This window comes from Corvus hawaiiensis, chromosome 7 (genome assembly GCF_020740725.1).
Source record: "Corvus hawaiiensis isolate bCorHaw1 chromosome 7, bCorHaw1.pri.cur, whole genome shotgun sequence".
Classification (NCBI taxonomy): domain Eukaryota; kingdom Metazoa; phylum Chordata; class Aves; order Passeriformes; family Corvidae; genus Corvus; species Corvus hawaiiensis.
In genome coordinates, this window is record NC_063219.1 from 35,183,352 (window position 1) to 35,234,122 (window position 50,771).

At 43.0% G+C, this 50,771-nt stretch overlaps 1 protein-coding gene across 1 annotated transcript; it reads right to left on the minus strand.

The window, feature by feature from the left end:
* Positions 1 to 12,161: 12,161 nt before the first annotated feature.
* NXPH2 (neurexophilin 2) lies at positions 12,162 to 47,520 on the minus strand. Its single transcript, XM_048309852.1, has 2 exons — positions 47,268 to 47,520; positions 12,162 to 14,956 (listed from the first exon to the last, which is right to left on the minus strand). Exons 1-2 carry the CDS (start codon positions 47,319 to 47,321, stop codon positions 14,213 to 14,215), a joined length of 798 nt encoding a protein of 265 aa, XP_048165809.1. The 5' UTR covers positions 47,322 to 47,520; the 3' UTR covers positions 12,162 to 14,212.
* Between the last annotated feature and the right edge of the window lie 3,251 nt (positions 47,521 to 50,771).

Genomic DNA, 50,771 nt, shown 5'->3' on the forward strand with positions numbered 1-50,771 from the left:
TTTCATTAAAAGTGTGTGGCTGGCTAGGTCCATGCAAAATTCTCCAGGTGTGTTTAAAACATGCATCACTTAATTGACTTAAATGATCCAGTCTAAGATTCCTCCTGGGGTTTATATCAACAGTGGCATAACTCACACCCACAGGCAGCTCAGTAACCTCTGAGGGGAACAGGACTGGCTACCACTGTGAGTGGTATCAGAATTATTTAAACAATCCAAATGTTTGATCTGAGCTTCAAATTCCAGGCAAAAAAAGAATATTAAACTTCATTATTTCTCTTTTTAGAAGGCTATATTTTTATCCTTTCTGAAGATGATTTTCTTCAGAGTTGTTTATCTTGTATCATACAAAAGTTTTCTTTGTTATTCAGTAAAATTGATTCAATGAGCATTGATTTTAAAAAAACTACCTGTTTTCTTTCTATAGTGAATTCCAGTTTTTTGTGTGGAAACAGAGCACATATAAAAAGCTTTTTCTCCTTTTAGTTGAATATTGTTGAAAGTATTTTACAGTGTTGGTCCAGTCCTGTGTATGTCCTTCTCTTTCTTTGAAAGGGAAAAGCTCAAATATTGAATCTCAAGTGGTGATAGAGGCTGATAGCATAAAAACCATCTCTTGCTGTACAGAATTGCCTGTCCTGCCACGTGCTGAAGAGGTGCTTTTATGTTGAAGTATTTCAGAGTGCAGCCTGAGCAGTCAGGTGAGAAATTAAAGTTGATTAAAGTGAGTCTTTGTGCCATATTCCAAACTTCATAGTATTAATGGTTTTCTGTGTTTTAGGTGACTTCAGTTACAATTACTATTCAAGGTGGAATATTACCCATTCCACTACAAATTTTACTTGCCAGGTTTATTAAGTAAATTGGATTAAAGATCCAGCTGCTTCCATTACACACAAATAACTTTGCTCTTAACATTGTGATAGTGTGCTAACAGAGGAAATGCTCTTAATTGCCACTTAAAATTAGTCTTGAACAGTTTATTTTTCTGCAAACTTCTTGGCAATTTTCCACTAGAAGAACATGTTTTTTATTGTCAGTTTTGAAGATTCCTTCTTTGTACTCTTAGAGAAAGTTGGAAAAAATACAAGGAGTTGAGTGAAGCATTTCAGATGTGTGATGCAAAGGAGTTGCTTTTTCCATTTCCAGCACTGCACCAAGGGAAAAAAACCCGACCCAGGCCCAGCTCAGTGAGAATTCTTGAGTGCTTTGGAATGGCATTCCAGGGGGTGTCAGTAAGTTATATTTTAAACAGTATGTGAAGCTGGTGCTCTAAGTGTAAAACTAGGTTTCTCATGAGTCATGTATAAAGAGCAGAAATGAGCTTGTGGTTTTGAGACTCAGGAGGGAAAAACAACTTTGCAGAATTTGCTTGGCCTTGGCTTATAGAGAAAGTAGCAGGAGTGTTTTGAGCTCTTGGTTAAAGTGTTCTGAAGCAGCCTCAGAGCTGCAGCAATACCTGGTGATCATCATCCCATCAGGCAGGGAGCAGGGGCTTCTTTGAAAATGTTACCTGACACCAACATTTTTGTCTTGCATTCTTAGCAGAGTTTGGAGCATAACAATATTTTCGTGCAGGTGCTGTGTTTCAATCAGGGGTAGGTGTATAATGAGTGGAAATCTCTGCTTTGCCCAACTTATGCATGTTTCATGCGTTGGCAGTGATAGTCATGCAGAAAATAAATTATACCATGTCAGACCTGGTGCTGCTGATCAGAATGGAGGCAACTGGTGCTGCATTTTAAGCAGTTACAGTTTTTGACTTCCCACGTTTCTCCCTGCAGTTGACTGAGCCATTTCAGTTAAAAAAGGTAAATTTTGAAGCGTGTGCAAAAACATTCTAATAGGGTGAAATCTTTAAGCATAGAAGCTCGAACTCCAGGCTGACCTATAACCTTAACTGCCACATAAACTATTCATATTTTCCATATTTTTAAGTTGGTGACTTTTCTGTAAGCTTTGAAATTAATTTTATGTATTGTGTATACAATTTTCTAACCCAGCTGTGTTTGTTGAGTCTTGAAATTTTAAAACAAACCACCTACTTGCTACTGAAGTGTACAGCTAAAATGTTTGCCTTCTGTGGCCAGCAAAGACTTAATCTTGCCTCTGGTAGTTGTGCCATCCCCAGATTAAGAGCTGTGGTGGTCTTTGTAAAGCCCACACCATATGTTTTTAAATGGAGAAAAAAAAGTCAATTGAATGGTGGAACTTGTCCCTGTCACCTCTTGCAGATGGGCTGCTCTTGTCAGACACACACATGAGGGAGTTCTTACACCACCAAGCCCTCATTCCTCCCTCACAGCAGGACTGGGGGTTATCGTGCTGGGTCAAGAGTTTGTACCAACTCAACTCAAATGGGGGAAGATTATTCCAGGACCACAAATAAAGGGACATAAAGTATTTGCATATTTATTAGCTGTTCTGGTCAAGATGAATTTGAGGTGTAGGTATGGAGCAGGGTGGATATTTTTTGAATGCAGCTTTTCCTTCAAATGCCTTGCTGTTCATCTCTTGTGGGTTTTTTGAATGTGTGCTGGCACCTCTCAACTACTGTAAATAAATACTAGATATCTGGTGGACCTGCAAGTGCTTTATAGTGAAATTCCAGCAAGTTCAATTTTGCTGATTTAAAGAAATGGAGATGCAAATTTCCTTGTGACAGGTCCTTTTAGCAAAAAATGTGTGGTGTCAGATGTAGTTACTCTCAGGACAAACTATAACAGGGGTTAAATTGTGTACTAGGTTAGGAAAATATGCAGTATTTTACCAGTAGTGCTAGAATAGCAGGCATCTACTTCTGACAAGCTGACAGACCAGAGAATTGAAACTTAATGAATCTTAATGCTTTCTGTCATGTACTTCAATTTTCTCAAATTATTTCTCCAATTAGTTCTAGTCTTCGTGAAAGAATGATTAATGATAATTAATGCATTCTTATAATTTGCATATTCAATCTCCAGTGTTTCTAAAAAAATACAGATTTGTGCATGTGGGTGAGGCTGGTTTGTCTGTTACTTCTTTGGGGCGCTGGGGTTTTTCAGATTTTCAGCTTTGTATTTCCAGTTGAACAGGGAGAATATTGTGGATGCATTAGGGAGTTTAATATGCTCTTGCCACATAAATAATTTGGGCTTAACCCAGGTCTTCAATCCTTCCTGTAAAGATGTTCTCTCTTTAGTGGATAGGTAGGGAATGTAGGGGTGCATTGGCAGGAGCTCAGCTCATCCCTGAGGCTGCATCAGCTTTGGGAAATATTTACATCTGCAATTTGGCAAAACTGGGTAAATCCTGGAGGGCATCTGCTCTTCTGAGGTCGGTTTGTGTTTGTTTATTTTATTTTATTTTATTTTTAGAGTCTCTATATGCCTCCTCCTTTACGTTGTCATTAAGTTTTGTTCTACCCCTGACACGTGCACGTGGAGGGATTTATCCGAATGTATAATCATACGAATTTTGTGTTTAAAATCAGTAGCACGAGATTTTGAAAGTCACTGGTTTTTTTTGTTTGCATAGGAGCTCAAGCTTTTCAATGCTGCTCTGCAGGTATCCAATGTTTGACTCATTTAAAAAAACCCAAAACCTGCCCCAGCTCTGGGAGCCTGCAAGAGTGGCAGGGTCTCTGTGTCTGGAATTATCATCTCTTTGGGTAGCTCTAGAAATCCTTTTTCTTTAGATACACATCAAAGACATGGAGTGTTGACAGTTTCAGCTACTTTTTAAATCAATAAATACTTCATTGCAGTTGTTTTGCCACTCAGTTAAATATGTGGTGTTTACTGGGGCAGTGTGCCCCAGTTAGATTCACCGCTGAATATTCTGTACAAATTGTAATTGAAGCACTTAAGCAGAGTATAAAAACTGGCTTTATGGAAGAATTATCCTGAAAACAAATAGTATGGGTGTTCAGAATGTGTTGATTTGGTAACCAAGGTACACACTTAGCAGGGAGCTGCAGTTTTCCAATAAGGTATTGGAATATTCTGGGCAGTTAGAAAAAGAAGCAGAGGTAAAAGGTGCAGGTATTTTATGACTTTAAAGGAGAAAGGTTTAAAGGGCCAGGTTTTTTTTAATAATCAGCTGTTGAGGGTGCTCCATGTGGTATAAAACTAAAAGCATTTTGAAGTTGGGCCCATTTGGTGTAACAAATACTCACATATACACTCTTGATCATAGTCATGCTATGAGGAGTTGTTGTATTTACTTTGTCAGTGCTGTCAAAAGAATCCAAATCTTTCCTTGTTGCTTGCTTGCAGAGAGCAAATGAAACATTTGTTCCTGATTCCTCTGGATAAAAATATGTAGGGGAAGGTGCTGTTGCACTGAGATTGTCTTTAACAATAAACCTGGTTTGTGTTTGTGCATGAATTTCAAAGATGGAAAGAAGTTTTTCCCAGCCTGAATAGTCTTCATTCTTTAGAAGCAAGAATGCAACCTGGGGCTGGCTCAGCAATGATGCTGTACTGGGACAGCATCAGTAATAAAAATAAGCTTATTTAGCTGTATGTAGAGATTCTTACCACAGAACCATCAGTAGTGCTGTCATAGTTTTGTAATCTTTACTTCTTGTAGGGCTAAACGTGGTGAGAATTGGCTTCTATTCCTGCAGCTACACAGGGTTTACACAGCTGGGAGGGAAATGCTGCCTTGGAGGGAGGCAAAGGGCTGAGCTGAGGCACCACTGCTCACCTGCCCACAGCTGGTATTTGTGCTTGTCAAAAGCTCTTTATTCAGCAAGTTTGGCTTAAATAGTGAAGCTGGGAGTTAAGTGAAGGAGGGCACTTGTGTTTCCCACACCAGTGCCCTCCTGGCAGGGAAGCAGGAACGAGCAGTTGAGCAGCCAGAGGAAAAATGGGGAAATTGCAGTTTGCTTATGTTGTGATTTCTTTTTTTTAAGTCTTTGTCAAATATTCAGAACAGAAGATTCATTTAATAATCGATAAGCAGAGGGTGATGAGTGCTTTTATTTCCAGTGAATTTGGGCTGGAGGGACTTGATGCCCCTTTCACATGGTAGGCCAAGCATTCCTTCCCATTCTTACCTTGGGGAATTAATTTTGTCCCCCCCTCCTGGGTATCAGCTGCTGGGAGTAGGTGAAGGGAAACAACAGTGAGAAAGAGCTGCTGGCTGTGCTGTGGGTGCTGGGCTCAGTAACCTGTTCCTGAGTGGGTGGGTGGCAGAGCTACTCTCACTGCTCCTGGGAAGAACTGCAGCAGTAATTTGGAAGGGAACAGGATCTTTCTTTGGCCCTTGCCCCCAGAGCTGTGTGCTGACATGATGGGTGTCCTTCTGCAGCGTGGAAAAGGGATTTGAACAAAGACAAGTGGAAGAGCCTGGTGTGATGATGGTACAGTTTGTTTTCTGAAAATGTTGGTTTAGCAGAATATTGCCCTTATTGCAGAAATGCCTTAGCCAAATATTGTGCATATTGTGAGCTTTAATGTGCTTTTGTATCCTGCAGTAGATTGAAATGTCAGTCATAGTCTCCATATTTCACAGTCCCCTCAAATCCCCGGGGAAGGTGCACATGTCTTATGTTGCTTATGTCCCACCAATAAAACAACCCTCTAGGAGGAAATCTGTGCAGGCCATACAGCAAGATGTCAAATTAATTGCACTGAAATAATGAGTTAGCACCAAATGCTAATTAAATATTGATGGAAGTCATACTTTCAATTATCTTCATTATGGCACAATGTTTTATGTAGGCATGAAGTGCTGGCAATGTGGGCATATATTATCATTAATCTTGTCATATAAAAATATTAGTAATTTCTCTTCTCAAAAATCCACTGTAAATGTGCTGGAGGTCCATGTTTGGTATCTTTCTGACAGAGTAGATCTTTAATAAAGTTTATTGTGTTCACGCCTTTTTCTTTTGAAGGAGCAGGGCTGCAAGGGCCACCCTGGAGCTCAGGGAGGGCAGGGCTGTAGGGCAGCATAGCTGAGAGAGGAGTCCAGAGTGTGACTGACAGCAGGAGATGGAGCTGAAGCAGAGGGGGACTGGTGAGTGAGATGTGATCCAGGATGTTCTTCTCTTGGGAGAATGGGATGGGCAAGAGCTGCTCCCCTCCTCATGTGCATTAGCACTGAGGAAAAGGCTTTTAAGCCTAAGAAATTAGAGGATTTTTTGAGAAGGACTTTGTTACTCAAAAACAAAAGTCCAGGACTATCTACACTAGTCCCAGGAAGAATCCTACTCAAAACCAGTTTTATATGCAGTTGCCTTTGGGGAAGATGGACAATCTCACCAAAAATTCATGGATCAAACAGGTACTATAGTGTGCCTTGTTCCTCTGAATTCCCTTTGAGTTCTTCTAAAAAAAGAAAAAATAATCACAAATGCCATCCTAGAAATTATTTTTCTTTTAAATGGAATTTCCTTTTCATCAATAAATATACAGCATAAACCGAGGTGAAAATTAATCCTTCCTGCAGACTTTGAGGAAGAGAAAAGCTTGTACAGGACTGCCTTGGTGGGCTTTCTTTTCCAAGCTGGACTGGAAAAGAGGTCTTCTGCCATCTCTGCGTGAAGCAATGGTAAATTTGTGCTAGTCTGCAGAAATGCTGTTCTTGTGCCTCTTGGCCATAACTGGCAACTTCTGCAGCAGGTGAGCACAAAGGACACTCAGAGCAGTGACTGTGGGATGTGCCCTGTGTGTGCCTGCGTCTCCATGTGGTGGATGGGCAAAAAAAAGTCCCAGGCCCAGGAGTGTGAATGCTCTTTGTCACTTCTGAGAGCACTGAAAGGTTAAGAGTGGAGACAGGTGGGTGACCATAATTAGGGAGGAGGGTGCAAAACTTTTTATTGTAGTGGGTGCAGACTTAGTGCCATTGTCTAAGTGTAAATTGTTCCTAAAAGATGACTCTGAGATTATTCACCCTGTAATCTTCCTGAAATCCAGGGAGAGGCATTTTCAAATTACCAGTGGTGAAGCGTGGCAGAGCAAAAGCAGCACTTGAGCTGAAGAACAGATAATGCCCAGCAGAGCAGAACTGCAGCAGCAGCTGCTGAGGACGTAATGCTGTGCTATAATGATTCCAACTTCTCCCAAAAACTATTGCTTTGCAAGTATCCCTCATCTAAAGTACAGAGCTTCCCCAGACCATCAGAACAGAATCTCTCCACATCCTGAGCATGTGAAATTAATGACTGAATATTATGCTGAGAGCCATTTAATTAAAAACACTTTCATTAATAATGCAGTTGGAGAGTGTATGTGTGTTATGTAATTAAAGATAGTACATCAGTAAATGATACTATGCAAAACCAATTCAAAAAATTCAAATGAGTTGGTGTAGCATAAGGAACTTAATTCAAGTGGGAATAAAGTCAGTGTGAAATAAGCTCAGAGTTTTTTCCTGGAAGCTGCAATTAATCTGCTTCTGGCAACACAATTCAATACTCGTATCTTAAATAAGGGACTGTGCTTGTTTTAAAGATAACTGGGGTGGTGAATCAAAATAAGATTTCTCTCTCCCCTCTTTTTGCCAAGTATAAGTATCCCTTTAATGTCTGGACACTGATGAGCCTGGCTGGCCTCGAGCCTGAGCAGCCTTGCACACCATTCATCTGTGCTGCTGCTTTTGCTTGGAGCAGTCAGGTTGTGCTTGGCTGTGACAAAAGACTGTGGGCCTGGTATGTGTAGTATTTTTACTTTAAAACCAAGTGATGGAAGTGGAAGAGAGAGGTTATTCCCTCGGGGCAGATCAATCTCCCTGTGTGGCATTGCCTTCAAGAAGCTGGGGTGAGCAGGCGTCTTGTTTTCCCCGGGTACTTCGGCTAATCCAAATCTTCCATGATTGAAGTCAGAAATGCCTCAGTTAAATATATCTGACACGAGAAGTGGATTGGAATTAAGTAGCTCTAAGTACTATATAATAAATAGGCTTGCTTATCATCTTCAATATGGCAACTTGAAATGGTTTTTAATCCTTTAGTTTACCTGCTCAGAAATCCGTGTTAAATATTCTGTGCTCCCAGGTTAGCAGTGCTCAGCATCACCTGCTTCAGACGCACTCTTCCACCACCTCTTCTTCTAAGGAGTTAGAACTACTGGCTTAGAAGAGACTGACAGCTGCTCTCAGAGCAGTTCTCCTGCTAAGCCGGAACATGTTCTTATGCCCAAGTTAAATGAGCTTGATGTGCTTTGAAAACCTGAACTGATTTTTTTAAAGAGATACTTTTGTCATTTCGTAGAACAGCTCAGGGTGAGTTGCATTTCACCAGGGGCTTTTGAAATGTGGGTGGAAGGGTGGGGTGTAAGTGCTGTGCACCCATCTACAACCTCATAATTGGGATGTTTCTCTCATGGCTGTTTAGGTGTTTATCATTTCAGTCATAGAACGGTTTGGGTTGGAAGGGACCTTCAAGACCCTTTCATTCCACCCCCTGCCATGGGCAGGGACACCTGCCCTAGACCAGGTTGCTCCAAGCAGAATCTCTAGCACAAAAGATGCCAAATCTTGTTTCCCGGGAAGCAACACTGACTAGAAGTTCAAAGCAAACACCTTGATAGCTTTAGGTGGGGGTGTCTTTTTTGGCCATTTTAAACTTCAGGGCTAATTCAAATAACCTCCAAGTCTCATGTGTCACTGTTCTCTTTCCTGCCAGTTTGGAACCGATTATAATGGATCACCTTTCAGGAAGATCAGCAGCTTATTTGGAGCTGTTAAGATAAGGTAGCCAAGGCTTAATTGGCTCGTAAGCATGAAAGAGCCACGAACTGTCTGGGAATGAGGCAAGAGAACAACAAAATGGGATTTGCATCCGAGGGGGCTGAAATGTAGGGCTGCCAAGGGCAGATGAGCAGGATGAGGACTGAGTGTGAGGTGCTCGTCTGCCATCAGGCTGGCAAAAAAGCTTGCCTTTTTTTTCCAAGGATGGCTAACGTGAGAGGCAAGGAAAGCACTGGGGTGTCTGAGGAGGTGTTCCAGGGGCAGCTGTTGCACAGTGGCTCCTCCAACGTGGCCATGCTCGACTCTGGCCGTGTCCTGGGGTGCCCCTGCCCTACTCCCATGGCCCAGCTCTGGATGGGAACTCCCAGTCTGGCCTCCTGACAAGCCAAAAGAGACCATGGTCTCCCCATGTGCCAGCTCTGTGCTTCCCACATTGCTCCTTTCCTGGTAGCTGGGAAAGGTGGTTGAGCTCTTGACTTGCAAGGGAATGCTCATCACCTCTGAACACTCACTATAGCTCAGCTTCTCATGTCTGAGTGAGGAACCACAGGACATTCTGAGTTGGAAGGGAGCCAGAAGGATCATTGAGACCAACTCCTATGTAGACGGCCCATAAGGGGTCTAACCCACAACCTTGGTGTTTTCAGAGCACCGTGCTCTGACCAACTGAGCTGCTCTCAGTGTGCGTTTTCCAGAAAATGAAGAAAATACATTTAAAAAGTCCCTGAAGCAGTGGAGTTTTTTTCCTCCTCTGTTCTGGCTTGAGAGAGCTGTGCAAGAGACTCTGTTTGACGAGGGTGGCTGTTCCATTACTGTTGAATGGGAAGGTGCTGATATTTCTTTTGGCATCTGTTTTTGAGTCCCACCACTGTTTATGCAGGTAGGATTTTTTCTTCTCTGACTAAACTGTTTTCCCTTGACTGTGATTGCTTTTTAATTGGGCTGCAGCTGGTGCTGGATTTGTGCTGAGTTGGAGACTGAATTACATCTTTGGAAAAGCATTTTGGTTTTTTGTTTTTTCTTTCTTTTTAAAATTCAGTCAGGATGGCTGGGGATCTTGCTTGAGAGTACCAACAGCTCTGGCCTTGCTTCTGACTGACAACCCCCAGTACTTGGGGCTGGAGAGCTGTGCCATGGAGCTGGTGGCAGCAGACTCGGCTGTGTCCAGCAGACTCTGTTCAGTTCCCATCACTCCTGGCTGCAGATCTGAACAGGTTTTGCAGCCCCAAGCTCAACAACCCCCCAAGGGAGGTGTGGTTTGGCATGAGGTAGGATATTTCATGATAATGCAACTCTTCTGTAAACCCACTTTATTTGCCAGTTCTTTAACAAAGAAGGACGCTGCTCCTGACGGACGCATGCAGGAGGTGCTCAACAAGGGAGAGATGGGAATGGCAAAGTCTGGTTTTTCAAACTAGACACCCTACAGCTAAAAATCTGCTTGATTGATGTGTGTTTCATTGAGCTACTTAGTGTAGTGCAGCTTGTTATTGTCTTTTCGACTGTGCAAATTTGAATAGAGACAGTACTAATGACGAATCATTATTATACTATAAATAAAACATTATCCTGATTATGCTGGTCAACAGAGCATAAAACAAATAGCAAATTCTAATGTCCTTGAATTACAATTTAAAAAGAAAAGCAGCACAGGATGCTTTTTGCATGGAACACCCTTGCTTGGTTGCTGTGAGAGTTTTTCCAGTTGCCTCAGGATCATCTAGGGATTTGCTCATTCGCTATTACTTGGTAAATTCACCCTAAAAAGCACATGTGCAACCCCAGGGAGCTTTCTGGGACACCATGCTCAGCTCCCTGCTGTTCTCTGCCCTGCTGGTCCCTGTGGCACAGCTGCTCCTTGTGAGGGCCTGGCACTGCCACGTGGTGCCCAGGCACTGGGGAGCTGAAGACGACACCGAAGAACTCACAGTGGGATGTGACCACTGGTGAGGGCTACAGGGAGATTAGGAGTCTGAAGGTCCAGAGGTCAAAATTCTTCAGGGGGAAAAGAAGAAAAACCCCAAATTGTTACTTCCTTCTTCAAGTGGGAATGATTAAAAAAACTGTGGGTGTGCACACTTCCTGCAGCTCTGCAGAGAGTGTGGGCTAAAGAAAAAAGCTGAGGCTTTTTATGTTTGTCATGAATGAGCTTTTTATTGGAATTTTTTAATGTATATCCATTGGATTGGCAGAACAATAGGAAATGTATGTAGCAGGAAGTTTATATATTTAATATGAACTCCCCAGGGAAGTGGTCATGGCCCCAAACCTGCCAGAGCTCAGGAAGGGCTTCAGGCACAGGGTGTGATTCTTGGGGCTGTCCTGTGCAGGGCCAGGAGCTGGACTCCATGATCCCTCTGGGGCCCTTCCACCTCAGGATATTCCATAATTCTATGACATTTGTATTGATATAAATGTGTGCAAAACTATCCTGTGGAGATTGGGATTAAATAAAGACTATATATTAAAAACTTCTGGGTTAAGTTACTGCAGTCATAAGTTGTCATTGCCCACTCAAGACACTTTTTAAAAATGGTATTTAATCATTCAAGTTTTTGTTTTAAAATCCTTTGAATAAGAGCCGTAATAGTGACAACTTGAAACTTTTCTGAAATAGTCACCTGTTACACAAGAAAATGTTTTTAAAAATACGGCCTGTTCCGTGTGAAATGAAATCACATTTAGTTTTGTTTACATGGGCAGCGTGACATTTAACCTAATCAAGCCTGTCATCCTTGCATTGTATTTTGCTTACTCTGCTGGGTGTAAATAATTTCTTCTTAATCAGACTTTGACTGCAATAAGAATGTAAGTGCTTTTTTTTCTTTGATGTTTTCAAAATTGATCTGAAAGAAAAAACAGCCACCTGCTTTTAAGCGCATTCGTAAAGTATTGTGGTTGGCAGAAGAGTGGTGAGGACCTCTTGGGTGTGATGGAGTTTGGTATCAGCTCCCTCCCTCTCCTGGTGCTCCAGCTGCCAGGCTGCCTCCTTGCCAGGCTGGCTGGGAGGAGAGTGGGGCAGGTTTCTCCCATGGTTTGTCTTCCTGAGGCCTGGAAACCTCAGCCTGGGAGGTGCCACAGCCAGGGAGGAGGAGAATCCAGCTCCCCTTTTGATGAGGAACTGAGCAAGGGCTGAATCAGCAGCGAGCTGCCCTCTCTGCCAGCGTGTTCCTGCTTGGGAATGTTGTTCAATTTTAACTTTCTCCTCCACTTTTAATGTACCTTGTGCAATTATTAAGCAGTTAATGACAGTCTTCGTCAAAACATGCGCTTCTTTTCTCAAATATCATAGAATGCTGCTGACCCTACTCTGCCTAGGCTTGTACACTGCTCACTACAGCACACATTTAAATATCTCCTAGAAAAACAAACTCCAGCTGGGCAAAAATGTTCAGTGACATGTTGCTGTGCCTTAGTTTTACTTTGTGTCTTCATACATGCAACATTTAAAACCAAAAATCAAATAGGCCACAAGCAAGTGCCAGATTTAATAAACTTTCTTTATTTACATACAAATACATGTACACATATGTTCTGTATATGTGCACATATTTAAGTGTATATACAGACATGGTTTCCACATACTCTACAGTAAATAGCATGTAGGGTTTTCTTTTAATTGCCTACAGTGCTGAGTAAAAATACATGGCAATAAAATCATGGCTTACAGCTAAGTTACAAAAGCACCAACCACTGAACTCGTAGCAATAAATCCAAGCTTATGTACAGCTGGGGTGAGGACACGCTATACAGAATACAAAGTAGACCAACTTGTAGGAATTGACAGGAATAGGCAAACTAAAAACATCATTATAGACCAGGAGAGACTGTATGAAATAAGATGAAGGAAAACATTTAGATTATTGATCAAACTAAACCACACATTTAAATTTGTCACCTAAAGAGAAAAACAAATCACCCAGTTACTCGTATATTTTTAACAGAGTAATTTTTTTGTGTGAGTCTTTACCAAGGAAATCAGAATTAATCTCATGAGTGAGTCCTTCCGAGCTGCCCTAGTCACTTGTCTGTGTGCACATCACCAAACAGAGTATTTCAGCAGTGCTTTATTTGAGCTGTGTGTAACTTCTTGAACCCTGTATGTGAGGCTGACTGGAGGACCTGTGATATCGAACTGTCACAAAGGACCAGGGGAGCAAACTGGCAGCAGCAGCAGCAGATCAATACCCAGCGAAAGCACAGGGGATGATGCTGGAAGCTGCGTGGCCAGAGCCAACCACTCCTGACTGTGGTGGGACAACACCTGGTGATGCACAACCACAGCTGGAGCCTCCCTTGCTCTAACTACAGTGTAGGGAGCTGGTTCTGCACGAGGGGAAAGCCTGGCTGAGTGTTTATATTAACAGTTTCAAACCTGCTTTATGAGGTGAAGGTGCATAGATTTTTGTTGTTCTCTCTCTTTGTCATGGCTGATACTTTGACTTAAGGTGTGCAGTGCAGTGCTAAGGGAACAACTGGTGCCAAGAGGGAGAAAGCTGCTTGTTCAGGTATCATCCTTGTGCTGTGATGTGTTTTCCTTGCTGCACTTTAATGCTCAGAGGCTGGATAGCAAAATAGTTGTTTCCTTTGGCTGAAAGCCAGCTCCTGTTAACAGTTCAGACTTCAGAGAATCACAGAATGATTTGGGTTGGAATCTTAAAGATCATCCAGCTCCAACCCCTGCCATGGGCAGGGACACCTTCCACTAGACCAGGTTGACCTAACCAGAGATTATCTTTTTCCAGGGTATTTATATATTCTCCGTTGCTGTAAAACTAATACTGGGGAGTGTGTGTGAATGTGTGAGAGGAATCAAACCCGCTGGTGGGCATGGGAGGAAGGATTGTACGCCACACGTGCACACCTGTGGGGTCTAATAAACTAAAGCTCATTGAGGTCTAATTACATCATTGCATATCCATGGGTAGGAAGTCTGAAGAAGAACTGCTCACTCTTCACTTCAATGAACACCTACAGCTGCTACAACTCATAAAAATGCAGATTTCTTTCCTTTTTTTTCATAGAATTAGCACTTCCTCTCAGTATTTGGACTTGACTACTTGAGCCCTCTGTGTAACATTCTTTATGAAATCAGTGGGAGAGCTGTTTATTTGGAGTTTGAGTATGAGCAGCTTTGAGGCTGCTTCATCATTTGTTTTTTCTATTGTCACCTAAAGTTCCCAATGAGAAACAGGACCTGCTACGTGCTGTCCAGTGCAAGTAGAAGACAACCTCTCTGCCACGGAGTCATTTAAAAAAGTGATTTTCAAGATCAATGTTCATTAAAAACATAATTTTGTTTGATTTTTGTCACGTGCCTGCCTGGCAGTTCCCTTACGAATGATGAGAGAGCTAAAATGCAACGGTCTCGAACGAAAACGATTGTTACATAAACAGCCGGATTAGTTACGATACAGCACAAACACAGCTACAGTTTTTAGAGACTTTTTAACCTGATAGGAAAACATATTCTTCTCCAAAAGGTTAATGGGAACGCTTGTTTTTATCAGTGCTCCCCCAGCCCCAGGCTGGATCAGCCGGAGGACAGGTACGGCGTCTCGCTGTGGTAGTTGTAGTCGGGACAGACCTTCTGCACCAGTTTGTAATCGACGCTGTAGAAAGCGATGTAAATGCAGATGACTTTGAAGGGTTTGGAACACAACCAGGAGACATGGCTTTGGGTCTGCTCTTGGTAGCAGATCTTGGAAGGGTCAAAGTTGCACAAGGCAGTTTTTTTAGCGCGGTCTGTTTTCTCGTACTCGATGCGGCAGTTGAAGGACTTGGACTCCTTGGTCTCCAGCGTGGACTGAGGAGATGGTTCAAACTCGACCACTTTGGAAGGTGGCACCAGGCTGACAGAAACGTTCCCCAGACCCGTGGAGTTATGTCGGAAATAAACGCTGAAGGTCCCATTGCCGTGATCGACGATTTTCCCCGTGATCAGGAGGTTCAGCTTTACAGTTTTGATGTTGGAGTGGAAGTCCCCCCATCCAAACATTTTCTTGAATTTCCCAGTTTTTACTATAGGTCTGCGTTTAGTTCGTGCCAGAGATTCCTGAACCTCCGTGATGTTGGACAACCAATCCCAGAAGTTTTCTATGCTGTCCGAGTAGGACACCTGGCCGTGTTTCAGCACTGGAGATGGCTTAACAAAGAGGCGTAGAGGGTTGATGATCCTGGAATGGACCACGTTGTCAACCAGTGTCTCTGCAGCATCCTTGTCTTCCCAGTCCAGCACATCTGCGGCTTGTACAACCCGAGTGGCGTCACAGAACACCTGCTCCAAAACAGAAAGGGAGAGCTGTGTAAAGGGTGGAAATAAAATGGCCAAAACACAGAAGGAGCCATTAATATTTATTTTTATACCAGCAGGGTCTGAATCAGTCGCCTGGACCACTGTAATGAGTAATTTCTACTGCCCTATGGAAGCTCAAGGATTTTACACAAAATAGCTTATGGAAGATGCAAAAAATCTCAGTAAGAGCCATCCACGGGGACAAATGGATAAACTTCTGGACAGGCTGATGGCTGTGATGTGCAAGAGCAGGCAGGTGCCCCATGTTCACAGATTTGTTAGATGAAAACATGACTGAGGAATGTGGAAACCCCAAAGACCAAAGTGGGCCCTCTGCTAAAAGATGGAGTGAAATATAACAGGATGATTTTCCAGTCCCTTTCTTTTTCTCCCCACTTAACCTTCCAGCTGATTTAGGCTTAAAATCCTGTTCTGTTGGTGTAATTGTGTCCTAAACTGTTCATAGTACATTTGTCTTTCCTGGTGTTGCTTTTTCCATTTGATCCAAACTTAAGTCTGCACGTTTGTGCCCGTAGTTTGACTCAATGAACATGGCCCTATTTTTGGTGTGCTGGTTTCAGCTGCTCAGCTGCCTGTGCTAAGCAAGGCCCAGCCTTCCAGAAGTGCTGAGCACTCCCAGCCACAGAGCACAGCTCAGTTTTAAGATCCATGACAAGGCCAAGCTGAGTCTGCAATCAGAAAGCAAAACCTCCTTTTGGTAGCGACAGAATGGCCTTAAGATTTCAGAGTCAAATACACAGGTCTCAGAAAAATTCCCAACTCAGTGCAGACACACATTTCCCTGGTGTGTTCTTTCTGCCAGAGAAGTCCTGCTGGAAATGCAGAACCCGAGGGCATGATCCAGAGATCAGAAGCAAGATCTGTGTTTCAACAGGCTAGAAATGATCATCTGACTTTTCAGGTCCTTTAAATCTTGAGTAGAAGCTTTGGAGAATGCATTTTCAGGGTTTGTTCTGCTCAGGACTGCCTTACACCATCACCCTAATGTACAAAAGAAAAACTTTTTCAGCTGCAACTATTCCTACAAAGTGTGTGAAGAGAACGAAGAGATGCTTCAAACGGGAAGAAGAAAGAACGCTGTTGTCCTGCCTGTGTCCCCGGTGACCAACGGCTGCTGGCCCTTCCTCCTGGCAAAATGCTGCTCTCGCTTCATCACCGATCCTACAGTGCCAGGATCCAGGTGGTGGATCCCAGTATAACTAATGCAGGGATGGGGTTTCCACTCTCCAGCAGCAACATTGCGGGGTGGAAGTTTGCCTAAAGCAGCCAAAACATGGAGTGCAGACATGGAATGCGTGGGGTGGGATTTTGTGCTTCCTGTCTCATGAGGGAAAACTGCAATGCTGGGCTTGCTTTTCCCTCTGCTCCTGATCCCAAAGGGTCTCCTATGCCTCTGGTTCCTCACAGGGTTCTGTTTTTACAATATTCAGTTGTTATTTCTATAAATTGCAATTTTTCATTTCATCATCTGGCGAAGATTAGAAACTCCAAAGCCCTTAATCTTCACTGGGGCCTGTTCTGCAGCAATAGGCTCCAAACTAGAGCCCCAATCCACAGCCACATGCCCTTCCTGATCACCCCCAATGCAGTAATTAAGATGAAATGTGGAACAGCAGCAACATTCACAGCTTGAATGTTGAAAGGTGACCATCACAATTGCTAATCACAAAATCACAGAATGGTTTGGGTTGTAAGGAATCTTCAAGATCATCCAGTTCCAAATCCCCTGCCATGGGCAGGGACACCTTCCAGCCTGGACTTGAACACTCCCAGGAACCTGTTCCAGTGCCTCATTGCCCTCACAGTAAAGAATTTCTTCCCAATGACTAATCTAAACCTGCCCTCCTTCAGCTTAAGGCCATTCCACTTGTCCCATCACTTATTTTTCACTATAAATAAATCCATGGCGGTGTGGAAAAGCAGTGGCCAGGTGTGTCTCTGCAGAAATACCTTATTTCATTCTTCAGATTAAAAGACAACAGTGATCACTCTCAGCCAGAGACCTTGTATGTCAACTTCCTGCCTCTATCTTATATTTTTTTTTTATGGTTGAGCTACGAACCCGGGGAAATAGGAGATTCTAATGGAAACAGCGACAGATGCTGATCTGTACCAGCCCAAATTGCGCTGTCATAATGATGCTGGGGGAAACATCACTTCTGCTGTGATGGAAAGCTCCTGGTGAAGCTCTGTCATGTTTATGTGTGGTTCTTCAGCCACTCTTAAGCCTGTCACCAGCCCAGGATCAGCTGTGTGATGCTGAGAATGCTGGACATCCCCACTGCCAGGGAAATCACTCCCTTGCTGCAGAGAAGTGACTCTGCTCACATGAAGCAAGAGGAGCTGCATACGGTCACCCACCCCAAATCTGACCTGAGGCCTTAAGAAGCACCAAAAAGAGGCTTTTCTGCTGCCTTTCTAGATTACAGCTGGGCCCAGCGGCCTGGCAGTGCTGGAATACCAGAAACTTTCCTCATTTGCATGACTAAATGAAGTGCTGTTTAAAATGCTAATAACCACTCAAACCATGGGCACCTACAGCTGGTATTGCTGTTAGTAACTGACTCAGAGGGAAAAGTGGTTGGAAATTTTAAGGTGAAATACATAGAAAGGAAGCTGCTTGGTTCACAGGAGATTCTGGCTTTGCTGGTGCCTGCACCCAGCTCTGACTGTCCTCTGGCAAGGGCACAGGAACACCCTCAATTGTCCTCCTGGGCTACTTGTCTTCTGCAATGTTTATTGAAATCTGTGCAATGGCACTTTGGCTTTTCTCCCCTCGCCTTTTACAAAGAGATCCAGGGGACATTGAGTCATGTGCTCAGTGTATGTCTCTTCTGGGGGCTCTCACACCAGATGAGATGGCAGAGCGCTGCTTTCCCAGCGGCGCCTTGCTGAAGGCTCTGATAGGAAAAGAAAAAATATGTGGGTATAAGGTTGGGGATGGCTGAAGGGTGGGAAACATTACACATGCTAAAGCCAGGAGGGTTTGCCACATCAGTAACGTATCAGGGCATGAGTATTTCAAGGCTATGATGGTGAAATCGCAGAGTTGCACCTTGCTAGACTACTGCTACTTTTATTTATGTATGTGTTACACCAAATGAGGTTTACTCATGGGATAATGAAATACAACGCTGAGGCTACAGTGACCTGGGCTATTTCATGTGGCAACAAAACAGCTTTCATAACACAGGAACGTGAAATCATTGATAAATTGAATTATAAGGATGCAATACTCCTGTTTAACGCCCAGACAGCAATCCCTAGGCACTGCAGACAGCTGTACCTTACACTTTGCTTGAGTATTTTTTTCCACCTCTTTTTTTGAAGTATTTTGCAAGGCTGTGGGATTCTCCAGTCTTGCACAGCCTTAATTCTTGACTCTGCTCCATCCTAGTGCTGCCTTGTTTCACTGATTTCAATACAGGGGCGAGATTCAGGAGCTGACAGAGCTATCAGCTCAGACGGCTGCGGGGAAGGGACCTCGTGGCTCAGGGTGGTAAATTGGTTGTGTTTTGCAAATATTCACTAAAAAGGTGTTTAACAAAGAACTGCCTGCTTCTGCTCAGTGCCTGCTGCAGCAGCAGGAGCGAGGGGGCATTGTTCAGAGATGTGAGTAATACCGGTGCTTTTGTAATGTAAAAACCTTTGTGGCATGCAGATTTTTTTCCTCTTTTGAACAAAGCTTTCTGCAATATAAGAGAACCCAACTCCAACACTTGGTTTTCCCAATGCCCTTCCCTTGCTGGCTGCATTTTGCCATTAGTGAGGAAGGGCCGATGGCTTTGTTCAGCTGTTTATTCACATTGCTTAGCAATTTCCGGGCAATAAAAAATCTGTATTAAAAGAATGCAGCACATGCTGGAAAAAACTACTTCTTCAGCATCTTTCCATTTCACTATAATGCATCTTTATAGTGAAAAATATTGCTGGTAGGGTATTTGAAAAATACCAGCTTAGGGAACCTAGTGTATCCATTTAAACAGAGTATCCATTTAAACAGATGGCTATTGCTGGAGTTCTCCTTCGCTGCACCGGTGTTTTCCCATTCCCTCCAAACCATCAATTTCCAGACAGAAATCACCTAACCTTTTTCCCTGTTACAGAGGCTGTAAAATGGCACCCAGTTTTACCCTAAAATTAGCCTGTAGATATTTTCCAGGAAGAAACACAATCTTGGCCCCATCCACAGCATCTTGCTGTTTTGTTTCGCTGCGTAAACGGCGAGAACAGCTCCAATCAGTGCGGTGTGGTTTATATTTATGGAGTTCTAAACTTCAAACCCTCGGTTCTTCCTGTGCCCTCCTCTGACAGATGGTGATTGCTCTTCAAAATCTCCCCCTTCCATGCACGATCCTGACCATGGCAGAGCAGCACAGGGTTAAATAACATTCCCTGTGAGCTGCTTCTGAAAAATGAGCTTACACTGATGAGACACTGGTATCAGTAAATGCTCTATTTTCTTCATTTGCCCAAATTTGGGTTCATTTGGAACTCACTCTCGTGCCTTTCTCTGTTAGGGCAAGGCACTAAATAAAAGCAGGTGTCCCCATGCAAGAGTTAATAGTTCTGGTGCTTTGGGAATTTTATCCAGGTTATTCATCAATCACCAGCAATCATTCCTTTAGCTTCACCCCTGCCAGGAATCATTTAAAAACTCTCAGCAATTAGCTGGGATGAATTGGTCTGTTGGAATAAACAACTCTGAAGCACCATTCTGCTGCACACTGGGAGCTTTTTATCCCACTGCTGGAGAGGAGGGGTACCATCACTCCTCTAGCCTCCAGTTTTACCTGTGAAAAACTCATACTGGGGGAGGATTCCAGTGGTCTCCTCATTCCCTGCTGCTTCCATGCCCAAGTGTCCCATGTGTTTACACTCGTGCCCCCTCTGCAGCAGCACAGGACACTTTTCTGGGTTTCCTGTGCTGATGTGGGAACCTCACAGGCTGTGAGATAACGTGGCCCCATTGAGTGGCTACACAAAAGCCCCAGTTTGAGGGGGGGGTGTGTGGTGGGGAAGAGAAATAACTCTGCTTTTTCTGTTTGAAAATTCAGTGATTTCAACACATTTATCACATTTTAAATAATTTATGTCTTGACAAGGCTTATCAATTTTGCAAAGCACACACATTAACCAGATACAATGATCTCATATTAGCTTTTTCAGCATCTTACACTGGAGCCCAGAAATATTAATAAAAACTCAGCCCATCATCAATTAAATGGAAAAAAACCCATAAAATTGTATTCCATTATAGTCTTTTAGTCTTTTTTTCCCCCAAGAAAATGATGGTAAGTTCTAATAATTCATCACAACAAGCTGAACTTGAACTTTACTGATTATTAAATTTTTTTTTCAAAGATAGAGGCTGTGGAGGGTTTTATGGCTGCAGATGTGATTGCTGTCAGGAATGCTGCGAGGAATTTGGGAGTTAAGCAACATCTGTCAGCAGGACTGTAAAAGAGTGCCATGTTTGTTCCATCCAGGCACAGCCTTATTTTCCAGGATGTTGTGGAGTTGCTTTGCAATGAAGCAAAAAGGCCAAGTTGGATGTGGCTTGGAGCAATCTGGTCTGGTGGAAGGCATCCCTGCCCATCCATGGCAGGGGGTTGGAATGAGATGAGCTTTAAGGTCCCTTCCCACCCAAACCCTTCTGTGATTCTATAATCCACAGAGCACTGAGCTGCTGGTGGGTGGTGGGATGTGAATATCCAGAAGAGAGGCTGAACCTTGTAACTGAGGGTGCCCCCACTCCTCAGGCACCCAAAATGCCTTTCTAGGTTCTACAGCCTGCCCCTTGCTAAACTGTAAATAAATAAACACCAGCAGGTTCTTGTGCCTGGTTTTCTCTCTCCTGGGGCAATGATTGACTCTTTAAAACACTCTGGTGCAAAGATGAAATTAAGTCAGAAATTCAGAGTTCACTTGCTTGATTTCTGTCTCATTTTGAAACAGATGAGAAAGAGGGACTGTGGAGTTCAGCATGCCAAATCCAGCAAAGATATCCCATTATGGGGGGAAAATGCAGAGCAGGGAGTCGGGGATACTGATCTCTAGCTGGACAGTAGCAGAGTACTCAGACTGCTCAAAGTCCCCCAGACAAGTTAGGGGGAAAAGTTTTAAAGGCTATTGCAACTTTCTTTCACTCGTAAAAGGTGGTCAGAAATCCCCTGTTCAATAACTAATAGACTTGGATGATTTTAACAATTTTACCCTGCCTTGTGTAGTTAAAACTACAATGATAAGATGTTTCAGCAGGAAAGAAAGCCTTCATGACTGAACCTTGCAGCCCCATTACATTTTCTGCTTGTAAATAGAATCATTGAATCATTAAGGTTGGAAAAGACCTCTGAGATCATGGAGTACAACCTATGACCGAACATCACCTTTTCAACCAGACCATGGCACTGAGTGCCACGTCCAGGCTTTCCTTAAACACCTCCAAGGATGGTGACTCCACCACCTCTCTGGGCAGCCCACTCCGGTGTCTAATCACAATTTCTGTGAAGAAATTCCTCCAAATGTCCAACCTTAACCTCCCCTGGCACAGCTTAAGACTGTGTCCTCTTGTCCTGTCCCTTGTTCCCAGGGAGCAGAGCCTGACCCACAGAGCCTCCTTTTCTGTAGCTCTGTTCCCTTCCCTGGACACACTCCAGCCCCTCACTGTCCTTCCTGAATTGAGGGGCCCAGAAATGGACACAGCACTCAAGGTCTGGCCTCACCAGTGCCCAGTCCAGAGGCAGAAGCACTGCCCTGGTCCTGCTGGCCACACCATTCCTGTCACATGCCAGGTGCTATTGGCCACCTGGACACACCTGGACTCATGTTCAGCCAGACAGGACCACTGAAAGGGGCTTTGCTATTCCTCCTCAAACCATCTGAGGGAGAAAGGTCTCCGTCTACACCTGCATCTACCTAAAGGCCAGGGAAGGTACAGATAGAAATCTTTAGTTGAATGAGAATATGAGGGGATAACATCCAAATAACCCACAGACAAAAATACAAAACTAAAAGGGGTATGTTGGGAGAAATTTTCAATACCTGATACAATTTCATTGCATGTTTTTTAAACAAAATTGATACTTCAAACTCAGTATATCATATTTTACAGGGAAAAAAATCCCCACTTTAAAATTCTCCAATTTGTGCAAGCAAACAAAATAGTGTTTTACTATAACAGCACTTTGGTAAAGAAACAAAACTGGGAGGAAGAAGCAGCAGAAGAAAAGAGTGAAAATTAAAAATAAAGCCTGCAAAGACTTCCTATTTCAAAAATATGCCTTTTTCACAACCCTGACAAGTAGTTTTAGGTTATCTGAAGTGTTCCCTCCAGCCGCAATTGGATAAATTGCTTAGAGCATAGATAGCTTTTAAATTACATCCATGCATTGAATTGATCTACCTTTTTGCTGAGAGAACAGAAAATTTGTTCTGAGAAATGTTTCTTGCCAAAAAATGTGCAGCAATTCTCATCTTGAAGACTTCAACTCTGTGTTTTTTTCCCCCCATTAAATCTAAATTAGAGATCTTTGAGATAAAAATTAGGTCTCTTATTTGTACGTTTGTAGGGGAACAACGCTTAAAGTTTTTTCTTAAATATCACTTAATAGTTTTAGTTCTTCACTATATATGAAGCATCCATTCTTGAAGGGTGGTGAAGTAACAGAAATGTAAACCTTTCTGTGAAGGGTCTGAAAAATCTTGTATAAAAATATCTCATTGTGATACAGTAGATAAAGCTTAGATTATTATTATATTAGCACCATATAACCCCGCTGATTCTCAAGTGGTTTTTTTCAGTCACTCTGGGCATTTTCTTGAAATTCAGGCTGAATTCTCATAATCTATTTCACACTGAACTTCACTGGTGCTATGGCCACATGCATTTTCTTATGGGGCTGAGACTTGTTCTTTTAAGGGGGAGATCTGGCATTTAGTTATTTTTAGCAGACATTTAAAAGATGATCCTATTCACCTGGAAACCCTGTGAGATGGGCCAGGTGTTTTCAATCTACACTGAAGTTGTGCTGCTTGCAAGTGCAGCTCATGGAGTCATTTAGGTTGGAAAAGACTGTAAAGATCATCGAGTCCAACCATTGATCCAGCACTGCTAAGTCCCACTAAACCCTGTCCCTAAAAACCAGGTGAGCTTGCAGGACCAAACCCCAACCCAGCCTCCTCTTCCCACAAAGGGAAGCAGGAACACTCAGCCCCTCTGCCATGCCGGCACCTGCCCACCAGCCGTCTGCTGAACTTTACAGTTAATAATTTCCCTCCTGCTTATTTCCTTAATGCCTGGGAGACTTCGCTTTATGTTTGCCGGGATCAGTTCATTAAAATACTAATTTCAAGCGGTAATTATCTGTGTGCGAGCGCTGCTGGTGGAACCGCTGCTAGCGCTGATACGCTCTCAGCTGCAGGAGACTTCACAGATGCTCAGGTCCCTGGAAGCTCCGGGCAGGAGTCACCGTGGTGCTCAGCTGGAGGCTGGCTGGCAGGGATTTTGGCAGGGGGAAATGTTTTAAGAATTATAGTTAACTCTGAAGGCTGTTTTGCGTGGCAGGGCAAGTGCGTGAACAGAAAACTGCTGTATCTGTTAGAAATGAACCTGACTTTACTGAAGTTGTCATGAGATTTTGTATGCCTTGTAAAGTTTAAATTAAAAATCAATTATGGAAGAGCCCTTAATCTCCTCTCTGGAGTTGATTCATGTTTGGATGCGAACTCTGAGACCCCGATGACCTCCCTCAGTGCTAAATGCGACACAGCAAAGGCTGTTTTTTCTCTCTCCCCACTCATGTGCCATTACTCAATTTTTTACTGCATTATGAAAAGGAGAGTTTTAATAATCGAGCCAGATTAAAAGAATGAAAGGATGCTTCTGACGAGTTAGAAACAGAGAGAAGCTGTGCATTTCTAACAGATTTCAAGCTCTGTATTATTACAACGCGTAAGAGATGATTAACAAAGAAAAATATTACAGTTATCTACTCCCTTTGAGAGCTTAACTAATGAACCTCTACCAGCTGCTCTTGAAAAATCAGTAACACTATCACTATCAATTTCAAGACAAAGCACAGCTGACAGATGTTTGAAGTGATAAATCAGGCTGCACAAGGATTAAAATAACAAGCCCCAAATGGCCTTTAAAAGACAAAGGTGCTGCAGTGAACTATTTTCAGCCACTTTGGATTCTGTCAAAAGTTAGATCACTGATACAATTATCTTGCAAAACAGTAATGACCAAATTAATATGTTATGAAAAATCTAACAATGGTGATACTTGAGCCAGGCTTTTGAAAAGAACAGGTTTGATAGTCATTTGTGCTTTTAATGGCAGAACTGAGAATGCCGTGCTTCCCTGAATACTACTTCTGGGAATGAGTGATGAAGCATAAAATGTAACTGAATGGCATTTTTGTACATTTTAATTAATCTTTTTTTAAAGCAAGAAGTTACATTTTAATAGGTAATGAACACCATTATTTAAATCAAGCACAAGATTTTTGTGTTGCTTCACTGCAGGCTGCATTTTCTAACAACCTGCCAGTGACGTGATGAAGATAAAGATCCCATTCCTGGAGAACAGCCTGTGTGCTTCCAAACTCCACTGCCTTTAAAGAGAGATGACTGTAGCCAGGGGAGAGTGACCAGAAACAAATCTCAAGTTTCTGGCCTTTGCCTCAGCTTTCACAGTGTGTATTGTCGGAGGGTGCATTTCCTCGCTGAGGGTTGGGGAGGAAATGCTCTGTTTAAAGCATGAAAAGGTATTTTTCTGGCACCACTCTTGGCTCAGGCAGGGTCACCACAGAGCCCAGCATGGAAAGCTCCCAGTGGAAAAGAGCTGCCCTAAGTGCTTTCAGCACTGACATCCCAGGAAAGCTGTGGTCACCCCAAGTTCCTGGGCAAGCTCCTGCTAAAGAACCAGTTAACAGGGGTTATCCAGTGACTCTTGAATTCCTCCTGAGTCCTCCTGCTGTTTGAAGGAAGTGTGTGGGTGTATCCAAGAGTCCATCAGCTGAGCAGAGGAGATTGACTAATAGTCTCAGGTTAAAAGCTCTCTTCCAGAGAACACTTTTGTTCTTTTCTTCAGGGATGATGTTTCTTGCTGGAAATCCTGCTGCCCACGTGTGCTTTCGTTAACGCACCCTGAGCGGCACAGTCAGACCCGAGCTCTCTGGGAGCTGCTCTGTGCATTCATGGCATCTCCCTAAGAAAAATATTTCTGCTTAAAAGCTTTGTGACAGAAACACGTGGGAAGTGCAGGAGCAGGCTGGATTGGTACTGACACAGAGGAACAGGGAGACCCACTGCTGCTCAAACAGCGCCTGATGTTGCGGATCAGGCTGCCCAGGGCGCGCAGCAGAGCAAACCACGGGGCCAAGGCTGCTTTGGAAATGCAGCCCAGGAGTGCGAGGGTCACACACGGGGGAGAAGCTCCTCCACATCTTTTCAGTAAGATGAAGGCCCAGGAAAAGCCTGGAGGTGAGCACCACCCCAGGACTGCACCAAAACCCTTGCTGGGCAAGCCTTCCCCCACCTGCTCCAGACGGCAGCACAAGTTTGGGATGAAGACCAGGCTGAGGGTTGTCTTCCTGCCCACCACGCAGCCAGTGTGGAAGCTGGAGCTGTGCTGGAGCTGCCTGTTTCCACGCCTGCTCACAGCTTGTGTCCTCCCCACTGAATGCATGGAAGGCCACAGCAGTTTTCTAAATTAAATTAAAATTCTTTTTCCTTTTCAAACCACTTAGCATGAGGTAGCACACTGGGGCACTTGGAGGTATTTCACTGCTGCCTACACACACGCATGCATGCTGCTTTCCTAAATGAATTACTCTCTTAAAGAAGAGAAAATCATTGACCGAGGCTGCCCGATTATTAAGTTTTAAGGTGAAACAATATTAGCTTTTGCCTGGCAGGAGCCAGCCACGCCTGCAGCCATTGTGTTCTTCATAACAGTGACTTCATACTGTAAGGTCCTATTGAAACACAATTTTAATCCTTTTTAATTCATTCAGCCATTTTTTTTTTGTCCACAAGAAGAGGAAAATCAGAATTCCTTTTCGGAAAAAACAAAATGACAGGTTTGAGACACTTTGAAAATGACAAGGTTCAAATCTGAAATCCAGTCACACCATGTAAATTTTAACAGGGCTTAATTAGAAGTTGGTCAGTCATCTGCCCTGATACAATAAATCCATGAGTTGTGTTTAACAAAGGAAGATGAGTTTGACACCTAGTTCGCCTGGAAGAATGTCACAACATGTGCCTGGTTTGTTCCCTTGCAGGAATTTACCAAGATAATTAATATCTAAGATCTTTGTAAATGCACTGTAAGAACACAAAGAGGATCTGAAGACAGAAGGGCTTAGATCAGATGAAAATGTTATATTCTAGCACAATAGGAGTTAATACAAATTTCTGTAATTTGCATGCAGAAATATAATTTCAAACCTATTTGCTCCACATCTGTATCAAACAAGAAGGGAGCACATTCAACACATCTTTACATCTTCCAATCTTTCACTGTGAATTACATTGCACATAACCCCAAGTATTAATTTAGTCTCATTCCATGACGCATTTGATGTATTCCAATTGGCATATAAAGAATAACATTTCCAGGTTGTGTAAAAGAACTGCACTAGCAGGGTGCTGGCAGTTGGTGAAACAAGCCCTGACAGCAGATAAATCATCTGGGGGGGCTGGGGGCGAGGGCAATGGCACTTTAGCATGTTGCTTTTACAGCACTCGTGTCTGAAACATACACCCCCAAAAATGTACAGCCCCAGAAACAGGGCAGGAGGAAGTGTTCTCTTCGGAGGCACACTAAGGTGTTTTACAGGAAAGGCTGTATAAAAGCATAACCTGAGAAAGTCTTCCCTGTGTTAGCACAAATAATGCAAACTGGAATGCAAATATCAGTGGATCCAGCCAGCTGGATCCCAAACCTGAAAAATCCCCAAAGGGCTGAACCTGAGGTCAGTTTAGGTAAGCACTCAAGTGAGAAATCTCAGCTCTGTTGGCTTGTTTAGCTTCACTTACAGCAGACTTTTTTTCCCCCCAAAGTTTAGCTAATCATAGAATCACAAAATGGTTTGGATTGGAAGGGACGTTAAAGATCATCTTGTTCCAACCCCGTGCCATGGGCAGGGACACCTTCAGCCAGGAAGGTTCCATGGATACTCCTGTCCACATTCCCTAACAACCCCTTTGACTGTTCCCTGCTCCAGGACTTGACCATGCACAAAACCAAAGTGTTCCTTTCTTTTGTGGCTATTCTTTTTTTCAGTTGACCACAGTCTTGCCCTCCCTGGCAAATAATGAATTTGCTTCCAAAACAGACTTTGCTAATTTAAGATTAACTCGGAAAACTACCTCTCTGTAGCAGTCAGTTCTCACTACTATTTAAAAAGCTGAATAAACCAGTTCAGAAGGACCCATAATTGCTAATAAGACTTATGGTCACCGCTTAATTCACACATTGACTGAACAGGACAAGGCGAGGTGTTTTTCACTAAATTGTCACATTCTGAGTCTGTATAAGAAACCAAAGCACTGGTCATGCACAGGTTTGGGAATGAGTGTTAACAAGTGCCCTGAATAATCTCAAACCCCAAACATACAGGGGTTAGGAAGAGCAGGTTTTTAGAACGAGAGATGTGAGATGCGAGCTGATAAAGAGAAGCTACAAGAACCGGTGATGTGTAAGTGATGCCAGGCTTCAAAAGTCACGCAATCCTTCCTGTGTCTAATGTGTGTTTTCCCACAGATTGTGGAGATCAAAGAAGGAAACAAATCTAAATGTAACTGCCTAGACCAAAGCTGGTAATAAGTGTATGACAGACATAAAAGCAACTCTGCTGTAAATGTTTTAAACTGTCTCCTGTGGATACAAAAGGTGGTTCTACAGGGACAGGAGGTAATTCCCTGTATTAAAATTTAATGTGTTGCCCTATGTGATCAATTACAAAGCTATAAATATGTATGTGCGTGACTGAATCAGTAATAAAAGTGTGATTTTATAAGTCTCTGAGTCTCCATGATCAGGCCAATAAACTTGTTACATCAAATTACATTGCACCTTCTGATAGCTACAGAAGTGCCAGTTCTTGTGATGAACCATTTCAGGAAGGGCTTGTTTGTCTGTCCTACCTGCCTGCAAGGCTGCAGGGATAAGGATAAATGGAGCACAGCCCTGTGCCACTTCCCTGTGTGCCTGGATCAGCCACTGGTGCAAACCTAATCTGGACCAGTCACCACCATCAAATTCACCAGAGTATAAGCAAAGTAGTCTGCTACAGATTTTGGCTCAGAAATTGGTAAATATTGGTTTCCCTGTTCTACTTAGCTGGGTTTGAGGCTGGGAACGTTCCAGCTCCTGTTTGAGGCATTGTAGCTTCTCCTGTCCACAAGCCATGTGTGGAGGAGCAGCAGGATGGCTGTGCTCAATGAGAAACGAGGATTGCTATCACCTACCTTCAGGGAACAAGGAGCTCAATTATGTTACTTCACTGAACAGAGTTAGTATTTCCAGATCCCGGTCCAGAAAAGGATCTCAGCAGATCTCCTTCCAGCCAGCAAAGTGCAACACCTCATTAGTGCAGATAAGTTGTATGTCCTATAAGATGAGCTCTGGTTCAACTTTGCTTGAAATTCTGCAAAAATTCAGACAGCTGCATATGGATCAAAATGTCCAAAACCTTCTGATGTGCAGTTCATTGCTGCTCAATGCTTGTGACGAGATGTCTTCTCTGGAGTGACAACAACATGCTTCACTTCGCTGCTTTTCCTCATCTCCATGGTCAGTACATGGGATAAACAGGTTGGAGTGGGGAGGAAGGGTCACTATGCTGCTGGTTTGCTCCTCTCTCTGGTTCGGGATGCCACTTCCCTGGCCTCGTAGCCAGGCTGTGATGCTCCCACCACTGTGTGGAAGTGTGGAAGTACTAAAAGGTCAGATCAGGTCTGATGGTCTACGTTTAGAGAAGTAGTTAATTTCCTGTACAATAAGTCCAAAGCTAAACACACTATACCCATGTCATTTTTCTGTAAAAAAGTCTTGCATTTTGCATGACTGTACATGGAAAATATTCCCTACCAGAAGTCAGACCCGTGCAGACACCCATGAGTTTCAGTAGGAAGTAACAGGGAAGCACAGCGGCTGCAGGTTTAACTTCCCCTGTCTGACAGCTACAGGTTAGGAACACACAAATAACTGAGGGGTGTGGATGTGGCAAAAGTGAATTGTAGCACCAGGGAGGCCTGAGAGAATATCCTCTGTTGCAGAGAATGGCAAACCACTGCCTTTGGCTTTAATGGTTTATAACATGTGATAATTGAATGAACAAGATACATGCTTTTATTGCTCTACTTATGGCTCCAACAGAGCATCTCTTCTTTTTTTTTTATCCTGTGGCTAATATTACAATTAACTTTGGTATATGGTCTGAGAATTGATAAAAAACCCTTCTCAGCTGTTCCCCACAAAATACTTCTTACAGAACCATTCCTTTCCCGATTCCCTTCATGCCTATATTATTTACAGAGCAAAAAACCAGAGGGAATCAAATCACACAACCTACAAAAAGAGTGGCAAGCAGGGCCTTACTTGCTCCCAGTGGTGAAGAAATGTAGTGTTAAGACTTGAGACTCATTTCCAATTTTCTGTGTTCTACCATGGTCTCTAAACAGCGCATTATCTCACACACCAGATGTGCACTTGTATCTAGGAAGTACAGGGTGTGATAAGTATGGAATTTCAGCCCTATTTCTTCTTTTATGTTTTAAGTCAAATCCTTATACTGATTTTAATTTAGGTTTTTTTGTTTTTTGTGTGCTTTGTGGGGTGGGAGAGAAGTGGGGAGTTTGATGTTCAATTATAGAAATGGAAAAAGGAATCATGCGGGACTCAGTATTTTAACTCAACAACACAATAAAATCAACATCCACACCTCTAATTTTATTTAAATTGGTGTAAAATTAAGAGTATAGAAACAACTTAAGCTGTTGTGATTAACTCCACTTAAGTGGAATTTGCCCACAAGTCAGCTGTCCCTTGGCTGACACAAGCTGCATCTGGAACTGAAATAAAATGGAGAGATCTTGACAGATATTTGAACCACTGTCAAGCGCTATTCTGAAAATACTACTTGGATATTAAGTAATTACAATAAATGTTACTCTTATGGTACTAAGAAGTTTATTATTATTCTTATTATATTATTATAATAACAAAAATATCATAATGACATAAATAATATCATAATGACAATGATAATAATACTGTTCTGTCTCAGCTGAGAGGTGGGACCTCATGAAGGAGTCAAATGGTGTTGCAAATGCACGTTTTTCATGTGTGAGTAGCCATCCTGGAAATAAAGGACATAAAACTTTGCACCAGGGTGAATACAAGACCTGGATCCAGCATGCTAATTTTCTGGGATGTTAATAGTATTTGGGAGCTGGAAGGTGGAATATCAGCCCAAGGGAAAAGAGAGGCCACAGAGGGAGAAAATTAGTTTTTTTCTTCAAGGGACATTTTTGCCTTGCTGTTCCTCCAGAAAGGTTCCTGTGTCTGCCAGGAGTCACAGAGCACTCTTTGGATTCCAAGAAAGGTTTCTGTGGGCTTTGACAACACCTGAACAGCACCGTGGTGCAGTTGTTCCCTGGGTGTGAGCGTGGCTTCTGTGGTATCTGACAAGATTTGGTTCCTCACAGGATCAAATGGCTGCTCACCTCTAAGGGAGCCGAGCCTGACATGCAGTGCTTGCAGTCATCCACAAACAAATGAGCTAATTAAATTTTTTTTTTTGTGCTCTGGTATACTGCATAGTCCAATTAAGTTGCTAAGCCAATCATCTTGAAATAAATCAACCATATTGTTACATAATTCTTTTTAACAAACAGAGACATCATTATATGAACTAGGTTTTAAGGGTGCCAGATGCTCCTAAACAGGGAGTCTAATTTATTTTGTTGATTTTAAGAAGCAACCCATTCATGTGTGATAGCTTTTGTCATCCAAAATGCTAATTCTTGTCTGAGTTTAAAGTGTATTTCTGCCTTTCTCATCCATAAATGAGAGCACAGAAGAGCTAAATATGGACCCTCTTTAATTACCCCTCATACAATCACATAAAAATCTTGTCCCAAAACACTGAATAAATGTCCTTTTAAACACAGCTAATAGAACTGCGATAGAAAAGAGGCCAAAACCACTTCTCAAAATTATTGCACCCAACATGAAGAAAAAACATCTGATCTCTGAAAACAAAGGTTTTGCTGAAGAAAGAGCACTTGCTGAAACATTAGCACTGTGTAATGGGAAAAAAGGGATGGATTGGGTTCCTGGGAAGCCCATGGTGTGCCCAGTAATTACGTTCAACCTTAGAGCAGAACAGAGCAGAGCAGCCTGGCAGAGGGCTCAGAGGCTCTGGCAGACTGGGAAACCTCATTCCCTCTGCAAAAAAAAAAAAAAAAGATTATGTGCTTTCGATTTGATTAACGTTTCAAGGATACTATTAAGGGAGACGGGCAGCAGAGATGTTCCCTTCCAACACTGCCAGTGAGGCAGGCTCCTCCCGAGGAGAGCAGAATGCACACATCCAACCTGGTAATCAAGCAAGCCTCTTTTTATCTTTTTGCCCTTGGTTAATGCTTCTTTTTCTCCCAGAGAGATTATAGGAAACAAACAAAAAAAAAAGTGTTGGTTGTTTTTCTGATACATTCATTGGAGGGTTGAGTGAGTCACACAGAAGTCAAGGTATGCAAAGCAGCTTTGGTGGCAGCCCTCTCTTAACCCACCTCTGAGGGTTTCCTGAAGAAATTGCTCTGGACCATTAATAACCTGCCCCCTCAGAGATGCACAACAGCACTGACAGGAAAGAAATGGGGATTACTGAATATCTTCTGTGCACCTGTGCTTACCATTCTGATTTGTTCCTGTTTATTTTGGACCACAACAAAACAGCCTTGCTTGGTATTTTCACTTGGCCAGTGATGATTGAAAGTGATTTCTCTGGATAAAAGCTGAAGAAAAAACCCCCGTGGTTTCCATTTGGACATCAGAAGGTTGATGTGTTTTGCTGTCACATTCTATTTTTAAATGCATGACACTGCACAGGTGTTCAGACTCCAAATCCTTAGCAAAATCTGTCATCTCTCTGCAGCTTGTCACTACATCAGCTCACAGACTGAGGGGAGAACAAAGTTCCTGTATGGCAGAAAACTGCAAGCGCTCGATGACTGTGGTTAATGATAATTTCTTTCCATAGCTGAAAAATATCCCTACATTTGATAAGTTTTCAGGTGTTGTAACTGCTTTGAGGTTCATCTCAAATTATTTTTCTACAAGCCCTGAATGTGTAAGACACAAACTAACAGACTAAAAATGTGAATCATTTTTGCAGGAGCAAAAGTTGTTAGTCTGAGTCGAAAAACAGGCTGGAGTTTTACCTCTGTGCTTGCTCTCCATAAAACTCTGAGTGAATTCAGAAGGATGTGACTTACAAAGAATTACAAATCTTCTTCCCAGGTCTGCCTTACGCATATATTATTTCTTTATCTGTGGGCACTGCTAAAATGTAACATAGAAAAGAATTTAATAATCAGTATTTTAAGAAAACCATTCTTGAGTTTTTACTCAGAAAAAAATGGGGCTAACCCACACTAATGCTGTTCTTGAAATGTTTGTTGAAGCTTATACACTGCTAACATAGAACAGTATCCCACATTCAAACTGTACAGAAAGGTGGGGAATGAAGCAGCTCTTACAGCACTACCCCAGAGTCATCAAGCAAGTGCACATTGCTGCCCCACCCTGGGCACCCTTGTCCACAAGGAACATTTCCTTCTGCCTCTGTGGGGCAATTCCCTGTTGATATTGGAAGACCAAACTCAAGACCTACTCTCTAAGTAAAGCTCAGATTTCCTAAAGAGACATGAAGTGAACCATCCATGTCCTTCTAGCTAAATTAAGAGACAAAATTTTGAATGAAAACTATTCCTTTGCATATGATTATTTAAATTTTGGCTTGATGATCATTTAGCATCCATTACTAAACAAAACCAACGGTGCCTGTCTCAGTGATATCATATTGAACTCCAAGGAATCCATTTGGCTCTTGCACAACTAATTCAAGTCCTCTGAAGTTTTATTCTATTCCCTACGCGACTCTTACTATCAGAGAGAGCAGGGAATTGGGGTCCCCTGAGCAATCTGAACCCAAACATGGCAGGGAGGGATGGCTGGGTGTCATTCAAATGTGCCCAAAGAACCAGTTGATGTGATTGTGGGGCTGTTCACTATCAGGTTTGAAAGGTTTTGAAGTCTGGGGGAGGGCCCTGACAGCCAGGAAAGACCCCAAATACAGTGACTGTTTTCAAAAAGGCTAAAAACAATCAGGGAGATTACCAGCTGCTCAGACTCGCTTCAGCCCCGTGGGAAATCATGGAGCACATCCTTTCTAAAGTCCTATGTGGTAAGAAAGGGGAAGATGATGACTGGGAATAAACAGCATAGATTTACCACAGATTTACTAAATTTACTGTGATTGACTAAACTGGTTGCCAAATATTTATCAAAAAAATCTGTGGATGAGGAGAGAGCAGAGGAATGTCGCCTACTTTGTCTGGGTTTTTGACACAGCCTCCTAAGCACTTCTGCCGCCAAGTTGGGATGTTGCTGCCTTCATGAGGGGATGACTGAGTGAAAAGCAGCTGGCCTGAGGCTCAGAAGGCAGTGGTTAATGAGTCACACTCTAAGCAGACATCAGGAGGAAAGGGGGTCCTGTTCTTCTGTAAGACTGCGGACTGAATTCACAGATGGACTTTGAATCACTGCTCATAATCACTATCACTACTGAAAAGATTTGACGTAGTTACTGGAAATCACAGTATAACAGAATAACTCCCCCTGGAAACTAATCTTCCCAAAGAAGATTTAAACAATCTTGTTTGCTTCCGATTTCGTTAAGAAGTTATTTTCAAAATATATTGTTGACAGTTGTTGATGTTGGACCAAAGGTGATTATATGAACTATAGGCTTTGACTGGCAGCACATAATTAAATTTAGCAATTTTTTCCCCTTGTTTCTAATGTACACATTCCTTGACACAAGTCATACTTGTACTGCGTGGTAAATTTAAAGGACAGCGTTCACCTGCTAACTTCCCAGGATGTGTCCTACATATACGTACTGAATATGTCACAGGATGAGATGTTCTTCCTTGCTTGGCAACACAGCCAGGACTGCTTCCTATTTGAGTTGTCAGGAGGACAGTGCACTTCTGGAATAGATGGCTCAAAAGCATTTTGAATAAAACAGAATATTTTCTTGCCTGGTAGGTTTCAAAATGTCACAGAGCAGACATACAATTAGCACCATGTGAAAGAAGAATTGAATCTCAAAGGTTAACTTATGAGATTTGTATTTATATTTTAAAAGATTAAAAATTATTTTAACCCTGTGATCTCCTGGGTTAATCTTTCACCCTACACTTGGATGTAGCACGTGCAGACCTCATTGCTTCCAGGATTATGACACACCACAGAGGGGGCTCAACCAGTTGGCCCCAGAACTGAGACCACATCACAAGATTAGCAACCAGATCAGAAAAAGAGAGACAATTATGGGCTTTTATGAGTTACATCAATCATCTGGATGTATTCACATTGTCTTACAAAAGATTAATAGATATATAGAACATTAATATACTTTTACGGCAGTGTAATTTATAAAAGGGAAAAAAACTTTTAGGAAAAGCTGTGATGCAATCTACTATTAATATTTTGCTGAGGGGGATGAGACTGTTCAACCACTCACCTTGCAAACACTACTTAAAATTGACTAAGTACGGCCTAGGAAGGTTATTCTGTATCTTATCCTCCAGGGTCAATAATTCTATACTTGGAGCCTTCTCTGAACTGATTTGTCTATATTTCAGATAGGAACACACTTTGATGTTCCTAACCAAATTGGTGCATTTCCCCCACACATTTATTGTTCTTATTTCTAACTGCTGAAAGAAAAACTAGCACCTTCTCCAGCTCTTAATGGAAAGCTTATCTATTAAAGATGATGACTTATATGAGAAAAGGTGGTGGTTCCAGGCAAAAGCACTATTTTACAGACTACTCTAAATGTATTTCTTTCAGTAATAGGAAATTTGAAGCAATATCAGGTTTATATCAACAGAACATGTGATTCTTTAATAGCATATTTCAACAGCTTTTCTTACACACTGACAGCTACAAAGGTTGTCACTGCTTGCAAAGAAACGTCTCCCTTGGGAATATGTGGGGTATTTCTTTAATAGGAAATTAGAGACTGAGCAAAACATTTAGGTGTACAGTCTGTTTATCTGTATTTCCTGCTGTTATTTTTCTTTTCAGACACCATCAATTTTACTCAGAGCACTGATACCCCTGAAGAGCTTGCAATGGAAATAATTCATTGGAGAGACTGGTAATGTTGTCCCTGAGCTCTGAGCTGACCAAAACCTCCCAGCTGTATTCATCCTGCTTTCTGGGCTTGTGCTTGTGAGCTCATGCATGGTGCTAATACAGTCACGTAGTTCACATCTTCAGAATATCCAGAGAGCACACACAGTGTCCCATTCTCATGGGCTGGCTGCACATGTCCAGGAAAAACCCAACCTGTGCACATCACAGGACCATAAAAAAAAATTTGGCAGTAAAAGCATCACAATTTGAAGTAGAAAAAATATTCCAAGAGAATTAGTCAGAATATAATGCCTTCCTCCTGAATCTAGCCCATTTTCTTAACCTGAGAAATTGCCAAATCTCCAAGACTCTTCTGTGTTAGGGTTAAAAGATACTGTCTAAGCAAATTGGGTCAGCACATATCTTTCCAGTAAGATATTCTGTGAAAACCAACAGTAAAGAGGCAAGAAGAAAAAAAAAAAAAAAGTAAATTACTCCAAACAGTCAGAATCAGTAGAAAAGATCAATAAAGAGGCAAAACTTGCGGTGACTCACAGTGCTAATGTTGCAGTTCTTTGAGGAAAAGGTCCCCAGGAACAGGCAAATAATGCAGCCTGAACAAAGTGTCTCAAGAGTGACAGAAAAGAAGATAGCTAAGCATAAAGGGAAGGAACTAAGAAAACTTTGTGCATAGTATTAGGAAAAACGAAACAATATGATACCATCAGCTGTGATATTTCCTAGGAATTATCATGGGACCTTCTAAAAAAAACACTAAGAAAATATACTAGGAAGTGCTCACGATCAGCAGTCCTACATCACAGGAAGATACTGGGTAGCTTTTCCAGGTATCCATCTGATAAGGAGAACAACAAAAGCAGGGAGAGTTTGACAGACAGCAGATGCAGCTCCTCCCCAGTTTCATAACTGGTGCCTAAATCTATAATCTCTAAAATCACACAGTAAGACACATGACCCAAGTAGTCCTTACATTTTAAGACTGTAAATTCCCTTTGGTTTAAGGGCAGACCTCACCAAGCACCCAAGCTTCTAATCCATGTATGGGCTCTCCCAGGACACAAGCCCAGGCATTCCTTCCTTGATTTCTGTTGAAGGATCCAATCCAGGATGTGGTTTTCACACACTTTTGGCTAAGGTTGCAAAATGAGGACAAAAACGCTTGCAGTGATGCTCCCACCACTTTTTATTTTCTAGTGTCTCTTTGCAGAAGCAAGAACATCCTCAGGTAGGCGAGGAAAAGTCACTTTCCTGCTCTCACTGAATTTGTATATATTCCACCTCCCACCAAAACAAATGAACAAATTTGTACCTATTGTGTCTTTTCAAAAGGTAGATCCAAGCAGGTTTCAGTTCTGTTGAGGGCAGGGACTGAGCACCTGCTGTACAACACTGTCTCTCCTGATAAATTTGATACTGTCTTGAGACATCCAGGCTCACTTTCCCTTCTGCCATCCTAATTAGGGGATGAGCACCGACTTATCTGCACAGAGAGAATGGAGATACCACCTGTTTATTCATTAGCCATTAAAAGCTGTTCTACCTTAAGCCACCCAACTACCTTTAGAAAGTCTGCTAGTCCAAGTGAAAGCAGGCATCCCTCCAATCCACATTCTGGACCTTTCCTTCTTTGTGGGGAGCTGGCTGAATTTCATTCTCTGGCACCATACACAAACTGCAGGTGTTTAATTCAAAGTCATGATATCGATAACCTCTGTGTTATCTTTTAATGACTGAATTTTCCAGAAGCGTGTGTAGAAAACTCCTGACCACATTTATTAAAGATGTTATTCTCAAATTGAAGAAACAAGGAAAAGAACCCAAACCAACTTAATTTATGTAGGTTTTCTTTGCCCCACTGAAATTGATCACCACTCCTTTTCGAGGTATTTTGAGGAGGAGTCTGAACCAAATGAATTATACAACAGCCTGTGTTTCCATTACAGCCAAGGAAAGATTAAAAGCTCTTTTGCAGCCTCTACATGTCTGCCCGAAACACCAAAATGTGGCCACCCCAGGAAGTCCTGGTGAACTTCTGATTGCAATGGAGGTATATTTTGGCTTTCAGACTTGTTTCTATTTCAAATATTATTTTAGCCCACTTCCTAGGAAAATCAAGCTTCCTGTGATGCTGTTGCCCATCACTGAAATAACTGTTCAGCCATTCTGCACACTTCGGTTGGATCAGAGCTGACGATCCAAGGATAATTAAATTTCTGTTAAATAATTGTAGTGGATGAGTCAGAAATAGGGACATAGGGCACATGTTCAGCAGGCTTTACTAATAACTGATCACAGACTGAGTTTAATCTCAACACTCCCTGAAAGCATGGAAGGATATCACTGGTGTGGGACAAGTCAGTCAATGACTACTGAGTTGTATTATCGGGACTACAGTTTCAACATCTAAACAGAACAAAGTTCCAGCTCCCTCACAGTTACCGGCATTATTGAAAAAAATTAAAAATAAATCTAGTAGTTACTCTGGACTGGACAGGATAATCCAATCCATCAAAACACAACGAAGATACAATAACCATTATATTTGTATTTGTCCCCATATTAATCTTATTATTCCACAAAAAATATAACTGTGCTGTTCATTAAAAGAACATTGCAAACTCACCGGAAGGCAAATTTCTGCAGAATGGTGCCCTTAGTCATCATAAATACAAAGTTTGCTGCTTTAAATTCATTCCTTCCCTCATTGTTCAACATAAAGTATTAAAAACAGCAACACTGAACCCTCAGTCTAAGCAAGCAGAGTAACAGATCCCATCCAACACCCACAAAAAGGTTTTGTTAAATAAAATATGGAGTTTAAATTCCCTGGTTACTGCAGCGTTAGGCTGCCCATTGCTGATAACGCATATGTCACGCGTGTCTGAATAAAAGGATTATGGGGTGAATACCATAAAATGGATCTGAGAATGAGGTATGTCATGTTTTTTCATTCTTACATTTAGAGGCATTTTATTTAATTTAAATCAAATAGGTCCTAACTCAACAATGCATTTATTCTCCTGTCAGACACTCAACACATTGGTTATTTTAAGCTATCCTAGCTTGGTGCCAGGAACAGGACATTGAATTCCAGTGAGAAGAAAAACAAGAAGAGACTTGAAGAGTGAGATGGATGAGAATGGCTTTCCCACTCTTTAAGAGCTTTAAGGAAATGCATTAACTGTGATTTCACCAAAACTGATGTAAAAAAAAAAAAAAAAAAAAAAAAAATCTGGGATTATGGGTTCTAGAGGGAAGAAGAAAAAGCATAAAGAAACAAAAAACCTTCTGCGCCCCCATGATGGTCATGTGGTAGAAATGCAGTTTGTTGCATCTCTTGGTCTGGATCTAAGTTCTACACACCACAGCTCACTGTCACAAGATGACCTTCACAGGGAGAGGGCGTCCCTACACAGAGGGGAAAAATATGCCCTTTAGAGACAAATGCTTCTTAGGGCAGAATCTACAACATCTACAGTTCTATAAAACTTGCTCCTTAAAAACCAATCCCCACATCATATTCTAGTCGTGTGCTGTAAAAGTGGATATCCACTCAGACTTGGAATCGCGACAAATGAGTTAAAAAATGAGCAATTTGAAATGGAAACACTCTGGAAATACATTATACAACCTAGGACCCAAAGCTGATAAACCTTTGGATTGATCTGCTACCAGAGAGCTTGGACAGAAGGCATCAGCGAGGGGTGAACGGATGACCACTTATTGATTCTGGAAAGGTAGCTCTAACTACTTGTTTCCTGCAAAAAAAATTAAATAAAATGTTTTAAAATATATTTAAAAAAATACTCAAATTTTTAAAAATTGAAGGTGAGTAGTAGAAAGGAAGGCAGTCTTTCTACCTGTTCCTGGGCTGCTGTACTTTGGATCAGGGGGCAATCTCCAGGAGGAAAAGGAAAGCAAGGAAGCTGCTGGTTCTCCCAGAGGAACTGAGCATCCTCTGCACGGAAAAAAAAACTTTGGGAAGATGGAGCACGGAGGGAGAGAGAAACAGAGGGAACAAGCTCACAGCAGAATGCAGCTTAGAAAAGCTCCCTGGAGGGCCAGAAACTTCTTCACAGCAGTGAGCAGACCCAAGCCAGGGGAATGCGAAGAAGACTGATGGATTTGTCATTCAGCACAGAAGACAGTGCAGATTGATTCAGAAGTAACTCAAAAATGGATGTTTCCAGCACTGGAAGACTAATTCGATGCCTGGAAATCGACACAGCGGCTCAGCAGAGGGAGGCAGCAGAGGCTGGCACACAGCAGCGGCTGTACCACAGGATTTGTCCCAGCCCCACAAGGAGTTAGCATCGCTCTTTTCCTTGCCTTAAATGGTGACAGAATTGAAAATAGTCAATGGGCAAAACTGAATTGGTTTCAAAAGAGTCAGATGTTTCAATCACCTAATTTAAAGTGCCCTAGGCTAACACACCCGGTAAGTCAGTGGTGCCACAGTAACATTATCTACTGCGAATCTTTCCACAAAGCTGATTAGCATTTTGTTAATGAGCAGAAAACAACACAGGCTTTAGCCCTCTCCCTGCCACACAGTTTCTGTTGGTCCAGAAACTGAAGGACTGGGCTTCACTCCTGCCTTGATCCACGTTATGTCGCTCCAAAAATGCTCCTGTTGTCAGCGAGCTAAGATCAGATTCAGCAGCTCTTTGCCTTTGTACCGAGATGGGCCAGGGAAGGAGAGAGTCGGTATGCAGAATATTCTTCTGGTCTACTGGGGTGAAGATTAAGAAATTTTCCTCTAGGTTTGTTTCTTTGGTTTCCCAAAACAATGATGACAAACATGTAACACACCTTGACTGTAAAGTGCCATGAACATTACATTGCATTATAAAGTTAGTTATGTGCCTATTCCTGTAGTACAATTTCATAGGTTTTCTTCTAGGAAGCACCCAATTGCCTGGAGTAAGGAGAAAATTCAACTTGGGAACACCTTGTCTGGGTTTAGGCTCCCAATGGCAGAGAAATACACTCACTAGTAACAGCTACAGCTACGGGATTGAGAACAAACCACTGGCAATGAGACCCTGAAATTCCCACTGGGAACAGGAACTCCAACTTTGTAAACACATGTTATGAACAACAGAATCAACCAGCAGGTGCTTGAAGGAAAAGAGAAACAGGCAGCATTAAAGGACAAAAAACTTCAAGGTCCCATATTTCACCCTCCTGGGTTTCACACACTCTCTGCTATTGTGGGAATATTCCTGGTTACTGTCAGTCTGTCTGTCCTTCTCATCCTGCAGTAACTTCTCAGGCTCACTCCACCTGCCCACAGGGCTCTTTTACATTCATCATCTTTCTCTCTCATATGCACCTCTTATTCCCTCAGCAAAGTCCCAGGGCGTTTTTCCCCCCAGGTCAGCCTCAAGCACAGCCAGCTCCTTCTCCATTAAAACCTCTTAAATCTACTTAATAGCAGAACAAATACAGAAGCACTTCTATGCACAGTGTTTTATTTTCCTAGATAATGGGTGAAGTAAGATGAAATTAAGGTTGTGTTTATAGTGGTGATTGATGATATTAGAAATATCTGGTCATCACCTAAAACAAGTACTAAAAGGTCAAGAAATTCGCAACTGATCATAAACATAAACCAAACATGCTGGATCTGGAGAAGCAGAATGAGGGCTTTTGGAGTAGCCTCAAATCTGCACTGTAATGATACAATAACCATAATTGGCCCCAATGCACATAAAACCTGATTTTAGAGACATTAGATTCTTCGCTTTATTTTTTTATTTCTCCCTATTCTTTCATTTTCACTTCCCAGCTAGTAATAGCTTCTATTACTACCAGTCATTTGGAACAAAGAGAAAACCTATCTCAAGAACTACAGCTCTTACAGCTCTTTAAATCTACCTTAAATTATAATCACTCGTTCCAATTCTATATTTACAGTAAGCCATTCCAGGGAGAGCAGAGCATCACACCAGCACTGAAATCCCTGCTGCAAAGACAAAACAACTCGGTCTTAACTGCTGACCCAACTTCATAGCTGTTCATTTCCTCCCCACTCCTAACTTTTTTCCTTGAATCTCTTTGTTAGGTGCAACTGAGCTTCCAGCCGACACAGAACTCCAGCCCGCAAAGAGATTCCCTACAGGAAAGGAATTAGCATTGTTTTCCAAGTCCTGACCTGCAGAGTGGACTTAATACACAGTAGTGATGCTCTGCTGGAAGCTAAAACTGCCTAGCAGGTCTGCCCCTTATTTTCTTTAATTCTGATTCATTAAGTACCTAAACACACTACACAAACTATAGCTACAAACACAGTGGGAAATTGAGCAAATGGAAACATAATGGGAACGATGAATGGGGTTGGGGAAATAAACAAACATATTTAAGATTCGAAGTGAAAGGCCAAAGCTGCCTCAAAATAGGGTGTTTGGAAGTCACGTTCAGGATGAATTTATAACAGCCATGTGAATGGGAACTTTCACCTTCCTGTTTTCCAATTCTGCTAGATTTGATCCAGTTCTCCAAGATATGATCTAGGGAAGATTTTACAGCCGGTGTTTGTGCTTTATAACAGCTACAGTGAAGTGGTGTGTTAACGTGGGCAAAAATCAGGACAAGAAGACAGATTAGCAGAGCAAATGCACTGTCCTGTGAAGGGCGGAGCACAAACCGCAAAAACCCCCTTCCTTTTTTTGCCACTGCCTCTGGTTTTGATACATTGAGAAGTAGCTGTGAAAGATCCAAAGCGACAGGCTTTCCCTGAGCACCAGAACAGCTCACTCTGTTTCTGACCAAGACGCAATCCCCACCTATGGAATCACAGCTTTTGTCTTGAAACCATTCAGCACAGAGTAGCACTGATCTTCCCTTACTGCAGCTCTTTACCAGAAGCGCCCAAGAATTACCACGCCTTATTCAACACTTGGACCAAATAAAGGTCAACACCTCACCCGCAGACCACAAACAACTTGCTGGCTCCCCAGTGCAAATTTCCTGTGTCATGTGGAGCAGCTCTTGCTTCTCCTTGTACAGTTTTGTTTGCAAAGTGTTGATTAAAGGTAAAAATTTTAACAGTGCAGGAGGAATTCGGTGTACCTGGGACAGAGTTGCACTTCTCTGATGCTCTTAATGTCCAGGTCAGCGACTGGTTTCTGCTGCCCCCTTTCAACTCCCATTCCTGAGTTCCCTTCTTGCAGAAACCAAAGTGCAGGAGGAAAACCAGAAAGGTGGGAGTGATGAGAGCATCCTATTTTAGCACTGGGGCTTCACCAATCTTTCCGTTTCACTTCCCTGTCTGTTACACTTACAACACAGCTCTGATATCTCTCAAAGTGCTTTACAATGGCAGAAAAATTCCTTGCGTGTTACAGATGGAAAGATTGAGACTTGGATTTTATGAGCCCTGTGCTGGGGAAGTCTGGGGTATCCTGTGGCCTACTGGACATGAGTCAAACAAGTCTTGCTGTACAGATTTTACACAGGATCTGTAATTTTCCTGTGCCCCGGTCAACCTACAAACAAACTGAAAAATATCAGCTACCAGTCTCACAGAACTAGGTCAAAAGATGTGATGTAAGGACAGGTTGACTTGTGAAACTCCTATGTAAACTAAACCTGGCCCCATCCACCTTAAGACACAACTCCTCGTTCAGGATAATAAATTCCCAATCTGCTGAAACCAGCAATTGTTGATCTGTCTCCAGCTGCAAATTACCTGCAATTCTTGAGTTACCTACATTACTTTATTACCCAAGAAAGAGACATAGGCTTACAATGCCTACAGCACCAAAAAGAAATTACCAAAGTAAGCCAAATCAAAGGTTGGGTCCAATACATTTTATGACAAAGTTCTCCCTGAAATTAAGGGGGGATGGAATTTCATCTGTGCATTTCAAGATGACCAGAGGGAAGCATTTACCTTTCTGAAATGGAGCTGAGAGTCTTGCATGGTGCCTATTTCTGATTCTCACTGCAAGGGCATGCTACCTGGACCACATTTGCAAGGTTATGGAGACAAAATTGAAGTAGCCAGAAGGAACATATCTCTGTGTTTCTACACCTCACAGGGTACGCCTATTTTAAATGCAAAGGCAGCTTTAGCTCAGCTTTTAAGATATTTCTTCTTATGAAGTGGTATCTTGTACTATAGCAAATATTCTTTCAGCTCAAGTTGTAGCAGAACCTTAAATTCTGTTAAAAAAAAAAAAAAACCAACAAAACTCTGCAAAAATTTTGTTTCATTGTCAAAAACTGTTTTGGTTATAGTTAATTTCAGCCCTTGAAATTCCAAGGCAAACAACCTGTCATTCAATTTCACTCATGTCAAATGCTATGCTTCAAACCTGGGGAGAAAAATCCTAAATTAACAACCTTTGGTTTTTTTTTTTTTTCCTAATTATTTCTCATCTGTTGGGGAAAAAAAAAATCAACTGCATTGAAGGGTTTGTAAAATGATTGATTCCTAGGTTTCTAATGCAGCAACAACTCTGCCCAACACTAATGTTAGAATAGAGTTTATTGATAGAATGCTGAAGCAACTTTGATTATAGGTACTGGAAAATGCTGCTGTGATCCTTTCTTAATTTCAGACCACAGAGAAGCAAGAATAAACCAATAGTTACAGTGCCTGATTACCCTACAGAACCACAGGTCCTGCCTGGGAGTGTGTGTGTCTGTAACTACACCTTGCCTAGACACAGGGATAGTGACAGCTTTTTTTTTTTTCCCCAACAAGAATTATTTTAAATGACAAGTAATATTCCCAGGGAAATAGAAGCAGCCCCCCTTCCCTAGAGGTATTTAAAGCTGACTTAACAAAACACTAGCAGGCATTTTATAAACTGCACTATCCTAATGCTTCACTCACTTCAATTCTCAACATGTAGAACTCCATTACTTCTGAAAAGATAACTAACAGGGCATTCAGCAATTATGTGACAATTGGAAAAGCTTACTGAAAATTAATAGTAAAGCAAGAGTACCTATTAATAACACAACACAGCAATTTTTCATCTTCTTATCAATAACAGCCCAGACATGCATTGACTGTGCATTGCAAATTGTTGTTTTGCTCCATATTGTCAACAGAAGGTAAACCTGACTTTAAAAATGAATGTATTTATACAGGAGCAAGTTAGCATCTTAACCTGACTCAACAGCAGCTTTCCTTACTGCTTAATATATCTAGATATGCAAAATATTTTAGGAAATATGTATGTGCTATTGTTGCATGCATTCTGGTACCCCATCTAATGATCAAAATAATAATCTAGAAGCATCCTACAAAAATACATCTATGCTGTATTAAAAGTACTAAACATGAACTTCTGACTGAACATTAGATACAACATACAAAGAATCACTAACATTGCTTTCAGAAATTCAGTGAGACACTCTGACATAATCTCCTCAAATTTGTGAGGTTTCATATGGATTTCATCCTAATTTATACATCTTTAAGAAGCAGGTAAGTAGACAGCACACTTCAGTATTTGAAAGGCAAGCATTTGAAGTTCAATGTATTAAAATAAAAAGCACTTCTCCCTTCACTGAAATGCAGTGCCAAAATATTTCCCATTCCAACACCTCTGATTTTATAAAAAATTAGATTGCCCCATCAGGAAGGGTTTGATGGTAGCATTTCTGGCTTACTAAAATGCTGCTGTATTGCAACACTGAAATCTGGGATTTTTTTTTTCTTGGCTGAAATGCTGAGCCTTCACTGTAGTATTAATATTATCCATATTGATTTTTGATTAAAAAAAAAAGAAAAAGTCAAGAATCAGTAATAACCAATGCCTCATTTCTAAACCTGCTAATCAGATTCCAGGAAGCCACCAGTACCTCCAAATTCTGGCCAGAGAACAAAGAATAGCACAGACTTGCATTCAGTGCATTACCACCAACATCAAATATTTCTTAATTTATAATAAGCTGTAACTTTAACCAGATATTCTGGCAAGACCATGCCAAAATGCATTTACACAACTTTTCAGTAGTAGGTTAGCATTAAAAGGTACACCTAAAATGCCTCAAAAATCTCACACATTCTCATTTTACTTTACTTTATCATTTAAACTAACTTATATAAACTATAAAACTAATTTACTCCAAAGCCTTGTTGGTTTGTATCTAAAGAATGCAGAAAAAAATGAATCCTTCTGGGTGAGCTGAGTGCCACGTTCACCTGAGAACCTGCAGTGGCTATTTATGATTTTTGTTTGATTCAAGGCAGCAACTTTGCTTCTTTCAGTCAGCCTTCACTCACAGCATGTAAAACCACAGCAAGCAACTTCCCAACATCATCCATAAAACGTTGCATAACAAACCGGATCCCTGATGGTACAAGTTTCAATTGATCCCTTTGATAGCTCGGAAAAAAAAAAAAAAAAAAAAAAAGAGAGAAGAACATAAAAGGAGGGTGCAAGTGAGTGAGAGAGGTTGTAGGTGTGAGGAAGGAGTTTTTATTTAGTTCCCTTCTGCTCAGCAACTTTGTAATCCATTTGCTGCTCTCCTTTCCCATCTCTCACCCCTGCGCGTTGTTTAGTTGGAAACGGGGCTGCAAGAATCTGAAGAATGTAAACAGCCTTTTATTGTCCAAAAGGATGGGAGTGTGAAAGAAATGTGCGCCTTATCGCAGGGCTGCAGCTCGCTACTTCATTGCTATGATAAAGTGCTGGAGCAAAAAACATTACACGACAAGCACAATCCAAAACCGGATTAGAATTTGACATAAGCTTCCTCAAAAACTAATCAATCACCTCACGCTGTAATACTAGACTCCAGTTCTTAAAGGAGGGTGTTTAATCCCTTCAAGGTTTATTACACACTCTCTATTGACTCCTTCGTGACAAACTTTCGCTTCCAAGGCAGCTGGAGAAGAAAGGCATAACTTTTGCAGCAAAGGTATTTATGAGAGTAACACCAAAACTCCCCTCAAAACAGCAAGTGCAGTTAAAATGTCTTTTCGAAATAAAAGTGAAGATGGCCAAACTCTTTTGCAAATACGTTTTTTTCTCTTTTTGATCTCTCCCGCCTCATGAACACGAGCATCAATCCATTTGTCTCCTACCATCAGTGCCCCACGAACGAGAGGCATTGCGCTGGCGTAGGAGAAGTTGAGCTCCTCGCCCGTCTCCAGCCACGCACCTTGCCTTGCCTCCCTCCCTTTAGATCTCCGAATTTCGCAGTCTGCATCTCACCTTGCCACCACGTCAGTCCCCGCATTCCCCCACCGCATGCAGAGGAATATTCTCAGCATAACACCAGCAAGTCCCACAGTTTCTGATAAAAACGAAGGAAACGCCTGGGGTGCGCTGCAGCAAGCCGAAAGTAACGGGGGAGCTTCCCGAGCGCAGGTGACTGACTATAGCTGGGTGTGCAGGTAGGTCTTGCACACGAAAAAAAGGCGCTTGAGGCCAGCAGAAAACTTTTCGGGAGCGGGCAGTCTCGGCGATGCTCGGCACACGCACATCCCTCCCATCCCTGCCCGCGGTATTATCCCGCGCCGCTGCGGCTCCCAGCGCATCCCGGCCCCGGGGCCGCGCAGTGCTCGGGCACGAGAATGTCCCGCATCCCAAAACGGGGCGAACAGAAGCAAACCCGCTTAATTAAAATAAAATATTTTTTTTTTTTTAAAGAAGGAAAGGAAGGAAAAATAAAGAGAAAACCAAGAATATGTTAGGGGCTGTGGGAGGCAGGGCTTGGGGGTCTGCTCGGAACCGGGCTCCAGAGGGGACCGCGCCCGCCGCGCTCCCCGGCGGAAAGCACCGGTGTCCCCCAAGCCCCCCGTGAGAGTCGGGGGCCGCGGGGATAGAGACTTACGAGCTGGAGGACGCCCTGGACCACGACGAGGGGCAGGGGCTGCAGGGGCACCATCCTGGCTGCCGGTCTAGGCGGCGACTCCCCCGGCGCGGGTCTCGCTCATCGCCGCTCCGGGAGGAGGACGGGGGGCAGGACCGAGCGCAGGGACACGCCGCCCGCTGTCCCCACTCACGGGGCGCTGCCAGGCAGCGGCCAGACCCCGGCACTGCCGCGGCGCTCGGCTCGGCGCTGCTCGGCTCCGCGGGCGGCCATGGCGGGCGGGAGGCGGGATGAGGCGGGCGGGAGGCGGCGGCGCTGCCCGGCTCCCCCCGCGGGGCACGGCGGGGCCCCCTCACAGCCAGCGGCCGGGCCCCGCCACCCCGCCGCCCTCCATGCGGAGGGACCCGCCCGCCCGGGCCGCAGCTGAGGGGAGCGGTGCCGGGGTGGGGGGGGCGCCCGAGCGGACCTCGCTGCCCCGGGCGGGGCGGCCCAGCCCTCACGGCAAGTTTAAAGAGGCGGCGGCCCCTCCTCCGCCCGCGGCCGCCCAGCCGAGCCTGGGTGCGCCTCTGGGAGCCGCCCTGAGCTACCCGGCCCCGCCGCTGTAGGGAAGCAGACACAGCTGAAGAGACACTCGACGGCCACCCCCGGTCCCGGCTTTATAGTGCACCCCTGTCACAGCTCCTTCCTCTGTAGGGATCTGCCCCCCGGCACCCACAGGCGGCTGGGCAGCCACGGTCCTTGTGGGGAAGCCAGACGTGTTCTTGCTTTCCAGATGTGAGTAGACACGGCGGGACGGCCTGGGGACACTCAGGCTGCCCCGGGGACACTGAACCTGTCCTGGGGGCACTGAGCCCGCCCTAGGGACAGCACACACCTGTCACCTGGGGCCGGCGTTCCCTCGAGCGGGCACAGCACAGGGTCGTGGTCAAATGGGCTCCTTGTGCAGGGCCGCGGGGTCTGGGTAATGGTGTCCGAGCTTGCGGGGAGCCCAGAGAGCTGCAGGACCCGTCTCCAGAGAAGTCACTGAGGTTACTTCCATTTAATAGCATAATTTAATGAATACTCGCCAGATCCGTTGTTGAGATAGCCATGAGCAGGCTGAAGCACTTTGTCCCTGTGTTTTTGAGCTGCAGGAATGACAACCTTGTAAGGTGGCAACCTCGAAAGGGGAAATAAAGTTTTGGGCGCAGGAGGCTGGGTGGGATGGTGACCCCAGGCAGGTTTGGAACACGTGCCACGCACACAGCCTGGACTGAAGCAGTGCCACCACAGCAGGTACACCTGTGTCAGGTCTGGCAGTGCCCTGTTTGCTTGTCAGTAATTCCATGATGTGATATGTGAGCTCTCTGCCGCTGGGCTGAAGTGCAGGTAGTGGTTTCAGTTTCCAAACCCTGCCTGTCATTTGCAGATTACTTTCCTCTTAATTCTCAACCTCATCTTACTAGGTCTGTGTTCAGGTTACATTTTGACAACCCTTGTATTTTCAACTGCTAAAATCCTTGTTAGTGGAAACAGCTGTGCAATCCCTCTTGTGGCACTTGAGAGCAGCCATGATTTTACCAAATAGTGATTGTGGTTGTTTGGTTATATCCCACTGGTTCCCTTCTTAGCTCTGCTGCGAAGTGTCTTGTAAAATGTATCATGTGGGTGTGATTGAGCCACAAGTCACAATCACTCATTTGGGTTTAGACAAGATGCTTTATCTATAGCAAAGGAATGTACCTATAAAGGGAACAACTTCAAATGAGTTCATCTGCAGTAGATTCAAAGATTTAGTGAAAACTGAAATAGTTGTGGTCACAAGTCAATGTATTATAATGGAATTAAGGTAGTTACTTTTTGTAGCAGTATTCAAAAGTTTGTTTTCATAGAATTATAGACTCTCAGGATGGTTTGGGTTTGACAGCACCTTAAAGTTCATCTTGTTCCATCCCCTGCCACAGGCAGGGACATGTCCCACTACTCCAGGTTGATCCAAGCCTCGTCCAACCTGGCCTTGAACACTTCCAGGAATGGGGCAGCCACATTTTCTCTTGGCAACCTGTGCCAGGACCTCACCACCCTCACAGGGAAGAATTTATTCCTAATCTCTACTCTAACTCTGCTCTCTGTTAGTTTGAAGCCATTCCCCCTTGTCCTGTCACTCCAGACCCTTGTCCCCAGTCCCCCTTCAGCTCTCCTGGAGCCCCTTTAGGCACTGAAAGGGGCTCTGAGGTCTCCCCAGAACCTTCTCTTCCCCAGACCGTGCACCCTCAGCTCGCCCAGCCTGGTTCCAGAGCAGAGCTGCTCCAGTCCTCAGAGCATCTTTGTGGCCTTCTCTGGACTTGCTCCAACAGGTCCGTGTCCTTTGTACCTTTGAACACAGAGCCGATGTGATACTGCAGGTGAGGTGTCACCAGGGTGGAAGGGGGGAGGATCCCCTCGCTCGACCTGCTGCCCACGCTGCTCTTGAGGCAGCACAGGACACGGGAGAATTTCTGGGCTGCCAGAGCACATTGCTGGGTCATGTTGAGCTTTGCATCAACCAACGCCCCCCAGTCCTTCTCCTTGGGGCTGCTTTCGGTCCTTTCTCCGCCCAGCCTGTACCTGTGCGTGGGGTTGCCCCGAGGTTATTTTAGCGGTCTTCGATCTGTTGTGCCACCATTCGATACCCTGTTTAATACATACTGATCAGAATAAAACATGTTAGGATTTACCCGTATAGAATATAAAACCGCTGCTAAGCGTATGTTTAACACTGAGAAATGGTACTTTTCTGTGGCGCCGAAATTGCGTTTTTCGCACTCGATCCCGGGGTCCTGTGGCGAATGGACACATCTCGGGCGCCCTCTGCCGCCCGCAGGCGGTACCGCGGCCCCGCTCGTGGCGAATCGCTTTGTGCAGCGGCTCAAAAGGCTCCTAAGCCATTAGTCAGAATTGTGAAGGCTAAATTCGGATAAGTATTTAGATAGATCTCGTCTTTAAAAAAAAAAAAAAAAAGAAAGAAAATCTGCGCTCTATAAATTCAGGGAAAGCTGAGTTTCTGTAATTGGCTTTTAATGGAACAATAGTGTTTAAACTAAAGTACTGCAGTTATATCCTATTAAATACAAACGGAGTCGATTCAAATGACATTAACTTTGTCACACAAGCTACCAGAAGCCGGCCTGAAATCATACTTTTTCCAGATTAAGTAGCAATAAATAATTGTAAAGCGCTTTGAAGATGAGAAGCATCATGCACAGTAAGTGCTAAGTATTATTGTTATTTGCATTACTTTGCAGAAAAGTCACAGTAGTCTGGCTAAGAAGAGAATGTAAGGCCTGTGCTTTGCATTCCCTGCTTTGCCGTGTTAGCATGATCTTCAAATATCATTTAAATGGGGATGGACAAATTTTCTGGTCTGATTTTAAGGCACAATAACTGATAGTTGTTTCATCTCAGGAAATAATGGTTGCATACTGCAGGAAGTAATCCTAACCTCTCTAGAAATGGATTGATGAGCCAGCTGTGGAAAAAATAAACTACAAGCTCAGGATCTTGCTA

What these genes read in the sequence shown, in the direction of transcription:
- NXPH2 (XM_048309852.1), bottom strand. Translation starts at nt 47,321, where the DNA reads ATGGTGCCCCTGCAGCCCCTGCCCCTCGTCGTGGTCCAGGGCGTCCTC. An exon ending in TCCAGGGCGTCCTCCAGCTC is followed by an intron (nt 14,957 to 47,267) that starts GTAAGTCTCTAT and finishes GTTTTGGAGCAG; the next exon opens with GTGTTCTGTGACGCCACTCG.